This window comes from Chrysemys picta, unplaced genomic scaffold, assembly GCF_011386835.1.
Source record: "Chrysemys picta bellii isolate R12L10 unplaced genomic scaffold, ASM1138683v2 scaf410, whole genome shotgun sequence".
In the NCBI taxonomy this organism is placed as follows: Eukaryota; Metazoa; Chordata; order Testudines; family Emydidae; genus Chrysemys; species Chrysemys picta.
In genome coordinates this window covers 1-58,000 of record NW_027053117.1, presented here as the reverse complement: position 1 = coordinate 58,000, position 58,000 = coordinate 1, and the positions used below count along the sequence as shown (strand labels likewise).

General features: G+C 51.4%; 1 protein-coding gene across 5 annotated transcripts; it reads left to right on the top strand.

The window, feature by feature from the left end:
* The first annotated feature begins 1,522 nt into the window (after nucleotides 1–1,522).
* Nucleotides 1,523–37,310, top strand: LOC135978692 (class I histocompatibility antigen, F10 alpha chain-like). 5 transcript variants are annotated; one of them, XM_065579544.1, is made up of 8 exons: nucleotides 1,524–1,689; nucleotides 9,571–9,834; nucleotides 20,038–20,313; nucleotides 21,931–22,206; nucleotides 23,960–24,061; nucleotides 24,456–24,488; nucleotides 35,393–35,434; nucleotides 35,940–37,310. In XM_065579544.1, exons 1-8 carry the CDS (start codon nucleotides 1,629–1,631, stop codon nucleotides 35,942–35,944), a joined length of 1,059 nt encoding a protein of 352 aa, XP_065435616.1. In that variant the 5' UTR covers nucleotides 1,524–1,628; the 3' UTR covers nucleotides 35,945–37,310. The 5 variants fall into 5 exon arrangements, with proteins under 5 accessions (XP_065435617.1, XP_065435618.1, XP_065435616.1 ...); XM_065579548.1 differs by having other exon boundaries at nucleotides 1,536–1,689; nucleotides 9,683–9,834; XM_065579545.1 differs by lacking the exon at nucleotides 24,456–24,488 and having other exon boundaries at nucleotides 1,523–1,689.
* The last annotated feature ends 20,690 nt before the right edge of the window (nucleotides 37,311–58,000 follow it).

Below are 58,000 nucleotides of genomic sequence, written 5' to 3'. Positions count from 1 at the left end.
CCTATCTAAGCCTCCTTGCCTCTTGTCCCCTGACTGCCCCAACCCTTATCCACACCCCCACCCCCAGACAGACCCCTGGGACTCCCACGCCCCATCCAACCACTCCCCACCCCCTGACAGCCCCCCCCCAGAACTCCCAACCCATCTAAACCCCTCTGCTCCCTGTCCCCTGACTGCTCCGATCCCTCTCCACACTCCTGCCCCCTGACAGCCCCCCCAGAACTCCCAACCCATCTAAACCCCTCTGCTCCCTGTCCCCTGACTGCTCCGATCCCTCTCCCCACTCCTGCCCCCTGACAGCTCCCCCCCAGAACTCCCAACCCATCTAAACCCCTCTGCTCCCTGTCCCCTGACTGCTCCGATCCCTCTCCCCACTCCTGCCCCCTGACAGCTCCCCCCCAGAACTCCCAGCCCCCTACCCCCCGCTCCTTGTCCCCTGACTGCCCCCTCCTGGGACCCCTGTTCCTAACTGCCCTCCAGAACCCCACCCCCTACCTAAGACTCCCTGTTCCTTGTCCCCTAACTGCCCCCTCCTAAGACCCCCCCCCCCAACTGCCCCCCAGGACCCTACCCCCTACCTGTACCCTGACTGCCCAAAACTTTCTCCACTCCCCTCCAAAAGCCCCCCCCCCCCCGTTTCTTGACTTCCCCCTCCAGAACCTCCCTGTCCCTTCTCCTGCCCCCCCTTACCCTGCTGCTCAGAACAGGGTGTTGGGCTCTGTGCGAGCCGGACACGTGGCTGAGCTCCCCAGCACAACAAAACCCGGTCCCTGGCCCTGCACAGGGCTGCCGGAGCGGGCTGCAGGAGGAGGAGCTGCTGCCGGCTCAGAATGCAGGGGGGGCGGGTGGGAGGAGGAAGCTGCTCCGGAGTCCAGCCCGGGACTTTCCTGCAGCCCTCCCAGCCGCTCGCTCTGCCGGGGGAGGGGAAATCCCGGATATTGTGAGTGCTTTACAAATTCCCCCCCCGACGCTATTTTTAGCACACAAAAGGAGGACATGTCCGGGGAAATCCGGACGAATGGTAACCCTATTGTTGTGGGGTCACTCCCCGCAAAGGGAGAGGGGCGGGAAGGGGTTAATTCATGAAATCCAGAAAGTGATTAAAGTTCCCAGCCGGACAGACAAGTCCCTGAGCTCCAGGAAGGGGTCTCGGGCCTGGGGGCTGCAGGTCCGACTAGAGCTAAGGGCGCTGCTGGGACACTGTGTGTAGTGGGGGGCTGAGAGCCCCTGACCCGAACTGTGACCCCTTCCCCTAGTGCTACCCGCCCCCAGCCCGGGGGTGCGGCCCCCCGAGTTCCAGCCTCGGAACACACGGACCAGCTGACCCCAGAGAGGCGGGGCCAGAGACCGGCCGAGCTAATGGCGGCTCCGCCCATTACAGCCCCGGGGCCCAGGTCTCATCCCGCCCCCGCCCCCCCGGCTCAGACATTCGGTTCCCCTTCGCCAGCCGGCCCAGCGGGTTCTGCCCAGCGACCGGTGACGGAGCCGGGGCTGCGCGCCGCTATTGGCGGGATGGTCTCCTCTCAGCCAATCCCTGCAGACTGGAGGCTCACACGGCCAGTAGCTGGGAGCTGGAGTCCGGTCTCAGCGCCCCGCGGGGTTCTCGGGTTGTGGGGCCGAGACCGGGCATGGCCCTGGCGCTGCGCCTGCTGCTGCTGGGGGCTGTAGCCCTGCCGGGGGGCCACTGCCGTGAGTATCGGGGGGAGACCCCGGGGAGGGAGGAGCTGGGTGTGGGGGGGCAGTCGGGCTGGGGGGCGCAGGGAGGGGGGAGTTGGGTGTGGGGGGGCAGCCGGGCTGGGGGGTGCAGGGAGGGGGGAGTTGTTGGGTGTGGGGGGCAGCCGGGCTGGGGGGTGCAGGGAGGGGGGAGTTGTTGGGTGTGGGGGGCAGCCGGGCTGGGGGGTGCAGGGAGGGGGGAGTTGTTGGGTGTGGGGGGCAGCCGGGCTGGGGGGCGCAGGGAGGGGGGAGTTGTTGGGTGTGGGGGGCAGCCGGGCTGGGGGGCGCAGGGAGGGGGGAGTTGTTGGGTGTGGGGGGCAGCCGGGCTGGGGGGCGCAGGGAGCTGGGGAGTTGGGTGTGGGGGGGCAGTCGGGCTGGGGGGCGCAGGGAGGGGGGAGCTGGGTGTTGGGGGGCAGTCGGGCTGGGGGGCGCAGGGAGGGGGGAGCTGGGTGTTGGGGGGCGCAGGGAGGGGGGAGCTGGGTGTGGGGGGGGCAGTCGGGCTGGGGGGTGCAGGGAGGGGGGAGTTGGGTGTGGGGGGGCAGTCGGGCTGGGGGGTGCAGGGAGGGGAGAGCTGGGTGTGTGGGGGGCCAGTCGGGCTGGGGGGTGCAGGGAGGGGAGAGCTGGGTGTGTGGGGGGGCAGTCGGGCTGGGGGGTGCAGGGAGGGGGGAGCTGGGTGTTGGGGGGCGCAGGGAGGGGGGATCTGGGTGTGGGGGGGCAGTCGGGCTGCGGGGTGCAGGGAGGGGGAGTTGGGTGTGTGTGGGGGGGCAGTCGGGCTGGGGGGTGCAGGGAGGGGGGAGCTGGGTGTGTGGGGGGGGGCAGTCGGGCTGGGGGGTGCAGGGAGGGGGGAGTTGGGTGTGTGTGGGGGGGCAGTCGGGCTGGGGGGTGCAGGGAGGGGGGAGCTGGGTGTGTGTGGGGGGGCAGCCGGGCTGGGGGGCGCAGGGAGGGGGGAGTTGGGTGTGGGGGGCAGCCGGGCTGGGGGGCGCAGGGAGGGGGGAGTTGGGTGTGGGGGGGCAGTCGGGCTGGGGGGCGCAGGGAGGGGGGAGCTGGGTGTTGGGGGGCGCAGGGAGGGGGGAGCTGGGTGTGGGGGGGGCAGTCGGGCTGGGGGGTGCAGGGAGGGGGGAGTTGGGTGTGGGGGGGCAGTCGGGCTGGGGGTGCAGGGAGGGGGGAGTTGGGTGTGTGTGGGGGGGCAGTCGGGCTGGGGGGTGCAGGGAGGGGGGAGCTGGGTGTGTGTGGGGGGGCAGTCGGGCTGGGGGGTGCAGGGAGGGGGGAGTTGGGTGTGGGGGGGGCAGTCGGGCTGGGGGGTGCAGGGAGGGGGGAGTTGGGTGTGTGGGGGGGGCAGTCGGGCTGGGGGGTGCAGGGAGGTGGGAGCTGGGTGTGTGTGTGGGGGGCAGTCGGGCTGGGGGGTGCAGGGAGGGGAGAGCTGGGTGTGTGGGGGGCAGTCGGGCTGGGGAGTGCAGGGAGGGGAGAGCTGGGTGTGTGGGGGGGCAGTCGGGCTGGGGAGTGCAGGGAGGGGAGAGCTGGGTGTTGGGGGGTGCAGGGAGGGGGGAGCTGGGTGTGGGGGGCAGTCGGGCTGGGGGGGCGCAGGGAGGAGGGGGCTGGGTGTGGGGGGGCAGCCGGGCTGGGGGGCGCAGGGAGAGGGGAGCTGGGTGTGGGGGGGCAGTTCTGGGCTCTGCGTTCAGAGGTGTCAGGATAACCACACCGCTCCCCCCACCCCCCAGCACTGAGCGGTCACTGACATGGAACGGTGACGTTGCTATAGTGACTGGGGGGGTCCTGGCCCCCTTGTGCCAGGTGCTGCCAGGGTCGCTGCTGGGACACTGTGTGTAGTGGGGTGCTGAGAGCCACTGAACTGTAACCCCTTCATCTAATGCCAACCTCACCCAGCCAGGGGGTGAGGCTTCGTTGGGGCCAGAGCACCCATGGGTGCTGCACACGCTGACAAGCCCGTCGCAGCCCCGTGAGGTGCTCAGACTGGGAAATCCCCGAGTCCAGGCGCTGCCCAGGCTGTTTCATTCCCCGCGTCTCAGGGCAGGGCGGAGCTTTCAGACATGATTCTTCCTGTTTGCAGAGCTCAGGTTGAGGGAGAGGGAGTAAATTAGCTCCCCCCCCACACCCATAGACCAGGGTTAAATGAAGGGAAAAGGCTTCTTGGATCTCTGACCTTTCATGGCTCCCAGAAGATTCTTCACGCTGGGTTTCACCCCAGTGCCTGGAACTCCTGAGTGTGGTTTGTCCTTGGCTACGTACGGCTAAGTTGTGTCAGCACCAGTCCAGTTGTACTCCCAGTCAGCAATGGCAATGGGTCGTATCTGTAGTGGAAGCAGGTCGTTAGAGGTGTCATCCTAGAGAGGAGATGTTAACTCCCCTCTGTCTCTGGTGGTGTTTTAGCACCCCAGGGCGAGGGGAGAGTCTAGAACCCTGGATCTGTGATTAATCAGGTCTTAGTTTGGGTGCGAGCTCCCGTTGCAGAGCACAGAACAGCTGCTGCGTTTGTACTGTTAGGATCTCCCGTAGCTGCCGGATAAAGAGCTTCCGGATCCCAGTAGGATGGGGTGAGGAGATGGCCTGCTTTTCCTGGCATGGACTTGAATTTCCCTTGTTCTCCATGAGGCAGCAGCTCAGACGCTGGGCAGCTCAGCAGCCCGTATTGATCCGGGTGAGGCTGCGGGGTGGGTTTGGGGTTTGTTTAAAATGGCTTAAGGCACATTGGTGCCCTTGTGACACCTCAGTAACAGGTGTGGTTTGACCTAAACAGGGTTAGGCCCCAGTGCAGCCTGGCCCTACTGGGTCATAGAAGATAAGGGTTGGAAGAGGGGAAAAGGACACTGCCCAACTTACTTGGGGTTTGCAAGAAGGCTGGCTAACCTAGTGAGAAGGGCTTTAAACTAGGTTTGTTGGCGGGGGGGGGGGGGGGGGGGAGGGTAAGGAGACCAAAGCCCTGAGGGAAGTGGGATACCAGGAGGAAGCAGGAGAGCACAAGAGAGGAGGACTCCTGCCTCACACTGAGAAAGCAGGACGATCAGCGAGTTATCTTAAGTGCCTATACACAAATGCAAGAAGCCTGGGAGACAGGCAGGGAGAACTGGAAGTCCTGGCACAATCAAGGAATTATGATGTGATTGGAATAACAGAGACTTGGTGGGATAACTCACATGATTGGAGCACTGTCATGGATGGATATAAACTGTTCAGGAAGGACAGGCAGGGCAGAAAAGGTGGGGGAGTTGCATTGTATGTAAGAGAGGAGTATGACTGCTCAGAGCTCCAGTATGAAACTGCAGATAAACCTGAGAGTCTCTGGATTCAGTTTAGAAGTGTGAGCAACAAGGGTGATGTCATGGTGGGAGTCTGCTATAGACCACCAGACCAGGGGGATGAGGCGGATGAGGCTTTCTTCAGGCAACTACCAGAAGGTACTAGATCACAGGCCCTGGTTCTCATGTGGGACTTCAGTCACCCCGATATCTGCTGGGAGAGCAATACAGCAGTGCACAGACAATCCAGGAAGCTTTGGAAAGTGTAGGGGACAATTTCCTGGTGCAAGTGCTGGAGGAACCGATTAGGGGCAGAGCTCTTCTTGACCTGCTGCTCACAAACAGGGAAGAATGAGTAGGAGAAGCAAAAGTAGCTGGGAACCTGGGAGCAGTGACTATGAGATGGTCGAGTTCAGGATCCTGACACAAGGAAGAAAGGAGAGCAGGAGAATACAGACCCTGAACTTCAGAAAAGCAGACTTTGACTCCTTCAGGGAACTAATCGGCAAGGTACCCTGGGAGACTAACATGAAGGGGAAAGGAATCCAGGAGAGCTGGCTATATTTTAAAGAATCCTTATTGAGGTTGCAGGAGCAAACCATCCCGATGTGCAGAAAGAATAGCAAATATGGCAGGCGACCAACTTGGCTTAACAGTGAAATCCTTGCTGATCTTAAACACAAAAAAGAAGCTTACAAGAAGTGGAAGATTGGACAAATGACCAGGGAGGAGTATAAAAATATTGCTCAGGCATGCAGGAGTGAAATCAGGAAGGCCAAATAACACTTGGAGTTGCACATAGCGGAGATGTTAAGAGTAACAAGAAGGGTTTTTTACAGCTACGTTAGCAACAAGAAGAAGGTCAAGGTAAGTGTGGGCCCCTTACTGAATGGGGAGGCAACCTAGTGACAGAGGATGTGGAAAAAGCTAATGTACTCAATGCTTTTTTTGCCTCTGTTTTCACGAACAAGGTCAGCTCCCAGACTACTGCACCAGGCAGCACGGTATGGGGAGGAGGTGATCAGCCCTCTGTGGAGAAAGAAGTGGTTCAGGACTATTTATAAAAGCTGGACAAGCACAAGTCCATGGGGCCGGATGCACCGCATCCGAGGATGTTAAATGAGTTGGCTGATGTGATTGCAGAGCCATTGGCCATGATCTTTGAAAAATCATGGCAATCGGGGAGGTCCCGGATGATTGGAAAAAAGCTAATGTAGTGCCCATCTTTAAAAAAGGGAAGAAGGAAGATCCGGGGAACTACAGGCCAATCAGCCTCACCTCAGTCCCTGGAAAAATCATGGAGCAGGTCCCTCAAGGAGTCAATTCTGAAGCACTTGGAGGAGAGGAAAGTGATCAGGAACAGTAGCATGGATTCGCCAAGGGCAAGTCATGCCTAACTAACCTAATTGCCTTCTATGATGAGTTAACTGGCTCTGTGGATGAGGGGAAAGCAGTGGACATGTTATTCTTTGACTTTAGCAAAGCTTTTCATACAGTCTCCCACAGTATTCTTGCCAGCAAGTTAAAGAAGTATGGGCTGGATGAATGGACTGTAAGGTGAATAGAAAGCTGGCTAGATCATCGGGCTCAACAGTGATCAATGGCTCCATGTCTAGTTAGCGGCCAGTATCAAGCGGAGTGCCCCAAGGGTCGGTCCTGGGGCCGGTTTTGTTCGACATCTTCATTAATGATCTGGAGGATGGCATGGATTGCACCCTCAGCAAGTTTGCAGATGACACTAAACTGGGAGGAGTGGTAGATACGCTGGAGGTAGGAATAGGAAACAGAGGGACCTTGACAAATTAGAGGATTGGGCCAAAGGAAATCTGATGAGGTTCAGCAAAGACAAGTGCAGAGTCCTGCACTTAGGACGGAAGAATCCCATGCACTGCTACAGACTAGGGACCGATTTCCTACGCAGCAGTTCTGGGAAAAGGACCTAGGGGTTACAGCGGATGAGAAACTGGATATGAGTCAACAGTGTGCCCTTGTTAGCTTTTTTTGGCAACATCCTTTTGGGTTGTATAAGTAGGAGCATTGCCAGCAGATCGTGGGACATGATCATTCCCCTCTATTCGGCATTGGTGAGGCCTCATCTGGAGTAGTGTGTCCATTTTGGGGCCCCACATTACAAGAAGAATGTGGAAAAATTGGACAGAGTCCAACGGAGGCCAACAAAAATGATAAGGGGGCTGGAGTACATGACTTATGAGGAGAGGCAAAGGGAACTGGGCTTATTTAGTCTGCAGAAGAGAAGAATGGGGGGGATTTGATAGCTGCTTTCAACTACCTGAAAGGGGGTTCCAAAGAGGATGGATCTAGACTGTTCTCAGTGGTAGCAGATGACCAAACAAGGAGTAATGGTCCCAAGTTGCAGTGGGGGAGGTCTCGTTTGGATATTAGGAAAAACTTTTTCACTAGTAGGGTGGTAAAGCACTGGAATGGGTTACCTGGGGAGCTGGTGGAATCTCCATCATTAGAAGGTTTTTAAGGCCCTTCTTGACAAATCCCTGGCTGGGATGATTTAGTTGGTGTTGGTCCTTCTTTGAGCAGGGCATTGGACTAGATGACATCCCAGGTCTCCTCAAACCCTAATCTTCTATGATCTTACAAAACTGGGTGACTGGGCAATAAAATGGTAAGTGAAATTCCGTGTCGATAAATGCAAAGTAATGCACAGTTGAAAACATAATCACAGTTTATACATATAAAGTGGTGGGATCTAAATTAGCTGTTACCACTCGAGAGATCTTGGAGTCATTGTGGATAGTTCTCTGAAAACATGCATTCAATGTGGAGTTTCAGAGGGATAGCCATGTTAGTTTGTTTCTGCAAAAACAAAGGGGAGTCCCATGGCACCTTAAAGACTAACAAATTTATTTGGGCATAAGTTTTCGTGGGCTGGAACCCACTTTGTCAGATGCATACACGAAAGCTTAGTCTTTAAGGTACCACAGGACTCCTCGTTTTTTCAATGCGCAGTGGCAATCAAACAAGCTAACAGAATGTTGAGAATCATTAGGAAAGTGACTGATAGTAAGACAGAAAATATCATATTGCCTCTATATAAATCCATGGTATGCCCACATCTTGACTATTGCATGCAGATATAGTCATTCCATCAGAAAAAAGAAATATTGGAAAAAGTACAGAAAAGGGGAACAAAAATGATTAGGGGTATGGAATGGCTGCTACATGAGGAGAGATTAATAAGACTGGAACTTTTCAGCTTGGAAAAGAGATGACTGGGGGGATATAATGAAAGTCTATTTTTCCACAGAGGTTGCGGAAGTCATGGGATCTGAGACTTCCAGCAAACTCCATGACTTCAGAACACGGCGGCCGGAAGCTGTGCGGTCCCCCTGCCACCTGTAGCAGCCGGGAGCGGTGGGGCGGCCTCCGTGGGTTGTGGGGGAACCAACCGCTCCCAGTTGCTGTGGGTGGCAGGGGGACCCGGAGCTCTGAGTGGGCTGCAGTTGCCTAGCCCGTGGGTGGTGTGTGGGTCACGCAGCTGAGCTCCCCATTTTGCCATGAATATTTTTAGTAAAAGTCACGGATGGGTCACGGGCTTCCGTGAGCTTTTCTTCGTTGCCCAGGACCTGTCCAGGTCTTATACTGCAAATATCCATGACAAAATCATAGTCTTAATCAAGACTGGTATGGAGAAAGTGAATACCGAAGTGTTATTTACCCCTTCACATAACACAAGAACTAGGGGTCACCCAAATAAATTAATAGGCAGCAGGTCTAAAACAAACAAAAGGAAGTATTTCTTCACACAACACAGTCAACCAGTGGAACTCCTTTCCAGAGGACGTTGTGAAGGTCAAGACTATAACACGATTCAAAAAAGATCTAGCTAAGTTTATGGAGGATAGGTCCACCAATGGCTATTTGTCAGGATGGGCAGGGATGCTGTCCCTAGCCTCTGTTTGCCAGAATCTGGGAACGGGCGACAGGGGATGGATCACTTGATGATTCCCTGTTCTGTTCATTCCCTCTGGGGCACCAGGCATTGGCCACTGTCAGAAGACAGGAGACTGGGCTAGATGCGCCTTTGGTCTGACCCAGTCTGGCCGATCTTATGTTCTGAATAAATTACAGTAAATTCTGTGCACAGCCGGTGTCCTGGCTCCCACCTGTAGCTTGGACACATTCCCCTGCCCACCTTGCCTTCCCCAGCTTCAGCTCCTGCATCTCCCCTCCCCCAGTCCTCCTGCCCCACCCTCTCCCATAACACCCCCTTCCTTTTCCCCACACTGCACTCCAGCCCTGCCCCTCCTCCTGGGCCCCCTCTCCTGCCTCACACTCCCCTGTACCCCCAGTACACGGTCCCCATATGCTCCCGTACTCCTCACATGCTCCAGCCCCCCTGTACCTCCCTACCCCTTCCTCTCCTCACTCCCCCTCCAGCCCTGCCTCCCTTTCTCCTTCTACCCCACCGTCTCTTTCTCCCCGGTCAGGCCATTCTGTGAGCCCTTCCCCAGATCTCCCTCCCACAGGAGCCCTCCTGAGGGATGGCGCTGCCTCTCGCATATTGCCAGGGGCTCCTGGCAGGGTCTGGTTGGGTCTGACTCTCCCCTCCCCCAATCTCCCCCCTCAGGCCTGCACTCCAGGCGCATTTTGGACACTGTGGTGTCGGAGCCTGCCCCGGGGCTGCCCTGGTACAGCCGTGTTGTGTATGTGGACGATCAGCTCACCTATGTCTACACCAGTGGGACGAAGAGGGCGGAGCCCTACACACTGTGGATGGCGCAGAACGAGGGTTCGGAGTTCTGGGACGAGGTGACCTGGTGGGGACAGCGCTTCCAGAAATGGTACAATGCGAGTCTGAACACCCTGAGTCAGCTCTACAACCGGACCGAGGGTGAGTGAAGGACACAACACGACCTAGGGATGCAGGGAAATGGGGTGGGGGTTGGGAGTGTGGTTGTAAACAGGGTGAAGGGACACCGGGATGTGTGTTGGGGATGGGGGGAGGGGACAGAGTCCGAAGGCGCATTTTCTCGCTGGAGTCAGTGTGAATGTGGGGGACAAAGGGATATGGGATGGGGGGAGGGGCTGCAGGATGGAGGGTCCATGCGAAAGAGATTTTTTGACACCCTCCAAAGTGGGACTCTCAGATTGTCCCCTCCCCAAACAGCCCAGACTTCTGCTACCAGTCCCACTTGCAGCTGCCTCTGCTGCCCTTCGGGGGGGCCCCCTCCCACCCCCGCCATTTCCCAGACATATATTTCCCAGACAGAGTGGCAGAGGTGCAAAAGCCAGAAGTTCCCAGCAGACCCGGCTAGTCCGACCTCCTGGTGACGCAGGCCAGAGAATCGCACCCAGCGATTTCTGGACAGGGGGGTTTGTTCCTCCTGGCTACAACAGTGACTCTGTCAGACCCTAAAGCTAGAACAGGGTTCTGAGACGTCTTGTCTCAATTCCCAGATATCGAGTGATGGGGAGCCCCAATATCGACAGCCCCAAGTGTTCAGACATCACGAGTCAGACCCCCAAAATCCTGAGTTTGGCTTAAGCGTTGTAAGTATTTTGGGAATAATACTGGAGCTTATTTTTATTTGCCCTCTGGTTTGAGCCATTAGGGGACACATTTCTGGGGTTTTCCCTGCTGCTAGAAGGACTAGAAGTTACTGCTGTAAGAAAAGAGAGCTGAGACTTTCCCCTAATCCCATGAGTCCAGGAACTGGGGATTTATTAAAACCACCCACTATCATGAAACGCACAGTAAAGTCACAAGAGCAGGCAGTGGTGCATTCACCCCAGCCCTGGGGAGAAGCTGCTCACCAGTGAGCCTCCTTCATTGTTCACTTTGTCTTATTTCCAGAGTGAGTTTATCTCAGGTCAGACTCCGCAGAGTGTCATCAACTTGGGCTGGAGAGTTAGTGAGAGAATCAGCCCCTGCAACGTGCAGATTTCAGAGTAGCAGCCGTGTTAGTCTGTATCCGCAAAAAGAACAGGAGTACTTGTGGCACCTTAGAGACTAACAAATTTATTAGAGCATAAACTTTCGTGGACTACAGCTAAATATGTTAGTCTCTAAGGTGCCACAAGTACTCCTGTTCTTTTTGCAACGTGCAGAGACTCCCGGGCTGCCTTACTCCTGGCACCACAAACCCAGCACGGAGCCCCCGGGGTCAGGCAGGTTCCCCTGCGCACTATCAATAGACGTGTACAGAGCCGTTCTTCCTGCTCAGTCCCTGATGTGGGGGGCTGTAGTCACCTGGCCAGGCCCCCGATTGTGCTGTCTCACTTAGCACGGGAATGATCCATAAGCGTTCAGTGCCTGGCGCTGCTGAACTGTCCCTGGCAGGTGACGGTCTCTCTGACGTAATTGCTCCTCCCTTCCTGAGAGGGGACTCGCGAGTGACAATCCCTGTTTTCCCCGTGTCAGTGGTACTGGCCTGTCACATTGGTGCTCACCCAGGAGTGTCCCCAGCCCCTTGTAGCACCTCCAATCCCTCCTGGCTCCCAGCACTGACAGCAGCAATGAGAACTAATTCCTGTCCTGCCCTGGACACCTGGGTTTCTGGTGGCCCTGCCCCAGGACTAAGCGACAGCGTGGAGGGTTGCCAAGTGTCTGCCCCCCAGCCCGCCCCCTCTGTAGCTAGTTTAACCCTCTCCTGACTAATCTCACCCATTGGTCCCCTGCTGCTGAGCCTGTCCAGCCTGACCTGTTCACACGGACACCAGCCTCCCCAGTGCTGAGAGAGGGGCTCCGCTTGCCTGCGCTGGGGAGCTGCTGTTCTGTTCCCACTGCCCCCTCCCCAAACCACTGTCCCTCCTGCCCTCCTCCCCCCATTTACCCCTCTTCCTCCCCCCCATCCTGGGGCTGCCAGATCGCCAGAGACTGTCCTGAGTCCTGCATCTTGACCACCAAGTGTTCTCTCTAGCTGTGTCTGCCCCCAACACGCACATGGGGGAATTCGGGGTCTGGTCCCTCTGAGACCTCATCGGTGCCCTGTCACGGAGTGTGGGGGAACTCAGGGCCCTGCACCCCCGGCTTCCTGCGATTCATCATGACTCTTAGTCAGCCAGTAAAGCAGAAGGTTTATTTAGATGACAGGGACACAGTCCAAGACAGGTCTTGCAGGCACAGACCACAGGATACCCCTCAGTTAGGTCCATCTTGGGGTCCTCTGGCACCCCAGCCCCCTTGGGAGGTCAGAGCCCTCTCTGCTTCCCAGCCACCTCACCAGCCAGCTTCCAAGACTCTCCTTCAGCGACCCCTCCCACAGCCTTTGTTCAGTTTCCCAGGCAAAGGTCTCACCTGGCCTCTAACCCCTTCCTGGGTTCTCATGTTACATGCTCAGGTATTCTCCCTTGGTCAGTGTCCCATCCCCCCATTGCAGACTATCCTAGCCACACTCCCCTGTCAGCATTCACAGACCACATTAAGAACAGTCCCAGTTCGTCACATGCCCCACCCTGCTTATCCCTGTGGAGTGCAGCATGGAGGAGAAGAGGGGTGGGTGGGGAGGGCTGACCCACCCCACTCCTCTCGGGCACCTGGCTTGGGATCTCTGCGTGTCTGTGACCAGCCGCCCTGCATCTCTTCAGATTCTCAGTGGTTCTCTCGTTACTCCATCCCTTTTCACCTCAGTTGTTTTCTCACTTTTTGACTTTAGTTGATTGGTATAAATCAGCAGTGTCCAATAGAAATTCGATGCTAGCCACACTTGTGGTTTTGAATTTTTCTTATTAGCCACATTACAAAAAAGCCACATGCATTAGCCACAATTCAATAGCCTATTAGCCACCTGTGGCTAGTGGCGAACATATTGGACACCACTGATATAAATAGTTAGTTGGACTCTTCTAGCAGAGTTTCTTCTGCTCCTGAAACTGGGCATGTCTCGGTCTCCGGGCTTCAGACCCGGTGCCTCCTGTGGCAAGCCCATGCCTTTGAGCGACCTGCACTCCAGCTGTCTAAAGTGCTTGGATGAGACCTATTGCGGATCGCTGTCAGCTCTTCCACCAGTTCAGTCCACATCTGAAAAAGGACAGGGAGGCCAGGCTGAAGTTGTGACGGGTTTGGTCACAGAGACTCCCCTTGAGACTGTCACTCCATGTCCTGGGATACCACTGAGAACAACCCTCCTACCCGAACAGGTTTCCCTCCACTCCCGTCTTGCTGAGTTAGACACACCAGTCACCTCCAGCACAGACACAGAGGTTGGGCCACAGAAACAGATTCACTTAGCCCAGGGGCTTCTCAGTTAACAGGGACTTTCCCAGCACTCAGTATTCAACCTTTTTCGGAGCCCAAACCCCAAATAAATCCCTTTTACTCTGTATAAAGCTTATACAGGATAAATTCATAAATTGTCCACCCTCTATAACACTGATCGAGAGATATGCACAACTGTTTGCTCCCCCAGGTATTAATCAGTTACTCTGGGTTTATTAATAAACAAAAGTGATTTTATTAAGTATAGAAAATAGGATTTAAGTGATTTCAAGTAATAGACAGAACAAAGTAAGTAACAGAGCAAATTGAAACAAAACACTCAAGTCTAAGCCTAATACATTAAGAAACTGATTACAGGAAATATATCATCCTCAAAGATGTTCCAATAAGTTTACTTCACAGACTGGACTCTTTCCTAGTCTGGGCCCAATCCTTTCCCCGGTACAGTCTTTGTTAGATCCAGCAGACATCTCATTTGATAAGCAGGGGTTTTCTCATGACTGGCACCCCCTTTTATAACCTTGGCACAAGGTGGGAATCTTTTCTCTTTCTGGGTCCCTGCCTCTCTTGCTAAATGGAAAAGTACCAGATTTAAGATGGATTTCACTACCAGGTGACATGGTCAAGTCTCCATTCCTCCTTGGTTGGCCCCCATGTACACAGGAAGGCTTTCAGGTAAATAAATCATTCACCATCAATTGCCCTAATCAATGGGAGCCATCAAGTTCCCAATGCCCCATTGACGGCCCTCACCTGGTGTGACTACAACAGTGATACAAGTTTCATATTTCCCCAATTCCAGACATAGAAATAATACATGAAAACAAATAGGATGAACACACTCAGTAGATTACAAGCTTTCTAATGACATCATACAAGAGACGTTTTGCATAAAGCATATTCCAGTTACATCATATTCACATTCATAATCATATTTCCATAAAGTATGTGGAGTGCAACGTCACAATCCTTAATCCTGAGTGCCAAAGTGGGTCTCTGACCCATTCTAGACCTGCAACATCTCAAAGACTGAAGTTGTGCATTGTCTCCATCATTCCTTCCCTGGATGTAGGGGACTGGGACGCCACCCTCGATTTGAAAGATGCCTATTTCCACACCTCTACTTTCCGAGGCCACAGAAGGTTTCTCGGGATCGTTGTGAACCAGACTCATTGCCAGTTTACCATCCTCCCGTTCAGCCTGTCAGCAGCCTAATGGGTCTTTATGAAATGCTGGTAATAGTGGCAGCCTTCCTGAGAAGGTGAGGGGTGCATGTGTATCTGTACCTCAGTGACTGGCTGGTCAATGACCAGTCCAATCCCAGGTGAAAGCCAGCATCCACCTCGTCCAAACAACCTTTCGAGCACTGGGCCTGCTGATAAACGAGCAGAAGCCAACACTCCTCCCGGCTCAGAGGATAGTGTTTATCGGAGCGTTGCTCAATTCTACCCAGGCCAGGGCCTTCCTCCCAGGAGCCCACTTCCAGTTAGTGTTGTCACAGGTCAAGGCCCACTCAGGCTGTTGGGTCGCATGGTCGCGTGCCTATACGAGGTGTGGTATGCGAGGTTGCACCTCAGACCCCTACAGGCTTGGCTGGCCTCAGTGTACCGGCCAAACAGCCATCATTTGGACTCGGTGCTCACAGTGCCTGCCCATCTTTGGCACCTCACGACACAAGGTCAGTGGTCCCGGCAGCAACTCTTGCTATGGATAAACGTCAGAGAGCTCAGAGCGGTTGGCCTAGCATGTCAGATGTTGTTACCCACCATAGCAAGCAAGGTGGTGCAAGTTCTTACAGACAATATGGCAGCCATGTTTTACATCAACAGGCAGAGAGCGGCCCGCTCTTCTCCCCACTGTGTCAGGAGGCCATTTGCTTGTGGGAGTTCTTCATAAAGCACTCAATCCACCTCAAAGCTTCTCCCCTTTCGGGAGCCCAGAACAAGCTGGCAACTCAGATCTTCTCACCATGAATGGTCCCTATGCCCCAACATAGCAAGGACCATTTTCCAGTGGTGGGTACTCCCCTCGTAGACCTGTTCATGACCAGACAGAACAGGAAATTTCAGCCGTTCTGCTGTCTGCGTGACTGCAACCCGGGCTCACTCACAGATGTCGTCTTACTCCCTTGGAGAAATCACCTGTTCTGCGCCTTTCCCCTTCCCCCTCTCCCCCCAATTCCTTTTGTGCACAAGATCTTGCTGAAGATCAAGAGCGAAGGTTATTCTCATAGCCTCAACCTGGCCACATCAGCACTAGTTTGGCTTATTTCTAGACCTGTCAGTAGCAACTCCAAGGCCGCTCCCTCCCCTTCTGGACCTGGTCTCGCAAGATCGCGGCCAAATGCTCCATCTGCCTGACGGGTCCATGTTTAAACCTGCAGAACTGGCCTGTTCGGAGCAGGTCTGCTAGGTTTTGCTAGGCAGTAGGAATCCAATTACCAGAGCTACTTACCTTGCCAAGTGGAAGCGTTTCTCCATTTGGTCTACCCTGCAAGGCCTCTCACCGGGGTGCCAGAATCTCCCTATGAGTGTCGGGGGCTACCGGTGCTGAAACTGTGACTCCACCTCTTCCCCTCCCCCCCGCTTCACTTCTTCTCAGGCTCTGCCCACTCCTCCCCTTCCCCTCCCCCAGCTCTCACCTGCTGCTAAAGTGGCAGGGCCATGGCCCCTTGGTCCCCCTGTTCCGGCACCCCTGCCTCCTCACCCACTGAGTCATCTTTCAGATGAAGCAGATACTCCAGAACTGTCTGGGAACAGCCAGGTCTAGCGATTTCATCCGTTAAGGTACACCTAGGAGTGATCTCTGCATTCTACCCCTGCTGGGTGGTCAGTCAGGTTTTTCACATGAAATGTCCATTCCCTTCCTCGAGGGCTTTGAAAGGCTGTACCCACAAATCTGGGAACCCCTCTGTGATAAATGAGTGGGGTAGCACCCCAACCATTCAGTAGCTATGGAATCCTCCTTAGCAGCGGTACCCTAACTGCCTTCCCTGTAAAGAGTTAAGAAGTAAGCTTAAAATGAGTTGGCACCTGACCAGGGGAACCAGTAAGGAAGCTGTACCCTCTCAAAGTGGGGAAAAGTGCTGGGTGTGTGGGTCTTTTGTTCTCTTTGCTGCAGAGGGAGAGGGCAGTACTTATGCCATAAAAAGCTCTGGGCCAGGTATGAAAAATCATCAGGATCATACCTAGAAACTACTCATTTGGAACTACCGATATGGAAGTTGTCAGGGTTCCCTCCCCACTCTAAACTCTAGGGTAAAGACGTGGGGACCCGCATGAAGAGCTCCTAAGCTTTTTCTACCAGCTTAGGTTAAAACCCCCAAGGTACAAAATTCCCTGCACCCTGATAAATGCTTCTCTCACTGCCACCATCAAGTGTTTTAAACAGGAATCCTGGAAAGGAACCACTTGAAGTTCCCCTTCCCCCCAAAATACCCTCTCACGCCCGTACACCCCCTTTCCTGGGAAGCTTGAGAATAATCTCCTAACCAATTGGTTACACAGTGATCTAAAAACCCACTCCCGGGGTTTTAAAACCATAGAAAACAGTCAGGTTCTTAAAAGAAGGATTTTATTAAAACAAAGAAGGTAAAATCATCTCTGTAAAATCAGGATGGTAACTATTTTACAGGGTACTCAATTTCCAAACTCAGAGGGATTCCCCCTCTGGACAAAACCTTAAAGTTACAGAAAAAACAGGAATAACCCCCCCCCCCCCCCCCCCCCTCTAACACAGGGAAAGCTCACCAAGCAAAACAAACAGAAACCTACTCGCAATGCTGACTAAACTTACTTTAGAAAAGTGAGGTTTGGTGAGAAGATGACTGGTTGAGGAGATTGATTTTCTGCAGGTACTTCTTGTCTCCCAAGATCACTCTGACTCAGACAAAGAGCCACACACAAAGTCTTCCCCAATCCCAAGATTTGAAAGTATCTTGTCCCCTTATTGGTCAGATGCCAGCCAGGTCAGGTGTCAGTCTGGCTACCTGAATTTCTTAACCCTTTACTGGTAAGAGGATTTTATAGCACTGCATCAGACCCTCTCCCCCGTCCCTTTATATTTATGACAGAAGTAGAACAAGAAATATTCAGGTAGACACGATTAGGCTGATCTCTTTTTATGGCTTGTGGATTCCTGTGTGCTAACCCCACGTGCTTTTGTTTTGTTGTAACCTTTAAACTGGATCCCAAGAAAGCTACTCTTGGTGATTAATCCTTGCAGTTGCTCTTTTAAGATCTAGCAATAACCTAAGTTTTCCAAGGGTGTTTTTTCTTTTTTTTTTAAATAAAATTTCCTTTTTGTAAGAACATGACTGGATTTCTGTGTCTTATGAGGTAAAGAGGTTGTGCATATATTAATCAGCTAATACAACCGCTGGGTTCTCCTTTTCTTTTGTTTCCTTTCTTGGCTTTCCCGAAGAAGGGGTGGAAAAGCCGAGGAGCCCCAGAAAAACTTCCCAAGAGAGTTCTTCTGGATTGGCAAAAGGCAGATTTTCACTTGGGTGGTGGCAGCATTACCAGGCTGGAGTGGCCAGTATTAATTTTTCGAGTCCTTGCAGGCTCCCACCTTCTGCACTCGAAATGCCAGAGTGGGGAATCAGCCTTGACAACATCCCCCTGAGAGACTTAAACCTGGTCATGTCAGAGCTCACGGGGCCTCCCTTTGAGCCTCTAGCATTGTGCCCTCTGTTGGACCTTTCCTAGAAGGTCGCCTTTCTGGTAGCAATTACCTCAGTCAGGAGGGGCTCGGAGATTAGAGCTCTTATGTCAAAACCTCCATATACAGTGTTCTTTAACGACAAGGCAGTGGCGTAGCCAGGTTAAGAGCACGGGGAGCGGAGCTAAAAAAAGGCACCGGGAGCAAAAAGTGTCGGGAGAAAAAAAGGCGCTGGGAGCAAAAAAAAATGCTCCACTCCGGCAGCAGCGCAGGAGCAAAAGGCGTCGGAGCACAAAAAAGGCACAGCTTCTGCTCAGGGGGGGAGCGGCCGCTCCCCCTGCTCCCCCCCACGGCTACGCTACTGCGACAAGGTACAACGTTGCCCCCACCCCGTGTTCCTCCCAAAGGTAATCTTGGAGTTTCATAGTAATCAGGGTATTTTCCTGCCCATTCCCTTCCTCAACTCGCACAAGAATAGGGAGGAATGACATCTCCACCCTCTGGATGTTAGGCAGGTGTCCTAAGCTGATCCATAAATCCACACCGCTCTGATAGGATGAAAACCCTACCCCTTTTGGCTCAGAGAATTTCATTGTGGATTACATTGTGCATTTCACATGTGCTACGGGCAGGCAGGTGTCCCACCACCTGCCTTCCTTGCGGCCCATTCTGTGAGAGCACAAGCTTCCTCAGTGGCGTTCATGGCCCAGGCCTGATCCAGGACATTTGCAGAGCAGCGACCTGGGCGTCAGTACATACTTTTTCTTCCAATTACGCCATTACCCACTCAGTGAGAGATGCCACTGGTTTTGGTTGGGCAGTATTGTAATCCATGTGTCCATGAACTCCGAGCCCACCTCTTACGGTATTGTTTGGGAGTCCCCGAACGTGGAAGGGACTTGTGCAAACAGTTGAAGAAGAAAAAATGGTTACTAACCTTTCTGTAGCTGTTGTTACTTTTAATGTTTTCCACAAGTGATTAGTGATTTTTGGGTGTCTGATGTTCAGAGGCCGGGTGCTCCCACTTTCTGATCAGGCCCCTTTAAAGGGTCTCAGTTAGGCACCCAAAATCACTAGTCATTGCTGAAAATCTTGGCATTTACCTCGATGTATCTAATGCAGGGTGAGGGAGGGGTGAAAATATTTGGGACCCTGTGTGAGTTATTTTTGTGCCCCAACATTCTACCCAGTTTGCCAAGCTAGGGGTCTGATCCTTTCCCCACGTTTCAGTCTTCCTCGTGATCCCCACACTGTTCTCTGTTCACCACAGCCTCTCTCCCGCTCCCCTAAATTCTCCTTCCTGTCCCCATCCCCCTTCCCTCCCCCCCAGTCTCCCTCCCTGCCTCCTATCAGCCCAGGGGTGGCTCCATTAACTGAGTCTGCTCTTGGTTGTGTGCGAGATGGGGGCCGTTGTTGTGAAGATTAGCCTGGCTGTAGGAAAATGGTGGCTAGCTGAACTAAGGGCCGTCAGTGGCCTGATCTTCACAGGGAATCACCTTGAGACAGTGGCCATGTGAAAAAGAGGCCAAGCATATGAAGTTGGTTCTTTGCCATTCCTAGACTGAGTTGGGGGCACAGAGAAGATGGGGCAGGGAAACAGAGTGACTCTGGGCATTCTGTGAGGTCATTAAACCAGAGCAGAGGTTAGTGTGGGGGACAGACCTGTACCTCCTCCTCACAGGGGAATGGGGGTACTGTCAATGACGGAGGTGGGGGACCAAGTGATCCTGAGGACCCTGCAAAATTAACAACCAGAGCAGAAGAGAGTTGGGTACAGACACCCTGAACTCCCTCTCTTCTCCAGATTGACCCTGACTACGAGAACTGGGGGGATCCTCAGAGAGCAGAAGAGAGCTGGAGGGGATAGATCCCTGCAATATCCGGAGTACTCCCTTTGGGATTGTGCCACCCTGCTCCTCCTGCAGGGAACATACAAGAACAAGCAGCAGTGAGGTATTCCTTGAAGGTTGTGAGCTCTCTGCAGTGGGGGCTCTTTAGTGTACAAGACCCAACAGATGGAGAGGGTGCCCCCTGTGGGTTTGGGTTCCCCCCTGAAAGGAGCTGGGAGGGTGTAGGACCCAACAGCATAAGTGGGAACCCCATTTCTCAGGGGAGGGAGGGCCCAGTAGCAAGAAGAAGAACCACTGGGCTACCTGCAGTGGGCTCTTGGTGAGATTTTCAGAGAGAGACTGCTTCTGACCCTCAGCTGTGTTTCAGGGTTTCACATCATCCAGACGATATACGGCTGTGATCTCCGGGAAGACAACAGCATTCAGGGGTTTTACCAGGATTCATATGACAGACGAGACTTTCTTACCTTCGATAAGGAGACCATGACTTGGGTAGCAGCAGATATTGGGGCTCAGATCACCAAGAGGAGATGGGAGGCTGAAGTAAATGACAACCAGCAGTGGAAACGCTACGTGGAGGGGAATTGTATTTCCTGGCTAAGGAGTGCTCTAGAGTACGGGAAGGAGACTCTACAGAGGAAAGGTAAGGCGGGGGACAAGCCCCACCTAGGGGGACACTACTGGCTACATCTCCATTCCCCAGTTCCAAACTGGAGCAGGTGGGTAGGGGGATATTCAGCGAACCTTGCACCAGGGATAGGTGGGGAAACAACCCCTTCCCCATCAGTTCTGCTGGAAAAAAGGATAAGAAATTGAAAATGTTAAAAGCAGTTCACTGTAGAGAAGCTGCATCTCCAGAGCCACTTGACCAAATGAGCGCAACTTCACATCACAAATTCTACCTCTTCCTCTGATGTGACACAGCCGTTATCAAGGCAATCTGTACTTGTGCATGTTAGAGCACTCTGCTTAATTATGGAAGTGCCACTTCTATGGACACCAGCTTCATTCACCATGTAATTCTTCCCCATTCACTGTCTGTACCATCATATTTCTTGTGTTGCCCCCAGCCCGTGTTCCATCAATGATGGTAGCTTTGTCCTTGTTGCCAAACTTCTCCTACAGTCATTTATGTGCTTCCTTCCATGCCATTCCCTACATGTGGAATTGCCCTCCCCATACTAACCTGGAAGAAGGCTCCCCTTGTCCTTAAAGTTTTCCCCCTCAAGACCTACCTTTGCTGCAACACTTTCATACTTACTTTTCGATTCTTTTATCAATAAGACACCAGATAATCACACTCAAATTTATTACCAGCTTTTTAGTTAAAGATTAATCACAAACATAGAAGGGAAGAGGTTAAATGCTTTAACACTCCAACTCAGGAGGACAGTCTGCTTCAAAATGTTAACTCACTATTACCCGTTTATGTACCTTGTCTGTTACCATATACACACATTTCCCAGATTAGTTAGCATCATTACACACCCTGATCTCTCCCTTCCCAAACAGTTTGCACTTGCTGTTCAAGGTTACTTGAAATTTCTACCCAGTTTTTTGCAACAATTATACTAGTTGCTTATTTCCCTCACAAACCTCAGCAGAACATTATCTTGTCCTTTGCCATCTTTACAAATGCCAACAAGAAAAATCCATACACAGCATTGTAATGTGTATTTCAGTGCCAGGGGGCTGGGAAACTGATTTTTCAACATTAGCATAATTCCTTTTGAAATCCATAATACTGGGGTAAATAGATTTGGTAACAACCTACAAGAAATTAGCCAATTCATATTAGCTCGTTTGAGGGGCAATTTAGCACTGTGTGTCACTTTTTGTTTAATGGGCCCTTTCCATCTCTAATTGGTCAGTTTATTCAGTCCAGTTTTTGTTCCCTGGCCAGGGCAAGATTCTCCTCTCTTTCAAATCCAGGGACTGAGAGGAGATGGGTACAAACCTAGTGTGTGATTGACACCTGTATCTGGAGTTTAGTGAAGCCTGTCAAAGTATTTGTGTCTCTGTGGTTTGGAGCAGAGGCCAGGTCAGGGACCTGGATTCAGGATTCACCATTGCTGATACTGTGAATTCGGCACAGAAATCCTCTAACATGATGGTTCTCTCTCATCAGAGGGATTCTGTCTCATGGATTCTCATCCTCTCCCACTGCTCGGGTCTCAGAATTTCATGCTGCAAAGCTCTAGAAAATGCTGCCTGGATTAGAGCTTGAAAACACCTCACTTGAGTTTCTTCTTTTTCCCAGTGTGCCCAACAGCTAGAGTGAGCGACAGGTCATCTCGTGATGGCCTCACCACCCTCTCCTGTAAGGTCAGTGGATTCTACCCCCGGGACATCACCATGACCTGGCTGAAAAATGGGGAGAGCAGACAGCAGGAGACCTACTCTGAAGGCATCCTACCCAATGGGGATGGGACCTACCAGACCTGGGTGACAATGGAGATTGATCCCAAGATCAAAGCCCATTATTCATGTCAAGTGGAGCATGAAAGCCTGTTAGAGCCACTCTCTGTCTCCTGGGGTAAGGAGTTTGTGTGTTTGCCTGTTTTCCTAGTGGGAGAGGGGGAATCCATTAAACTCAACCCCTGAAAAATTCTCATTTGGATTTATAGGCTGAAGCTGGACTTTCTCAGGGTCTGTGAGGCCCTGTCCTCTTTGGCTCTGTCCCCCTGCAGTCAAGTTCTTGTGCTAGAGTTGGGACCCACAGTGCCTGGGGCTCATGTCTTGCTCTCCAGTTTGCTGCCTCTGGGGCTGTTGGATACATCTCAGCAATACAGTGTCTCTGAAGGGAGAAGATTAACAACGAGACATTAAGGCCTGAAGGGACCATTCTAATCATCTGATCTGAGCTCCTGCCTAGTCCAGGGCAGGGGGGAATCACAGTCTGGTCATCTGTGGGCAAACTAGCGCTGATCCTTCAGAAAGAGATTTCCATTCCAGATGTAGTCTCCAAGGGATGGAGAATTTATCACATCCCAGGAGAAGCTGAAATCTGCCCCTTATTTCCAGACAGAGTTGGTCTTGCTTCAGCTTCCAGCCCGTTCTCAACTTCATGCACTCGTGGTCCTGCCATGAGTGCAGGGGACGGGACTAGATAAGCTCTCGAGGTCCCTTCTAGTCCTAGGATTCAGCAGGTTCTCAGAAACACGACTCTATGGGCCCATGTGGCCAGAGGTAGAGATTTAATGTTGGGAGCAGCTTGTTTCTGTGCGCAGTGATGCTGGAAGAGAGGGTCTGGCCTTGGAATGGAGCGAGGAGGCAGATTAGAACCCTGCATCGGGGGAGAGTCTCCTATGCCCCTAGCACAAGGAAGTCGAGAGAGAATTTATTACCCATCTTTTTGCTTGGTTAATTGGGAAGTGGAAAAATGCAGCATTTGGAAGTGCAAACAATTTCTAAAAGGGCAGCCTGCACTGGAAATCTAGTCAACAGATGGTTTCACATCATAATCCTGCTACTACGTCCCCTGCCAATTTTTGTGTCATAAACCACATTTCCTTATTCTCTTAGAAATATTTTTCTTTTTGCTGTATTATTATGTGGATCTTTCAGACAACAGGAGAAGCTGATTAATGAAACTTAAAGTGTATACAGAACTTGGGGTTTAACAGGTTCATATAAACCAAGAACAGTATTAAAATATCTCTATCGTCCCCTCTTCACTTCCTGCCCCCTCAAAAAACACGCATTGTAACTAACTATATTCATGGCAGGGAAATCCAGAGCTTTGAGGTCAGTTTCCAGTTTGTCACCAGAATCACAGAATGGGACTGTGTTCCATTAGTCATGAAAGTCAGGGTGGTCAAGGGGGAGTTAGGGGCTGGGAGCCAGGACTCCTGGAAGGGGAGTGGGGGCAGGTGGGTTAGGGGAGGAGGGGCTGGAAGTCAGGATTCCTGGGGTCTATTCCTGGCTCTTTCACTGACTCTGTGTGATCTTCAGCAAGTCTCCCCCTTTCCTGTTTAGGGACGATACTGACATTCATTCTCTCCCATAATTAGGTTTATGAAGATTGATTAATGTTATAAAAGTCTTCTATTTTAAGTGCTAAATATTTATTATGAATTGAAGTGGTAGAGGCTGGGTCTAGTGTCCAGGACTTTCTGTGGTGGGGTATAATGCCTGGTAGGTACATGGTGGCTGCATTGGAAGGGGTGGATGGTTGCAGGATTCAGCCCTTATCTGGGGAGCTGACTGACTGATCCCTGCACTGGGATGAAAGGGGGGTTTTAGTGGGGGATTTTTCCCCATTGCTCATTCTCTCCATTCCATTTCAGAACCAAATAATAGTTTGATTCCCATTGTGGCTGGAGTTATCACTGCAGCTGTCCTGATTGGTGTTATAATCGGAGTATTCTTCTGGAAAAAGCAATGCCCAGGTAAAGTGGCTGGGTTGGGGGCATTTCCTGGACTTGCCGGGCCCTGCACACCTACCTAAGGCCAACAGCAATACAGGAGCCAGTGTCAGTACTGTGTGACTGTCCCACTGCGGGACTGAGCTAATGACCCCGATGGGAGCTGCTGGAGGGCCAGACCCAGAACCTTGGTGCGGGTTACAGTTTATATGAGGCTTGGTTTTCCAGCGAGCCCAGCAGCCAGTGGACTGAGATCTTTGGAAACTGTGTCGTGTCTTTCTCTCCTGCCGATCGTGAGCGCCTGGGACCTTGAGTCCATTACTGGCGCCAGGGGCCCTGTTTCTGAGCTGTGGGCACAGATCGGAGTCGGTTCCTATCTCGGGAGCTGCATTCACTGAAATTTGCCTTCTCTCTGCAGGGAGGACGGGAGACGGCTACGCTGTAGCTCAGGGTAAGTGACAAGAGACCCATCGCCTCTTTTCAAGTGACCATCTCTGAACAGCCATCAGTATTTGCTTGTGGATTTTAGCCTGGAGCCACTGACAGGAGATCCTCGCTCCCACTCATAGACCTTGTCTACAATGAGGCTTTTCGGGAAATCTCCAACTATTGCTCTAGTACCATAGAATCCTAGAACTGGAAGGGACCTCGAGAGGACATCTAGTCCAGTCCCCTGCACTCAAGGCAGGACTAGATATTATCTAGACCAGGGATCTCAAACTCAAATGGCCACGAGGGCCACATGAGGACTAATGCATTGGCTCGAGGGCCACATCACTGACACCCCTCCCCTGTTGCCCCCAGCCCTGCCCCAACTCTGCCCCTTCTATTAGGCCCCGCCCCTTCCCTGCCTTTCCCACCCCTTCCCTGCCCCCATTCCAACCCCTTTCCTTGAATTCCCCACCCTAACTCCACCCCCTCCCTGCTCCCAGGGGGTGCAGGAGGGGTGCGGGGTGTGGCCAGGGCTCAGGGCAGGGAGTTGGGGTGCAGGATGGGTGCAGGGTGCGGCAGGGGGCTCAGGGAAGGGAGTTGGGGTGCAGGAGGGTTGGGGTGTGGGCTCCGGCCCAGCGCCACTTACCTAGAGCAGCTCCGGGGCCAGGACAGGCTCCCTGCCTGCCTGCCCTGGCCCAGCGCCACTCCGGGAAGCAGCCGGAACCACATGCCTGCGGCCCCTGGGGAAGGGGCCACAGGGCTCCGTGCACTGGCCTTGCTGCTCCTCCAGATACCTGCCCCGAAGCTCCCATTGGCCACGGTTCCCCGTTCCCGGCCAATGGGCGCTGCGGAGGGGCGGTGCCTGGAAGGGAGGGCAACGCACAGAGCCCTCTGCCCCCACCCCCACTCCCCGCCGCCACAGGGACGTGGTGCCGGCCGCTTCAGGGAGCGGCGCAGGGCTTGCGGCGCCACGGGGGCTATAGTTTGCCCACCCCCAGCCTGGAGGGGGTGGGGAGTGGGCCACGGGGAGCTTTGCAGGCTGCAGGAACTAACCCCACAGGCCGCATGTTTTAAGACCTCTGATATAGACCATCCCTGACGAACCTGTTCTTAAAACCTCCAATGAGAGAGATTCCACAACCTCTCTAGGCAATTTATTCCAGTGCTTAACCATCCTGACAAGATTTTTTTCCCTAATGTCCAACCTAAACCTCCCTTGTTGCAATTTAAGCCCATTGCTTCTTGTCCTGTCCTCAGAAGTTGATGAATACAATTTTTCCCCTCCTCCTTGTAACAACCTTTTATGTACTTGCAAACTGTTATCATGTCCCCTCTCTGTCTTCTCTTCTGTGACTAAACAAACCCAATTCTTTCGATCTTTCCTCATAGGTCATGTTTTCTAGATCTTGAATCATTCGTATTGCTCTCCCGTGGATTTTCTCCAATGTGTCCACATCCTTCCTGGGCACAATGCTCCAGTTCAGGCCTAATCAGCACAGAGTAGAGAGGAAGAATTACTCCTTGTGTCTTGCTTACAACACTCGGGCTAATCATCCCAGAATGATGTTGCCTTTTTTTGCAACCGTGTTACACGGTTGACTCATATTTAGCTTGTGATCCACTATGACCCCAGATTCCTTTCTGTGGTACTTCTTCCTAGGCGTCATTTCCCAATTTTGATGTGTGCAATTGATGGTTTCTTCCTAAGTGGGGTAATTTACATTTGTCCATATTGAATTTCATCCTATTTACTTCAGACTGTTTATCCAGTTTGTTCAGATCATTTTGAATTTTAATCCTGTCCTCCAAAGCATTTGCAACCCCTTCCTGCTTAGTATCGCCACAATCTTAATAAGTGTACTCTCTATGCCATTATCTAAACCCTTGATGAAGCCATTGAACAGAACCAGACCCAGAACTGATCCCTGAGGGTATGTCTACACTACGAGAGTAGTTTGATTTTACTTAAAGCGAATTTGTGGAACCGATATTACAAAGTCAAAGCCACACTAAGGACAGTAATTCGACTTTGTGAGTCCACACTAACAGGGCAAGCGTCGACATTGGAAGCGGTGCACTGTGGGCAGCTATCCCACAGTTCCTGTAGTCCCCGCTGCCCATTGGAATTCTGGGTCGAGCCCCCAATGCCTGCTGGGGCAAAAAATGTGTCAAGGGTGGTTTTGAGTAACTGTCGTCATTCAACCCTCACTCCCGCCCTCCCTCCCTGAAAGCGCCGGCGGGCGATCAGTTCGCGCACTTTTCTGGTGATTGATAGCGCGGACGCCACAGTACTGCGAGCATGGAGCCCGCTGCGATCATCGCTACAGTTATGGCCGTTGTCAACACCTCGCATCTTATCATCCACCTTTTTCAAAGGCAGATGCTGAGAAATCGGGCGAGGAGGCTACGGCAGCGCAGTGAGGACATTAAGTCTGAGAGGGGCACAGACCTCTCGCAAAGCATGGGACCCCGCGCCGTGGACATCATGGTGGCAATGGGTCATGTTGATGGTGTGGAACGGCGATTCTGGGCCCGGGAAACAAGCACAGACTGGTGGGACCGCATAGTGCTGCAGGTCTGGGATGAATCACAGTGGCTGCGAAACTTTCGGATGCGTAAGGGAACTTTCCTGGAACTTTGTGAGTTGCTGTCCCCTGCCCTGAAGCGTAAGGACACACGGATGCGAGCAGCCCTGACTGTCCAGAAGTGAGTGGCCATAGCCCTCTGGAAGCTTGCAACGCCAGACAGCTACCGGTCAGTCGCGAATCAATTTGGAGTGGGTAAATCTACCGTGGGGGTTGCTGTGATGCAAGTAGCCAACGCAATCGTTGAGCTACTGCTTTCAAAGGTAGTGACCCTGGGAAACGTTCAGGTCATCATTGATGGCTTCGCTGCGATGGGATTCCCAAACTGCGGTGGGGCTATAGATGGAACTCACATCCCTATCCTGGGACCGGCCCACCAGGCCAGCCAGTACATTAACCGAAAGGGCTACTTTTCAATGGTGCTGCAAGCACTGGTGGACCATAGGGGACGTTTTACCAACATCAATGTCGGATGGCCGGGCAAGGTTCATGATGCTCGCGTTTTCAAGAACTCTGGTCTGTTTAGATGGCTGCAGGAAGGTATTTACTTCCCTGACCACAAAATAACTGTTGGGGATGTGGAGATGCCTATAGTGACCCTCGGGGACCCAGCCTACCCGCTAATGCCCTGGCTCATGAAGCCCTATACAGGTGCCCTGGACAGTGAAAGAGAACTCTTCAACTACCGGCTGAGCAAGTGCAGAATGGTGGTGGAGTGTGCTTTTGGACGTCTCAAGGGGAGATGGAGAAGCGTACTGACTCGCTCTGATCTCAGCGAAACCAGTATCTCCATTGTTATAGCAGCTTGCTGTGTGCTCCACAATCTCTGTGAGAGCAAGGGGGAGACGTTTATGGCGGGGTGGGAGGTTGAGGCAAATCGCCTGGCTGCTGATTATGCCCAGCCAGACAGCCGGGCGATTAGAAGAGCCCAGCGGGACGCGCTGTGCATCCGGGAAGCTTTGAAAGCTAGGTTCCAGAGTGAGCAGGGTAACCTGTGACTATTAAGTTTGTTTAAACAGAAGCTGCACCTGCCCCCGTTTCTTTACCCACTTAATGTTGACTATCCTCTCCAGTTACATACCTTGTTCACCCCGTCTCGCCCCTTCCAACACACCTTTAAAAATAAAATAAATTAAACTTTGTTCATTAACACTGTTTTCTTTATTAAGGATTTCGTGGTAAAGTGTTGAAACTGGGACGCAGACTGGTGGGGAGTGGGTGTAGTGATGGAAAGGACGCTTCTAAACTCGAGGAATGACAGGCTCCTGCTCCTAGAGCGGTCCGCAGTGGTGGACTGGTTGTTTCAACGGAGCCTGCCACCCCTCCTTTTCGGGACTCTGTGTGTGGGGGCTATCTGACTTTGTGGCGGGGGGGGGAGGGGGAGTTACAGATCCCCTGCTGCGTGGCTCTGTCATCCAGGCTAAGGACCGCTGCATAAGATCTGTAACCACCCTCCCCCGCCACACACTCACATAGCCCCCCCCCACACAGAACATGAAAACCACCTCCCAGCCTGACCAGGGTGCCTAGTGACTGCAATGTGTGTGTGACCTTCCGCTGAACCTGCCCCCGTGTCTGTACCCTGGTAAAGGTGACTGTCCTCTCCAATTACCAACTCCCTTCCCTCCCTTCAAACACACTCTCCTCTAAAAAGCAACAGAGGGTCCTGTGGCACCTTTAAGACTAACAGAAGTATTGGGAGCATAAGCTTTCGTGGGTAAGAACCTCACTTCTTCAGATGCAAGTAATGGAAATCTCCAGAGGCAGGTATAAATCAGTATGGAGATAACGAGGTTAGTTCCATCAGGGAGGGTGAGGTGCTCTGCTAGCAGTTGAGGTGTGAACACCAAGGGAGGAGAAACTGCTTTTGTAGTTGGATAGCCATTCACAGTCTTTGTTTCATCCTGATCTGATGGTGTCAAATTTGCAAATGAACTGGAGCTCAGCAGTTTCTCTTTGGAGTCTGGTCCTGAAGACTCCAAGTCTTATCTTGGAGTTATCTCCATACTGACTTAAAGGTGCCACAGGACCCTCTGTTGCTTTTTACAGATTCAGACTAACACGGCTACCCCTCTGATACTCTCCTCTAAAAGAACATGATGGAAACAGTAATTAACAGAAACGTATTTTTTATTAAGAACTACACAGTTAGGGGATGAAACTGGGACGGGGCTTGGGTGAGGTGCTTGGAGCGAAGGAAAGGACTTATAAAATCTTTGGGAATGAGAGCTTTCTGTTACTTGAGCAGTCTGCAGGGGTGGAGTGACTGTTTTCACGGCCCCTGCCGCCCCTCCTTCTTGGGACTTTGGGTGAGGGGGGGATGGGACTTTGTGGCGGGGGAGGGCGGTTAGAGAGAGAATGCAGCGGGGCTCTGTCCTCTTGTCCTGCAGAACATCTACAAGGTGCCGGAGCGTTTGCTCCCTCATTAGTCCAAGCAGCGTTTGAGTTGCCTGCTGGTCTTCCTGCCGCCACCTGTCCTCCCATTCGCTGTGTGATCGCTGGTATTGCAACATGTTCTCCCTCCATTGGGTCTGCTGTGCCGCCTCGGCTTGGGAGCAGCCCATAAGTTCTGAGAACATCTCGTCCCGTGTCCTTCTCTTTCGTCGCCTGATCTGCGCCAGCCTCTGGGAGGGGGATGCTGGGGTAGGTCGGGAGACACTCGCAGCTGTGGGATGGGAAAAAGGGAGTGAATTCATCAGAAAGATACAATTTTGCGAACAATGAATATAGTCTTTCTCTGTGAGCAAGACCATGCACAGCACCTATCACATGCGCACTCAGTACAAGGTCGAATTTTCGGCCTTCCCATTGAGTGCCTGTGGTCTTGCTGTACAGATCACACAAGCGGGGCCGGACAACGGAATTCGGCTAGCAGGTGGACATGGTAAGCCGTAGACTTTTGGCTGCTTAAAGCTTAATTTATAGCAGTGCCCTCCTTTCACGTTCCAAGCAATGCTCCTAGCATTGGCCAGTTCCTGCTGCCGGCAATCCGGCCAGCATGAACTCTGCCCCTGTCCCAACCCCCTCGCGGCTGTCCCTGGGAAAGATCCCTCCATGCTGCCCCTGTCACGCCTCCACCGCATGGCTGTAAACCGCCGGTTACAGTTATGTAAAGGAACAGACAATCAGTCCCAATACTAACATTCCCCTAATTCAAAGCAGGTCACCATGAGTGATATCACTCTGATGACGATTTCGGAGACAGAGAAAGACCGCATGCTGCGTGAATGCCAGCAAGCACCAGGGCCGTATGCCACCATGCTTTGCGAGGCAATGATCCCGGAGTACTTGCTGCTAGCCTGGCGCGGAAAAGTTTCCTACCATGGAGGACGCAATAAGGCCGCTCTCCCCAGGAACCTGATGCAAAGGCTTTCACAATACCTCCAGGAGACCTTCGTGAAGATGTCCCAGGAGGATTTCTGCTCTATCCCCGGACATATTGACAGAATTTTCCAGTAGCTGCACTGGCAAGGACTAGAAACTAAAGCGCCTAGGGCAAACTAATCATGAAAAACCCATTGTTAAGATACCATTCCTATTCTGTTCAAAATAAATGTTTAAAACACTTACCTACTGATGTTTCCCCTGATTCACGGTCTGGGTTACCACCTTGGGAGGGTTGGTAGGGGATCTCCGTGAGGGTGATTTCCCCTGGCTGTTGGGGAAATCAGCATTGAAAGCGCTGTCGACTGCCTCGTCCTCCACATCTCCTTCCTCATCTTCCCCGTCCGCGAACATCTCCGAGGAAGCGGCCGTCGACAATACCCCATCGTCAGAGTCCACGGACAGTGGTGTGGTAGTGGTGGCGGCCACACCTAGAATGGAATGCAGTGCCTCGTAGAAACGGCATGTGTGGGGCTGGGATCCAGAGTGTCCATTTGACTCTTTGGTCTTCTGGTACCCTTGTCTCAGCTCCTTAATTTTCACGCGGCACTGTGTTGCATCCCGGCTATATCCTCTCTCCGTCATGGCTTTGGAGATCTTCTCGTAGATCTTGGCATTCCGTTTTTTTTGATCGCAGCTCCGAAAGCATGGACTCATCGCCCCACACAGCGATCAGATCCAAGACTTCCCGATCAGTCCATGCTGGGGCCTTCTTTCTATTCTGCGATTGCATGGTCACCTCTGCTGGAGAGCTCTGCATCGTTGCCAGTGCTGCTGAGCTCGCCACGATGTCCAAACAGGAAATGAGATTCAAACTGGCCAGACAGGAAAAGGAATTCAGATTTTCCTGGGGCTTTTCCTGTGTGGCTGGTCAGAGCATCCGAGCTCGGACTGCTGTCCAGAGCGTCAACAGAGTGGTGCACTGTGGGATAGCTCCCAGAGCTATTAGCGTCGAATTACATACACACCTACCCTAATTGGACATGGCCATGTCGAATTTAGCGCTACTCCCCTCGTCGGAGAGGAGTACAGAAATCGATTTAAAGAGACCTCTATGTCGAAATAAATAGCTTTGTTGTGTGGACGGGTGCAGGGTTAATTCGAGTTAACGCTGCTAAATACAACATAACCTCCTAGTGTAGACCAGGCCTGAGGGACCCCACTTGTCATGCCCTTCCAACATGACTGTGAACTATTGATAACTATTCTCTGGGAACAGTTTTCCAACCAGTTCTGCACCCACTTTATAGTAGCACCATCTAGGCTATATTTCCCTAGTTTGTTAATGAGAAGGTCCTATGAGACATTATCAAAAGCCTTACTAAAATCAAGTTATACCACATCTACCATTTCCTCCCATACACAAGGCTTGTTACCCTATCAAAGAAAGCTATCAGGTTGGTTTTACACAATTTGTTCTTGACAAATCCAGGCTGACTGTTACTGTCACCTTATTATCTTCTAGGTGTTTGCAAATTGATTGCTTCATTATTTGCCCCATTATCTTTTTGGGTACTGAAGTTAAACTGACTGGTCTGTAATTCTTCAGGTTGTGCCTAATCCCCTTTTTATAGATTGGCACTATGTTTCCCCTCTTCCAGTCCTCTCTGCCATCTTCCATGACTTTTCAAAGATATTGGTTCAGATATCTGCTCTGTCAGTTCCTTGAGTATTCTAGGATGCCTTTCATCAGGCCTTGGTGACTTGAAGATATCTAACTTGTCTAAATCATTTTAAACTTGTTCTTTCCCTACATTAGCCTCAGATTCTACCTCAATTTCACTGGTGTTCACTATGCTCGACGTCCAATCGCTATAAAACCTTATGGTGAAAATTGAAACAAAAAAGTCATTTAGCTCTTTCCCCATTTTCACATAGAGTCATAGAATCTCAGGGTTGGAAGGGACCTCAGGAGGTCATCTAGTCCAACCCCCTGCTCAAAGCAGGACCAACCCCAACTAAATCATCCCAGCCAGGGCTTTGTGAAGCCTGACCTTAAAAACCTCTAAGGAAGGAGATTCCACCACCTCCCTAGGTAACCCATTCCAGTTCTTCACCACCCTCCTAGTGAAAAAGTTGTTCCTAATATCCAACCTAAACCTCCCCCTCTGCAACTTGAGACCATTACTCCTTGTTCTGTCATCTTCTACCACTGAGAACCGTGTAGATCCATCCTCTTTGGAACCCCCTTTCAGGTAGTTGAAAGCAGCTATCAAATCCCCCCTCATTCTTCTCTTCTGCAGGCTAAACAATCCCAGTTCCCTCAGCCTCTCCTCATAAGTCATGTGCTCCAGCCCCCTAATCATTTTTGTTGCCCTCCGCTGGACTCTTTCCAATTTATCTACATCCTTCTTGTAGTGTGGGGCCCAAAACTGGACACAGTACTCTAAATGTGGCCTCACCAGTGCCGAATAGAAGGGAATGATCACGTCCCTCGGTCTGCGGGAAATGCCCCTACTGATACAACCCAAGATGCCATTAGCCTTCTTGGAAACAAGGGCACACTGTTGACTCATATTGCACACTGTTGACTCATATTCGGCTTTTCGTCCACTGTAACCCCTAGGTCCTTTTCTGCAGAACTGCTGCCCAGCCATTCGGTCCCTAGTCTGTAGCAGTGCATGGGATTCTTCCTTCCTAAGTGCAGGACTCTGCACTTGTCCTTGTTGAACCTCATCATATTTCTTTTGGCCCAATCCTCTAATTTGTCTAGGTCCCTCTGTATCCTATCCCTACCCTCCAGCGTATCAACCTCTCCTCCCATGTTCTGTTATTGTCTTTCTTTCCTCATTGACTAATGGGCCTACCCTATCCTTGGTCTTCCTCTTGCTGCTAATGTATTTGTAGAATGTTTTGTTGTTACCCTTTATGTCTCTAGCTAGTTTGATCTCGTTTTGTACCTTGACCTTTCTGATTTTGCCCCTACATACTTGCATTATTTGTTTACAGTTATCCTTTGTAATTTGACCTAGTTTCCACTTTGTGTAGGACTCTCTTTTGATTTTTAGATCATTGAAGATCTCCTGGTTTAAGCCAGTGTGGTCTCTTGCCATCCTTCATTGCTTTCCTGTGCAGTGGGATAGTTTGCATCTGTGTGCTTGATAATGTCTCTTTGAGAACTTTCCAACTCTTCTGAACTGTTTTTCCCCTTAGACTTGCTTCCCATGGGATCTTACCTAGCAACTCCCTGAGTTTGCTAAAGTCTGTCTTCTTGAAATCCATTATTTTATTGTGTTGTTTTCCCTCCTACCATTCTTTAGAATCATGAATTCTGTCATTTCATGATCACTTTCACCCAAGCTGCCTTCCACTTTCAAATTCTCAACCAGTTCCTCCCTATTTGTCAAAGTTAAATCTAGAACAGCCTCTCCCCTAGTAGCTTTCTCCACCTTCTGAAAGAAAAAATGTCTCCAATACATTCCAAGAACTTGTTGGATAATCTGCCCTGCTTTGTTATTTTCCCAGCAGAGGTCGTCTTCAGTAGTGTAGAGTGGCTGTAGACACATGTTCTGTAACCTTGCTCAGAGGAAGTCTAGATGATGCAGTGGTTAAAAACACCTGAACCCCATCTCCTCAATTGCTCCACCTTTGCTATCACTGGTGGAATTGCATTGCTTGCGGGGATGGGTCCCAATTTTTCTAGTGCAGAGAAGGCGATGGTCAGGAATGTATACGGTGGTGTTGGGCAGAATTATTATCCCCCTAGAGCTGTGCTGTGTGTGGCTGAGTGTGACCCTGAAGGTGTCTGACCTGCTTTTAATGTTACACTTCTTTTGACTTACCTGAAAGTTGGTTTGGTGCTTGTGAAGTCTGGGCCTGATCCAAAGCCTGTTGAAGCCAATGGGCGTCTTTCCATTGACGTCAGGTCAGCACCAAGCTGTCACCTCGAGGACCACGAGTTCAAATCCCCTCCTCAGTTGTCTCCTGCAATTAGCTTTAGGAACTAAAACTATGGGAAATATTTACATAAATGATGGACTGTCTCAGAGGCCATCTAATGCCTGGCACCAAGAGTCAGTATAAAATGCGTAGATCTGCCGGGCCCTGCTAGGGTGTAGCCGTCCAGCTCTCTCTTTACCCTCTCAGGGGTGTCTCCAGCGGGTACCTGAGGGGGGTTGAGAAGTGCCAACACAACCTCCTCTGAGCATCCCCCTTCCTCCTACAGTTGGCCCTGAGTCGTGCCTCCTTCGCTCCTCCTCGTTACTCCAGAACAACGGAAATTCACATGCAAGAACTTTGCTAACGTGGAGTTAAGGTTGCAGGTGCTCAACCCTGCCCTGGGCTCCCTGTGTCCTTTCAGAATGAGAGTGTTGAATTCCCAGAAGTCAAAGGTTGGCAAACCAGGATATGCCGAGGTAGAATGATGCTTCCCACGCAACTCGAACTCTGCCCCAGTGGGTCTGGGAATAGGAACAGGAAGTAGAACAGCACCAGGCCAAACCAAACTCACCCTTGTCTGTGTGCCCAGCACCAACCCAAATCAGCGTTCCTCTTCATACCATCCACACTGTTCTGTGCAGCGCCATTGATTAAGGCGGGAATTGCTGTCGATTGGCAGGGTGTGAGGGTGAAGTCTGTGGTCTGCTTGAGGGACCCATTTGGGCACAGACCGAAGGGGGCAGAGTTGAGGTTGTTTGGCCTGAGTATCCATAGCCCAGCATTTCTTAGTTTGCTAGCCTTTGACTGTTGAGTGTTCAGTGCTTCCATTCTGAAGAGACAGGAAAAGCACAAGTCAGTGCTGACCTCGTACAATGGTAACGTTTTTTGCATGTGAATAGTGGAAATCCAGGGCAGCTGCATTGTAGACTGATCTGTGCACCAACCACCTCACTGCTAGGGAAGAGTAAGGTGATGACTGTTCCCTTTGGATAAGAGTCCCCCGTATCTACTAACTACGCTGAAGCCCTGCCTTGTGAGAGATGCTAATATACTCTCTCTCTTCTCCTCTGCACAGCAAGTGACCAAGGATCTAGTGGCTCTGACAGATCTGCCAAGGGTAAGTGAGGGGGGCTCTAGCCTGGGGGTTCACTGTTCTCACTGAGGCCTCTGGAGAGAGACACCTAGTCCAAGTCATTGGACCCTGAGTCTCACTGGCCCGTCCCCTCTAGCAAACCAGCCCCACGGAGCAGAACAGGGGAGTTCTGGATCTCTTATTTCCCTTTTATTCACACAGGTTTGCAGCCAAATCCCCCTTGTTTTCTCTGCGATGAATTTAGGTGTGAAAGACTCTAGTGAGAGGGGTTTCTTTGTGGTTGCTGATAGAGCATTGGGTGAGATTTGTAATGATAAATCCAGCTGCTTCAGAGAACAGTCTCCAGTGAACCTGCAGGAGGGACAGAGCCCAGCACCTGAGGCTCCAGGAACACAGATCTCTGACACTGGAGCTAAAAGCTTTGTCGGCGGGGTTAGAGATTTTGTCCACTAAACATGGAGCCACTAGGGTGACCGTCCATTATGGCAGGTTCCCTTTAATAGACGTTGCCTGTGTTTAACTTCTGCAGCTTAACAGAGCCTGTTGGAGTCTGTGCCACAACCTGAGGGGACCCCAGAGAGGAAGATGGATGAGCTCTGCTCTGTCTCCCTACAAGAACCAATCAACCTCTCCCAGCTTTTCTCTGGCACTTGGAGTGTCCCAAGTGGGATTTCTGGCCTCATTTATCTGCTCACTGAACCACGTTTTACCTTTTAGATGTAATAGTTTTCTGTAATAATGTTTTATTTGCACAAAATAATTTCCAAAATGTGAATGGATAAAAACTCTTTTAGTAAGAGTTTAGTATTTGCTAGCATTTAGTGTGTGCACTCAATGCTCTACGCTGCGCAGTGCTGTTTGCACACTCTGTACGGTATGCTAGATATGTGAGCAGTAACTGCTTGTGTGTATATGGTGGGGGACCTATTTTTTTTCTGTAGAATTTCATGATTGTAACATGGTAAATGGCCTGGTCTACTCACAGCTGGTAGCACGGTTGCTATCATCAGCGGAGGAAGTCTGCTGGACAGGAATAAGTGTCTGCATTTAGTTTATAAGTGCCTCTAATGGCCTGTTCACCATTTGTAGAGCCATAGAAATGCTGGGCTAGAAGGGACCTCAAGAGGTCACTGGCAAGACCAAGTAAACCAAGACCATCCCTTGTCACACCCCAATGGCCCTCTCCCTCAAGTCCCCTGGGAAGGCAGATCAGTATTGTATGTTGCTAACGCTGGTGCAGTATTCTGGGAAGGGTTAAAGGTGTGAGTGAGTGGGGAATGGAAGGTTCCTTTGCAGGTTTCAGGAGGCCAAAGGAGGGAGAGAGAGACAAGGGAACGGGTTAACTTGACACTCCAGCTAGGCCTGGATAAGAGGTTGACTCCAGCCCAAGGTCACTGCACACAACAGATTCTCTGCTACCTGCCAAGAAAGAGGGGGGCCGAGCTTCCAACCCTGCCCTGCCATAAGAAAGGAGACTCACAGAACAGAAACTGCAGGGGCTGCGAAAACGAGGGAGACTGTGAAGGTCAGCAAATGGGAGAACAGCCGTCTCCCATCCCCTGAAGCCGGAGTGTTTTGGGGAAGCTGAGGAAGCCACAGAAAACCGGTTCAGACTGGGGCAGAGAGCAAAAGCCCTCAGGAACACCTAGGGTAAAAACCCTCCCGAGAGCGGAAGCAAGTTGGAGATTTACAGCGGACCCCGGACAACCTGTGCCCAGGGAAGAACTCCCGTCCCCCCTTCCCCCCGCCTTCTTCTTACATTACACCCAGACTTGGGTTGTGCGTGTGAGAGTATGGGTTAGGGCTCAGGCACTAACGTTTCCTTCCTTCCTTCCTCAGAGTGACGTGGGAAACACGCAGCACTCTCCGCTGTTATTTTCTTAATAAAACTTTAAACTTAGTTACTTGGTGTGCTCTCTTCATCTCCACCCCTAAAAATCCTGCTGCCTTAGACTGATCACCTAAGGTCTCTGGCAGCTTGGTAACATAAATCTGTCACACCCTGACAGATGTTTGTCCAGCCTGTTCTTAAAAACCTCCAATGATGGGGATTCCACATCCTCTCTACGTAACCTATGTGACTAAGTGGGATATTTTCCTAATGTTGCGTATGTATACTGTGTGTGCCTCAGTTTCCCCCATGTGCTACATGTCTAACCAAGGTGGGAGGAGGGGTGTCTATTGTTGCAGAGGACCAGGTGTGACCCAGTCTAGCAGCCTGGACCCCAGACCATAGCCTAGACACTTTGTAACTTAGCAACTGATGACCTGAAGGCCCATCCCAACTTGGAGCCAGCCAGTTATGGGCAGCAGAGAGAACAGAGAGCTGAAGAGAGAGAGTCACCTGGAGATCTGTTTGCCTGGGAAAGAAGACAGGATGGCGGCGGGGCCTTGGAGGGGATATAGGAGGGACCACAGGAAGGAGGAGTCACTTCTGGGCTGGGAACAAGGAGCCGCCTGAGCCCACCTGGGTGGGGACAAGCCCAGCAGGACGGTGCTGAGAATTTCTTGCTCAAGGCCCCTGAGAACTTCCTGTGTTAGGTTCAGACGTAGAAGAAGCCCTTCTGTTTTGCACCAGCTGGGAGTCGATGCAGTCCAGAGACGCGGGGAGGGGGGGGGGGGGGGGGGGGGGGGCTGCATTGCTTCTTTTGGGTGTGAAGCCTTCTCCAGGGGTCCAGTCCAAGTAGACTCACTGCGGCGCGGTCACAGCGAGGAAGGCAATGTGAGAAGGCTCAGGAGGTGTGGTACTGGGAGGTGGAGGAGCCTACGGCTTAAACCCCAAGCAGCAAGTATGGTCAATACATTAAAGAGCGGTTCCTCCCATGGGTTGTGGAAGCTGAGAGCGCATTTGCCTGTGGGTCTGCGGCAACCTGTCCACAGATTAGCTATCCTCATAGAAAGTTTTTCTTAATGTCTAACCCAGGGGTGGGGCAACCTTTTTGTCCCGAGGGCCACATCGAGGTTGCAAAATTGTATGGAGGGCCGGGTAGGGAGGGCTGTGCCCTCCCCCAATCAGCCTGGCTGCCCCCCTCCCACTTCCCACCCCCTGACTGCCCACCTCAGAATCCCTAACCCATCCAACCCCCCCCCCCCCGCTCCTTGTCCCCTGACCTCCAGAGACCCTCCCTGCCCCTAACCACCCCCCCGGAACCCCACCCCCTACCCAACCCTCACTGGCCGCCCCGCGCCCCTTATCCACACCCCTGCCCCCGGACAGACCCCCCGAGACTCCACGCTTATCCAACCCCCCCGTCCCCTGACCGCCCCCCCCCAGAACCTCCACCCCATCCAACCGCCCCCTGCTCTCTGTCCCGTGACTGCCCCCCGGGACCTCCTGCCCCTTATCCAACGCCCTGGGCCCCCTTACCATGCCGCTCAGAGCAGCAGGAGCTTGCAGCCCCGCTGGAGCTAGACACACTGCCCCGCAGAAGCTCACAGCCCTGCACCCTTTACCATGCCGCTCAGGGCAGCAGCCCGGATGGAGCTAGGCGCGCTGCCCTGCTGGACTGTGCAGCCCCGCCCCCCCCCCCCCCCCCGAGCACTGCCTGGGCGGTGGCATGGCTGTGGGGAAGAGCAGGGGAGGGGCCAGGGCAGCCTCCCTGGCTGGGAGCTCAGAGGCCAGGCAGGACGGTCCCGCAGGCCGTAGTTTTCCCACCCCTGGTCTCACCTAAATCTCCATCACTGCAAAGCATGCTGATTTCCCCCTTCTTCTATTTTCAGTGCAGCTGGAGAAGAGTTGATCTCAGTCCTCTCCCTAACCGCCCTTAACTTATAGGAAAACTTATCAGGTCCCCTCACAGTCTTCCTTTCTCAAGAATAAAGATGTCCACTTTTTTAACCTCCTGTCTTGCATACGACACCTTTGTTAATACACTGCAGAATGATATTTGCCTTTTTCACAATAGCCTCACATTGTTTACACATATTCAGTTTGTGGTCCACTGGAACCCCAGCTCCTGTTCTGTAATATTGGTACGTAGGCTGTTTAATGCATTTCATTTTGTCCTCCTGGCTGAAATATTTGCACTAATCAAGATAAATTCAACAAAGATGGTTTCAGACCAATTCTCCAATTTGTCAAGATTGTTTTGAATTCTAATCCTGTCCTCACAACTGCTAGCCCCCCTTCCCAGCTTGTTCGGGCCTGCAGCATTTCTAAGTACACTCTCCACTAGAGCATCTAAATCATGAATGAAACGGTGAAAACTGTCAGAGCCAGGACCGACTCTTGTAGGACCCCACTAGCAATGTTATCCCAGCGTGAGAGTGAATCATTGATAACTACTGAGAGTCTTTACAGTCATTTCATCTAGACCTGAGCCATAAACAACGTAGACCAACATATGGGAGATATAGATGCAGCTGTGGGTTCCCATTCCTTCTGCTGCTGTCTCTGACCCGGGTATCCAGTACAGGAGGGGAGTTTGTACCTTTACTCTGGCTAAGCAGAATAACCCCCTTCCCTCCTGTAGCATCCCCTGGGTGTGTGTGTGGTCCCTGTGGGGCTGCCCCAATTCCCCTTCCTCACCCCGCTCAGTGGAACAGATTCGGTTCCACTTGCCCCAACTGAAAAGGAGAGTGGGAGTCGGTGCTTTGGAGGTGCAAGATGAGCCAATGTTTGTGTAGGATCTGCACAAAAACAATGCTAGGCACTCCCCCTGCTGGCTATAGCTGCAGAGAAACAAGCCTGTCCTCCCAGAGCCAGGTTGGGACTAGAGGCTGTTCTACAAACACGGCACCCCTCACCCCAACTTTACCCCACCTGTTCCCCACTCCTTCAGTGACTTTACCCAGTGCAGGGGGATCATTTGCTGGGTTTTGCCAGCGTAACCCACAAAGTTTTAGGAAAGAATTGTTATTGATTAGAACAGGGGGCCGGGAGCCAGGATTCCTGGATTCTGTTCCCATTTCTGCTGCTTCCACAGAAAATCAGTCATTTTCCTCTCTTTGTGCCTTTATCCCCATCAATAAAATGGAGCCAACAATGCTCTAGAAGTGCTAGGGATTATTGTATTGCAGTTGCCAAGGTTAGGGCAGGCTGCAAAAGGGAGAGCAAAACTGGTGGTTAACACTGAGGTTAAACTCACCAACCCGTCATAAACTCTGCTTCTCATCCCCCATACTGGTTATCGAGAAGCTGAAAAAAGAAATCACATTGTGTTTCAGTTTTCTGGCTCCCAATCAGCACCTAGGTCCAGTACAGTGAAAGTTATTTAAAAACTCTGCTCGTTATACAAAATATTCTGGTAACCCCAAAGGGTTATCCACAGTGCCAGGTCAATATTAAGTTGGATCTTACCCAAAATACCACGCTGCCAGGCAATTCTTTAGTGTGTAAAATGATAGGTTTATTGTAAGGAAAAAAGAAAGACAAGAGTGTTAAATGATAAAGCACTCAGATACATACAGCGACTTCAAGGTCCATATATCAAGTTCTTAACAGTACTGGGGAATTCACTGGCTTGAAAGTCCCTCTGGATCACATCCACAGCTTGGATGGGTCATTCAATCCTTTGTTCAGAGCTTCGGCTTGTAGAAAAGTCACTCCAGAGATAAGGAGCAGGAATGACAAAATGGAGATGATGCAGCTGCCCTTTATATTCCTTTTCCAGGTGGCTTGTACTTCCTGTGTCCCAACTACAAACTAACAACACATGGGCCTGGAAAAGCCTTAGGGCTTGTCTACACTGCCAAGTGAGCGACAAAAGTTTTGGTGTTCACCGGTGCTTAAAAAAAAACCTTTATAAAAGACGAACATTTTGCCAGTCAGCAGTATGAATGCCACGTTGTCAGCAGGAGCCCGGTCCTGTCAACAACAATAACCCCACTCGTAGGGGGTGGAAATTTTTTGTCGACAAAAGTGCCAACAAAAAAAGTTCACACTGCCAAAGTTTTAGCGGCGGGGTTGTGTTGCTAAAAGCTGGGGAGTGTAGACAAAGCCTTAGAGTCCCCTGTCTATAGACATGGCCCTACAAGTCCTGCTGAGTCATAAGGCGTAGTCCCTGGCCTTTCAATGGGTTCATTGTACAGCTGATGACCCTTGATGGGCCATTGAACAGGCCAGGCAGTGCTGATGCCAGTCTGTGTGTCAGTGTCACTCAGAAACACAGCACAAGTCTGGAAACACAGATATACCCTACGTATCTATAACTCGCACTACAAAGGTGATACAAACATATAAATAAGATTATCATACTTGGCAAATCATAACATTTTCACAAATACCTCACATGGCATATCTAGCACAATTCATCGCAATTGTAGAATACTGGTATCAACAATATGATAAAGTGCCTCCCACATTCCACAGCATCACAGTGCCCCCCATCCACCTGGTTAGCTCTAAAGGAGGTGATCTCCTTATAGGTTTTGATGGACAGGCCTGGGTTCTTCTGGATCCTGCCCTCAGCTCAGTGGGGTTTAACTTCCTTATTTTCTTCCCGTATGAGTTTATTTGGCGGTTGCCCTCCATCCCCTGTGCCCCCTTCTGGCAGGATCATCAGGGCAGCTTAGGAGGGAAATTCTAATCACCAGTGTAACCCCCACTTACCTGCCAGATATTTGGAGGCTCCCAAGAAATAACACACACAATTCAACACAGTAATTATATTAACCAAGAGGTAAATATAATGTAACTGGTTAAAACACTATTCTCAGGGTCATTGGTGCCCATGCTGATAATACACCTGAATTTCCCCAGGCACGTGACCTGATATAGCAAATGTAAAATTAGTGTCTTGTTGGTACATGTACTTTGTAGGGGCCCTTCCGTGACCTGTGACCACGAGATCTTCTGTTCAGCTGTTAGGAATGTGGCTGACTGGCTCAGGTGCTGCCCCGAGTGACTCACACGGGGATAGGGTGATAAATCCAACTGCAGATTTATAGGCAGCAGCAACAGTCTCTGCTCGGACCCCAGGGAAGCACCAACAGCCTCTAAGGCTCCCAGCAGCTTCCCAGCAGCAGCTGGCGACCAGCCGGGAAGTGTGAAAAATCGGATCGGATCAGGGCGGGGGGGAGGTAACAGGTGCCGATATTAGACAAAGCCCCAACTATCAGGATTGTCCCTATAACATCAGTCCAGAATATTCCCACCAATACGTAACATTCCCCAGGAGCAATTCCTAATAAAATCAAAACTGCAACATAGTTCAGTCATTTCTTTGCTTAAAGCACCTTCATTTCCCGCTCTTTCCACCTTGCTAGGATCACCGCACCCTTCATGCCCCTATTTCCTTTACTGTGGCATCTTCTCTGTCAGTTTCACACATTCCAGAAAATCTCTCCCCGTCCGCCACTCACGCATCAGCGCGGATCTTGTCAATCTGCAGCTACTCAGCGTATAGTCCAATGGCTGCTCTCTCCTCAACGCTGACAAGAAACCTGACCAAGTGCCTTTGCTACAAACCAAGTCTGGGATTTATTGGTTTGATTGGAGCCTGCTGGGGTGTCCGGCCACAGTCAATACAGCCTGCAGAAAGAACACAGACATGCAGCCAAACATTTGACCACACCTCCCACTGCATCACGGACAAGCTACCCTGATTTGAACTCTGGGCGAGGGAGAGTCCGATTACCAATGGAGTTGCACGGGATGAGCAGTACCCAGGGCATTCTACTCTGTGCCCTTGTGCCTGGGGGCTAGGGAGGGGGAAAGAAAACAAACAGGTGCTCTGACGACACTCAGTTCAGCGCACTTATGACACGTCTGTTTTCCACTTGTTTTACATAATCCCATAGCAGATATTCCATCATCTTGCCTGGGATGGATGTCAGGCTGACAGCGTATAATTACCCACATCACTCCCCTTCCTCCCCATGGTCCCTCCTGCCCCTTGCCCAGCATGGGGCAGGAGCGGTGACTGCGGGCGGGGGGGGGGGGGGGGGGGCTGTGCTGGTGGAGGGTCCCGCCGGAAAAGGGAAGGGTCGGAGGGTGGAAGGGAAGGCTCAGTCAGTCTGCCCTGGCAGTCGAGATGGGGGCGCACTAGGACCCCACGGGAGCAGTTGCTGCAGGGAGGCAGCATGGAGCTGGCGGAAGAGGAGCCAGGGATGCTCTGCTCCAGGGAGGCAGCTAGAGAGGCCGGCGTGAGGGGGCGGCAGGTGGGGCCGGGGTGGGGGGGAGGGGGAGAACACCCGGCCCCAAATATTGGTGGAGCTGGGCCCCTGGGCTCTGAATATTGCTGGTGCCTGGGCACCACATGGAGATATAACTCACCGCCTATGCCTAGAAGTCTATTTCCCTCCCTGCTCAGGTGAAGTCCATCCCGAGAGAACAGTCCTCTGTCCATGAATGCCTCCCAGTGGCCATACATCCCAAAGCCCTCCTCATAGCACCACTGCCTGAGTCATCTGTTGAGCATCATAATCCTGTCACACCTTTGCTGCCCTTCTCTAGGCACAGGCAAAATCCCACTGAAGATCACCTGAGCCTCCATTTCCTTAAGCGTCTTCCCCAACCTGGCATAGTCGCCCTATGGAAACCACTTCAAGCCAGGGGGTGCGGCGGGCCTAGCACCCCTCGTTCTGGCACCCCTAGCACCCCTATTGAACCCGGCACACCACCAAACACCTGCAAACCCAGACAGCAGCCAGGGTTGTGACCTTTTCCTCAGCTCAATTCATAAAAAAAGAAAATGAGCTATTTAAAAAAAATGAAGATGAGCGATGTCAAGGCTGAATCCCCACTCTGTCACTCCCAGTGCAGTTTTATTATTTATTAAAAACAAAAAGGAAGAAAATACATCAGGAACTTAGGCTTTTGCTAGATTTTAAAAGAGCAATTCCAAAAATTAAGCACCCAAACTAGCTTCCTCGTGGGTTCAGCTTAAGGGTTACAAGTGTAACCCTTCTGCCCATCTAAGTTGGCAGCAACAAGGGCCGGGTTCTGTATCTAGGGGTTCCGTTTCAATAACGCAATGCAAAACCGGCTCGAGCCCCCACCCAGTGACCTGGGACAATTACATACCACCCCCTGGGCACCTCTAAGAGGCAATACTTCCCCTCTCGCAAGCACGGAGTCTGAGTGTAACAGAAAATGTTTAATAACATGAGGTAAACAACATCAGCATTAAATGGAAAAAACACCACAACTAGAGTTTTTAGACCAAACCATGAGCGAAGACCCACCCCAGCAAATTGGGCCGTGTCCTCTCCTGTTGGTTCTTGAAACCAGCGACCCAAGAATCACCAAAGTCCCAAAAGTCCACCAATCCCAAAGTCTCTTGGGTCCAGCAACCCAAGAATCACAAAAGTCCCAAAAGTCCGACCACCCCCCAAAGTCTCTGTCCATGATCAGTGCAGCCCCAGAGTTCAAGGGGGGGGGTGAGCAGGGTGTTAAGGGGCACCTTACGTGATCCGAGGTCAACCGGCTGCTTCTCCGTGGGGTTCCACTGCAGCCTTCACCACGAACTGCTCCACTCCACCCGCAGTCCCACGAACTGCTCTGGCAGCTGCTCCGCTCCGCTCCGCTCACCGACCTGTGAGCCGCGCTGCTCCGCTCCGCTCCGCTCCACTCCGCTCCGGCCATCCCTTGGGCCGCTCCCACAAGGCTCTGCTCTGCTCTGCTAGCTGCTCCTCCAGCCGCTCCGCTCACCGACCTGTGAGCCGCTCCGCTCCGCTCACTCCCCGCTAAGCTAAGTTAGCTTAGCTATAGCTTCAGGCTCCCCCACTAGTTAACACAGCCTCAGTGATCTCAGCTCTTAAATAGCTTTAGCTCTTTTGTGATTTCAGCTCTTAGTGATTTCAGCTAGTAGTAGGGGAGCCCCAGTGCTGGTGCACTATTGGCCCAAAGCGAACTCAGCTCAGCAGTCTGTAACTAGACTCCTAAGGGAATCAAAGTTAGCTCTGACATTCAACAATGGAGAGAGGAGGTAGTGCAATTGGTGTTTCAACCCCCTTGGGGAGGGGGCCACACCATCAGGTACAAATACCTGTCCCCATCCTCTCTCAATTCACTGGGTTTTGTAACCCATGCCCCTTGACAAGCAAATGCTACTTAGGTAATGGTGAATGACTCACTCAGTCCTTCTGTCATACAACAGTTCCACTGGCCTTGATTCACAGAATCAGGGTAACAAAACTTTATTCTTCCTGCCCCAATAACAGAGAAACTGGGGATCCCACACCAGCCAAAGTAACCACTTTGAGTTGCTGTGGTTTCATGCCAGGCGAGTGGGTGTGCCTATGCAAACAAGATCAGCCCCTGGAGTTCTTTTCCACCCTCGCCATAATTCACCACCAGATGTCAGGGTAGAGCTCATCCTGACTCTGCTTACATCCTCCCCCCAGCCGAAAATTTGTCGTCCCGACAAATCACACTCCCTATTATAACAACTCACTGGTTCCCTCCAAAGGGCCTCAGATAGCCCACTCTAGCTTCCACAAGCCTGTGTGCTAAACATATTGGTTCCTCACTAGTTACCCCAGGTGCATCATAAGTCAACCGTTTTACTGGTCTTATTACCCTGTCTCGTCTATTGAGAATCTCTGTTGCCGTGGTGGGCGGGACAGCCTCTTGACCGATGGATGGAGAGGTTTCCTTTGAGGGTCCCTCGGCTACTGGCATAGGCCCCTGCATTTCTAGTTCTAACAGTGGAGGGTCCAAGGTGCCCAGGACATCCTCCACCTGTATGTCTCCACTGTCCAATAACCTGGGTGTGTCATCACATGGGGGTCCCACCAGTGGCTCGGGGGTGTCAGGAATGGGCCTAAATACTTCTGCCATGGGGTTTAGGGTGGAAGAAGAGGAGCTCTCTGTTGATTCAGCCGATCGAGACTGAAATCTTGTCTCCATCCCAGGGTACACCATGGTTGTGTCTTCCTCCTCAGACTCACTCTCAGATGTGCTGCATGGGGGTAGGTTAGCTGCAGGGGGCTGGCTGTCCACGTTGGAGGGCGGCTTTGGTCCAGCACCTTCGTTCTGCCCAGTTGCCCTGTTGTGGCCCATCTCATACGGGGTGCCTACCAATTCCCCCACTGGGAGCAAAAGGTTTCTATGCACTGTCTTTGTCTGCCCTGGACCCTCTTCAGGTTTGATCTTGTAGACCGGCAGGTCTCCTAGCTTTTCCATCACCAAGTAAGGTATTGCCTTCCATCTGTCGGCTATCTTGTGTTTGCCAGCAATACCCAAATTTCGCAGCAGAACTCTGTCCCCCGGCTGGAGTTCTTGCAGACGTACCCTAGCATCATATCGATGTTTGTTGCGGTCGGCGTTCTTCCGAGCCGCAGATGTAGCTAAGTGATAAGCATCCCGCAGCTTTTCTCTCAGTCGGGATACATATTGCTGATGAGTTTCATAGCTATCTCCATCCTCTGATACACCAAAGCACAGGTCTATGGGTAATCTTGGTTCTCGTCCAAACATTAAGAGATATGGGGTGACTCCTGTAGCATCATTCTTTGTGGCATTGTAGGCGTGTACCAGATATGCAACATGTTGGCTCCAGGTTGCTTTCTGCTCTGGTCGCAAAGTCCCCAACATATCTAATAGGGTTCGGTTGAACCTCTCTGGCTGAGGATCACCTTGCGGGTGATAAGGCGTTGTTCTAGACTTCTTAATTCCCGCTATCCTCAGCACCTCCTTCAGAAGATGACTCTCAAAGTCCCGCCCCTGATCCGAGTGTATCCGGGCTGGAAATCCATAAACTGAGAAATATTTCTCCCACAGTACTCGAGCAACCGTGGTGGCCCTCTGATCACGCGTGGGATATGCCTGCGCATATCGTGTATAATGGTCAGTCACTACTAGAATGTTCCCAATATTCCTCTTGTCTACTTCTAAAGACAAGAAATCGATGCATACCAGTTCCAAAGGTTTGGTGCTGGTGATGTTCTTGAGATATGCAGCCCTCGTGGGCAGAGTTTTCCTTTGAACACATCGAGCGCAGGTCTCACATTTCCTGCGAACATCTTCAGCCATCCGAGGCCAATAGAATCTACTACGAAGAAGTTCCAGGGTCCTCTCCATCCCTAAATGTCCAAAGTCATCATGCAGGGCCCTCATGGCCAGGGCTCTGTACTCTTTTGGCAGCACTAGCTGTGCTCGTTGCTTCTGTAAAGGGTCTGTGGTCACTCGATGTAGCACTCCCTGAATCAGTTTTAGTTTGGTCCATTCTCTCAATAGTAGTTTACCCTCCGGGTTAGGTGGGACAACCACAGCTGGGCTTCGCCCCTCCCTTTTGGCAAGTAGTGTATCACGAATGCCAATATCTTGCAGCTGGGCTTCCTGCCAGTCAGCCGCATTGAGCATGGGCAAAGGAGATTGGTCCAACGCAATATAGTTCACTGAAGCAGAAGGCACGCATTCAGGGGGCAGGCCCAAAGCTTCTCCAGAGAACAACAGACAAAAGGGAAAGTTTCTTTCCCATTTTAAAAAGTTCTGCCTTCCCATTGGCTCTTTTGGTCATGAGCCCACTTCCTTTTCTTTTACCTGTGGGCTTGTTAACCCTTTACAGGCAAAGCAAGCAGAGAACAGACCAAGAGGGATTTTACAGCTAGCTGGCTGGCTGTCTATCAAAGGGAGCTACACCCCCCTTCATTTATCACAAGAGTCTAGCTGCTTTTTTCCTCCATGTCATTTCTGAGATCTGACCGTCTCTTTCTACCACGTCACTAACACCATCATCCAGGCCCATCATTATCTTCTGCCTTGACTCCTGCAACTTCCGCCTTTCTGGCTTTCCAGCCTGACAGCCCTTCACCCAGTCTGTAGGGCCGTACTACGTGAAGGCTCCGGCTGTGGGTGCGGGTTCCTGGGTGGGGCCGTGGGTGAAGAGTTTGAGGTGCAGGAGGGGGTTCAGGGCTGGGGCAGGGGTTTGGGGCGGGGATGAGGGCTCCGGCTGGGGATGCAGGCTCTGGGGTGGGGCTGAGGAGTTCGGAGTGCGGGAGGGGTGCAGGCTCTGGGAGCGAGTTTGCATGCAGGAGGGGGCTCAGGGCTGGGGCAGATGGTTGACGTGCAGGCTCTGGGGTGGGGCCGGGGATGAGGAGTTTGGGGTGCAGGAGGCTCTGGTTTGGGCTGGGGCCGAGGGGTTTGGGGTGCGGGAAGGGGCTCAGGGTGGGACGGGGTTGGGGCATGGGAGGGGGTGCAGGGTCCAGGCAGTGCTTACTTAAGGTGGCTCCCGGGAAGCGGCTGGCAGGTCCCTGTGGCTCCTAGGTGAGGGGCCAGGGAGACTCTGCTACAGTAATTGTCTGTGATTCACTGAAAAGACAAATACCTGCTTTGGGGGAACTTACAAGGATGCCACATTCTTCTTCTGCTTAGCATTAAGGCACTGACAACTGTGCGCTCTAACAATGGGGACTTTATGATTAAAAAGATGTTAGAAGCAATGTAATCAGTTAAGGCAAAATTCTACCTTATTGGAATTGCTCATGTGTCTCCCTCTTGCAGATAATAGGAGCCACATGCAAGCATCCGATTTCAGAATTTGGCCCTTAGGCATGAGGTACGTACTCGGATACTGCAAGATAAGACGGCACTGGTGCTACAAGGAGTTATGGAGTACCCACCATTGCTTCCAGCAGGTCTGGAAGAACCAAAATGTAGCAGCCTGCCAAATTAAATAAGCAATTGAAAATAACTCCAGCCATGCTTTGGCTGGCCCACGGTCCGAGGGCCAGACCAGCCTCCTGGCACTCACCTCACCCCATGCGGAAGGTCAGCTACAAGAAGTCACTCGGTTCTCTGACTCAGTCTCCTGCTTTAATGAGCCCATATTCCTCTGGGAAATCATCCTAGGGTTTAAAGGTTAGATTGTGAGCTCCTTGGAGCAGAGAATGTTTGGAAAGTGCCTGGCCCTCAATAAATAAGGAGAGGTTTGACCTCAGAGCAAACGGAGGTCTTGCTGGGAAATGTTGAATTCATGAACGAGTAAGAGGGTGTAAACTGAAATCATCTCACGTCGCGTGTGAGCACCAAGTTTCCGGCCAGAGATATAACCACTGCTGACTGCATCCTTGAGAGAGAGGGTTAAAATAGATCAAATAAGTTATTCCATGTCTTGTTCCATTATCCATCAAACAGACTTTGATCAGCTCGGAAGCAGGTTCTCTGAGAAGTGGTATTGAGAGGGGAGCTCTCTTGCAGTCCCACTTGGCTGACTAAGGTCTCTTTTCTAACGATGAGTCAGGCTGCTAATCAGCCATGCCATGGCAGCAGCAGCAGAGTTAGGTCTCCTCTAGAAAGGCAGCCAAAAGGGGAGGAAGGCCTGGGTCCCTGCCCACAGAATGGGACTGACCTGCAATGGGGAAGCAGGCTGCATCTCATAAAGAGGGTTGGTGCACTCACTGCGTGGAAGAATCCTAAGGACACATGGTCTGGGTTTTAACCAGGCCACAACTTTATTAGTCAAATTACATCCAAAGTCCCTGTTGGGATAGCCCAGCACAGTCACCTGCGCCCCACTGATCCGTTGCCAGTTCTGGAGGTGCTCCCACCACAGGGGGAGCCAATCATCACACTCGGAGGTTCTCTGGGCACCACCCATCTGTTAACATCCCTCCCCCTTTCAGGGGCTGAGGCAAGAGTGATAAACAATTAAATCCACTGCTTGCATACAATACTACGGTCTAAGAGTGCGCCGAGTGAGGCCTTTTCTGAAAGCTAACGACACTCTGGCGATGAATATCCTTGTGAAATGTCTGTATTAACACCATGTAAGGAATTATGGAGACTCGTTAATATTAGGCTGTCCGGTCTGCATGGACTGTAGGGACTGTCACAGCTCTCTACCTGTCTGCTATGTAAATTAATGCATGGTGGAATCAGAAACAACAGAAGCCCCAGAATGATAGCGTGGCATAGGCTTCATGCTGCTTGTTAGCCAAGGGCGAATTTCCTTTAGGCCATCTGGTGGGAGTTTTTGGAGCAGGGGTATCTAAGCTCTATCTCTGCTCTCTCCATGGTGTGTTAAGAAGCCATGCAGTGCAGCCAAATGATAATTGTGATGTATTTAGAGGTCAAATTATTTTACAGTGTATGCAGAGATCCCCTTACCAACCACTAACATGCAGCCACCTTGGGAGATAATATAACAGCTGTTTAATTACTCAAAAAGTAAAACATGACACCGCATCCAAGAGAAACTGGGAAGATTTTAGCAAGAGAATGCAGAAGAGAGTCTTCAGTTCTTTCTTTCTAGCTCTTCACTGTGCTATCCTTGGGTGAGTTATTGAAACTCTTTTTGCTTGGCTTTATTCTCAGAGTCTGGGTGGCTTCTTGCTTCTGGTGGGGCTGGAAATGCTGGCAGGACATCCTGTCCTAAGGTATTGGGGCCCATTTGCGGGCTCGAAGCCGGAGGTGCAGCAGGGCCTGACAAATATTGGGGAAAAGAAAGATTCCCAAGCATTTTAGACACTTTGAAAAGGTTTCCATATGGAGAAGGCCAATAGCACTGACTAGAAACTGAGACTAAAAGCTATAGACTAGGGCTGTTGATTAATCGCAGGTAACTCACGTGATTAACTTAAAAATATTAATCACAATGAATCGCATTTTTAATTGCACTGTTAAACAATAGAAGCGACAAAGGGTCCTGTGGCACCTTATAGACTAACAGAGGTATTGGAGCATAAGCTTTTGTGGGTGAATACCCACTTCTTCGGATGCAAGCAGTGGGGAAAAAAAACAAAAAACAAAAAAACCCAATACCTCTGTTAGTCTATAAGGTGCCACAGGACCCTTTGTTGCTTCTACAGATCCAGACTAACATGGCTACCCCTCTGATACTGTTAAACAATAGAATACCAATTGAAATGTATTAAATATTTTGGATGTTTTTCTACATTTTCATATATATTGTATTCTGTGTTGTAAGTGAAATCAGAAAGTATGTTATTTTTGATTATAAATATTTGCACCGTAAAAATGATAAACAAAAAAAATAGTATTTTTCAGTTCACATCATACAAGTACTGTAGAGCAATCATAGAAGATTAGGGTTGGAAGAGGCCTCAGGAGTCATCTAGTTCAACGCCCTGCTCAAAGCAAGACCAACACCAACTAAATCATTCCAGCCAGGGCTTTGTCAAGCTGGGCCTTAAAAACCTCTAAGGATGGAGATTCCACCACCTCCCTAGGGAACCCATTCCAGTGCTTCACCACCCTCCTAGTGAAATAGTGTTTCCTAATATCCAACCTAGACCTCCCCCACTGCAACTTGAGACCATTGCTCCTTGTTCTATCATCTACCACCACTGAGAACAGCTGAGCTCCATCCTCTTTGGAACCCCCCTTCAGGCAGTTGAAGGCTGCTATCAAATCCCCCCTCACTCTTCTCTTCTGCAGACTAAATAACCCCAGTTCCCTCAGCCTCTCCTCATAAGTCATGTCCAGATTTATACCCCTGGGGTAAATGTGTCCAGGAATATTGGACTCCCTGGAAACTAAATGCAAAATGGTACTGTACAATGTGGGCCAATGATAATGTCCAAAAGCGGTTACTGATGTCAAGGACAGTAAACTACTTAGCCTCTGGATCAAAGGACTTGATTAAATTTTGCATCTTGGCCACTGTAGGGGAACAAGTGGTCGTGGCCTGATTCAGGCATCTGTAATCAATTGTGAGATGCCAAGAACCATTTGGTTTCTTTACAGGCCAGATAGGGGAATTGGCAGTGGAAGTACATCTACGTAGTACTCCCTGTGTCAGTAAAGACTTGATAGTCTTTTCCATATATGGGTTTGCCAGTTCTGGGTAAAGATATTGTCTTTGGGTTGATATATCTCCTCCTTTTACAACAATAGTGACTGCCATACATCCACAATCATGCTTGTATTTCACAAAATCATCTGCACGTTTGCGAAGTAACACCTGTAACTCAGGTTGGTCTGCATGATTAGCCACTATTTTGGTTAAATCATACCCCTCAGGTTCAGTCTCCTCCACTGGAGATACCATGCCACACTCAGGTATGAGCACTGTTGAGTCATCCTTTGCCTGTTCTACAGTAAGACACAACAATTGGTTAACCAAATCAAGAACACATCCTTATTTGTATAGGAAATCAGTTCCCAATAGGCAATTCCCTGGGTCTGCTAATTTCATCAGTACAAAGGTCTGAACCTTTCTTAGGTGACCTATCTGAACTTCAATGAGTATAGGAAGTGTGGTAACAACCTGATTCTTGCAAAAGTTGCAAGTGTTTTTGTACACCCCGATGACAGAGAAGAGGATCTAAAATCCTTAACATGGATAATGCTAATTGCTGTCCCAGTATCTATAATAAAATTTCTGTGGCAGCCCCCTACCGCTGCAGACACTGAATCTCCCTCTTGCCTTCCTGCCTAAAGGGGCGATAACTACACTCGGGGCCGATTGGCGTTATGCTGAGTAATTTGTAGAATATGCAGACAAATAATCTACAGATTTTCCTTCTCTCTCTCTCTCTCTCGCCTTCCATCATCAACTCATTCCCGTGGGCTTGGAGTTTCCAGATATCCCATCGTTGAGCCTTAAGCCTCTGGTTAAACTTCATTACAACTGAGTCCTCATTTTTTACTTGGGTCTCTGCAGGCGTGAATTGTTCTGTGCGGCATCTGAAAAGAAAGGAACACGGTCACGGGCCCCTAAATGGAATCTAAACACATAACCCTGTGGAGGGGCATGTCCACTCGAAGGTTCAGGGTTACTATGTGGGTTAGGGTTATTTTGCCGATGCTGGTACCTATGGAATTTAGGAACAGCTTGGCCTAACCCTGGGAGTCGCTCAATCCTTACAGTGGGATTAGCTTGCGTAAGTGAGGGAGGCCCTGGATCTACTATCCAGGCTGTGAGGTGCTGGGGACCAGGAGCTGTGGGAAAAGTGATGATTTTGGTTTTCAGTTTTGCTAAAAAGCAGCAAAAATGATTTTTTGACCTCTGGCAAACCCCCTTGTTCTGCTTTACTCTTTCACTTTCTTCTTCAGCCTTGCTACGTGCAGGAGAAAAGAACAAATTCTGCTGTCATTGAACAAGCATTCACAGAAAATTACACTAGGCCAGACTGATACCCAACTGATTCTCTTTTCCTAAATGATTTTGCTTCATACCATAACCATAATTCATTAATTGTAAGGCACCTCCTGGACTAGGGCTCCATTTAACTGACTGTGAAGAAGCTGGATGACGACACTTCTGTTACAGCTGAGAAGTTTCTCCTGGGTTCATCAGATAGTGGCAGGAAGTTTTCATCCTTTACTTTGCTTTTAAATTTGTTGTCCTGTGCCAGCAGGACTAGGGCAGGGCCGCCCTACGAAGGGGTGCAGCAGCTGGCATGCTCCCACTGCATGTGCTATAGCCCAACCAATATCCTCGTAATTCCAGAGTTCCCTGCCCTGGCTTCTAATCAGAAAGGTCCTGCTGGTCTCCAGGGTATGTGAGAAGGGACCAGCCCCTTCACCAGAGCCTAGCGGGCCCTTCTTTATTTGATGGAGTTACAGGGGAAGATTGAGGGTTGTTTCTGGGTGGCTAACAGGGCTGTTTTGCAGCTTTGATTTATTGATTTTTTGTTCAGGCACCCGGAGCATTTTACAGGGGTATTTGATTGGTATTTCACTCTAAGAAAGGCTAGTAGTAAATAACAGCACAGGGCTTGCATGTTTTCCTCTAGGGGAGATGTCAGAGTTGCCTGGGGACACCAGTTATTTTAACTCCTGTCTCATCCCCCTGTCTCTCCCCAGCAGTGTCCCATGACTCAGCCAGCCTGCCCAAGAGATGGGGCTCCTCTACGGAGGGTCCCTGCTCATGCTCACCTGGCACTGTCTGACTCTGAACTGCAAACATTCCGTGCAAACTGCTGATGGAGCTGAAATTGGCAGGAGAATTGCCAGCTGTGGGCCATTAAAGATCCATTTCAACACTGAGCCCTGACATTACCTGCCTGAGAGCTGATCTTTAATGGCCCACAGCTGGGCGGACTGGTACCAGTACCAGTGAGAATTTGGAAACCAATATGCTTAATGCACAGTCATTTATTTGAGGAAGAATCACACAAGTAGTTAAGGTTACACAGTACACATCTTTCCCAATAAGCTTCTGCTCCTCAAGCATAAACCCTCAGTAACTATGTTAGCTTTACACAGTATCCTGATTAGCAAACAAAGCAGGTATGCCCAGGGTTGGGGCTGCCCAGTGTTTGGGCATAGGGCTGGTGTAGCCAACTCTGCATCACCACCCATAGCAGTGCAGGGTGCATGGGGCATGCCGGGGGCAGACTGGGGTGTGATGGGGACAATCCTGCACCAGAACAGACTATAGGCTGCTCCAAACCAGCCCCTGGCAGCCCTGGGGTCAGGAAGGTGCCTTGCTTTCTTTCCTTTGGGCCTCTGCCCTGGGCTCAGCACCAGCACAGGGTGAATCGCCCTCTTGTTGCTCAGAGTAGGGGGTGAGTCAAGGGGGGCTCGCCTCTGAACTGTGGGACTGAGATCTCTAAAGGAGCCTGATGGCGTTAGTGCCCAATGCTCATTGCAGTGGACCTGAGCCCCAGCCCCCAAAGCTCCCAGCCAGGAGTACTAGCCATGCAGAAATGCCCCTTTCTGTGTGCACTCTGCCCTTGTCACTGCCTCTCAAAGGCACTCCTTCAACATGAAAGCTACTTGACTGGGGAACAGATCCAGTGGTTCCTGCTCGCCTGCCTGGAGCTAGAGCCCTGCGTGGGACTATCTTTAAAATCCCGCTCCCATCCTGTCCCACAATACCCACTTCCACCCGCTCCTACGTTGTTTCTTGCATTTTTATCCTGATTCCACTTGCAAAAACCTCAGATCCTGCAAGAGAGACTGACACAGTTTGGACTCACCACTGTGGCACCTCCTGCTGGCTGTCTTGGGAATTAGCTTTGTTAGCCAGTGCGCCTTTATCTGGTGATGGCTCGCCACCATCACTTCTGCTCCAGGACCCATGTCACCCCCAGGACTGCGGCATCCTCTTCTGGACACAGACCTCTGGCTGTGCCCCACTCGGTTCTCCCCATTCCAGGGACTGACAATCCACTGTCCGGCCACTTCCTCCTCAGCAGCAAGTGGTGGCAAATGGGGGAGACCCGGGGACTCCCCTTTTGGCAGTCTGGAGTCCCCTTCCCAGATGGGCAGGGATGGAGGCTGGGAGAACAACTCCTCCCCCATGAGCTGCAGCTGGGTGGCAGCAGGGCCCCCTGCCATAAGGAGTGGCAGAGGGGGCTGCCCTGTGTGTGGTTTAAGAAAGACCCCCCCCACCCCCAGCCCTCTTTGTAGCTCAGGGCTGCAGTTCCGAACCAGCACGGAGTTCCCTGGGCTGAGGGCACCTGCAGGCCGGGGGTCAGGAGCTTTCAGCCAGTAGTTCTGGGACCTATCTAGAAATCGTTCCTTTAAGAGCGAGTTTATTCCTGTGCCAGTGCTGGAGCTGGCCTGGGTTTGGGCCAGACTGTCAGCAGAACTCAGCACTTTCTGTGCGCCCGGCGCACTGAGCCCGTTGGAAAATTTGGCTTCAGCGGCAGGTGCTGGGCCCCTCTGAAAGGTCTGGCCTGAATGTGGGCTTGTCGCACTCCAGCGCCCAGTGGAGTCAGCATGGTTGCACCAGCTCTGCCCATTTACCACTCTCATGTCCTGGATCGCAGGGTCTCGCTCACCGACTCGCTCGCCCAGGGCTTGTGTGGTCGTCTGGACATCAGGGAGATGGAGGATTCCCCGATGTCCCCTGGCTCCGTGAGGTCACTGCCGCTGCTTGCCTTCACCATTTCCCTCCTTTCTCTCCACGTTCAGCGGCTGGACTCAGGTAGGATTCCTGGGGCTTTAGGGCCTAGTCTCTCTCCCACAGGAGCCAGCGGCTGTGCTGGGGAAGGCTAGGCCCCCAGCCTGAGCTCTGTCTGAGGGAACTCGGGGATTATGAGCAGAGCAGCAAAGGTGGCAGCTGGTGGGCAGAGAAGCCAGGGAGCGTTGGGCAATAAATGTGTCTTGTGGCCTACAAGAGGCCCCCACAGCAAGTCCCCATTGGGTAGCATGTGGTGGCTGTGCCCAGAAATGTCCCCCTGAGGCTGATTGATTCCTGGTTCAGTGGGACGTGTCCTGCTCCTAGGGGCAGTGGGGATGTATAGCTGGGTCCTGCTTGCTGGGACAGTCAGTTCCGTAGAATGGCCCCCAACAACTAGAAACTGTGCCCATATCCTGGCCCTGCCCTTAGCAACTAGAAACCTCTGTCCAGAAACACAGTGGAGAGTTACGGGGGCCAGGGATGAGTCTGAGTGTTCACCATGTGGGGGAGAGCTGGGTAGTGGAGATACGGGGTAACACGTGGTAATAATCCTCCCACCGGCGCCAGTGGGGCCAGGATTTCAGCTCTGGTGCCGAGAAGAAAAGGGCAGACTAGCTTGGGGGGAGCATGGGGGCTAGGTGGGGAGGGTGGGAAAACAAGGAGTAGCTCCAAGGCACAGCAGGGCTTTGGTCACACTCTTCCAAACTCTGGGAGAATTTACAAAGATGATTTTCAAATGGCAAAAATTTAAAAAGAGGAAACCTGGCGGAATCAGGTTTGATTAGAAGTGGTTTGAAAAGGCCAATTATTGGTGATGGGGAAAAATTTTAAACTATTCTTCAAAATTTCCTACCAATTCTTTTTCATTTTGTTGAAAAAACCACATTTGGTCAAAAATGTTTTGATGAAAAAATTTCAACCAGCAGTGATTCTGATAAGATGATCAGTTACAGTCCCTCTGAGTGCTTCGCCTAACTCTGAGACCTGGCTGAAAGCAGGGGGAATGTAGAGCACAATAATGACAAACACTTTATATGATATAGGAAGCCAGAAAAAAATGACGAGAAAAAAGGAGTTGATTTCTAGGAGAAGGAGCATTTTAAAATGTTTCCCTATGAGTGTAGTAATGGTCTCAGTAAGAAGATCACCTATGAGATGTAATTAGCCCTTAAGGCGATATTGTGCCAAATCTAAAAATGAAATTCTGCCTCTCGGGAGGTGCAGCCCAGGAGAGAGCCTGGCTTTTAGCCACCTTTGCATCTCCTGGATCCTGGGCTGTTCCAGGGATTGCAACAGCCCCCAGTGTCCATTAGAGCACCCCTAGGGTTGCTCTAGCTTGCAGCAGCCTCAGCGGCTCTGCAGCCCTGCTATTGGCAGAACGCCAAGTGCTCCAGCCACACCATGTGACACACTTTGGTGCTCTGAGGATACGGTCAAGTATGCCAGCCCTGAGCCACTCCTGCAGAGCGGGAATTGCCCAACCCCCTTTACTCTGCCAGAGGAATGTGAAAAGGCCAGAATCCATCTGTCTATGATGGGCCAAGGCCACTCTGAGTCAGTGGCAGAGCTGGGAACAGGATGCAGGTGTTCGTGGCTTCTAGTCCCACGCTCAGTCCCCAGCCTCTCAGGGCTCACAGCATCGCATTGCTTCCATTGATATGACTGTCACTATGTCTGTGCTCTGCCCTGCCTTTGAAAAGTCTCTTGGGAGTGACCCCTTCAGCATGCCAGGCCCTCAAGGGGTCACATTTTCCAAGAGGATAGGCCACCTGGCCTCAGTGCCTCTGAGACCGGCCTCTGGGCTCTAGCTCTCCTGTTTCTCATGGTGAGCTCTGCCCAGTGACTACAGAACAGGGTTTATTACTCAACTGGGAGACAGTGTTGGGAA

Coding starts and splice junctions, on each gene's coding strand:
- LOC135978692 (XM_065579544.1), top strand. CDS start 1,629: ATGGCCCTGGCGCTGCGCCTGCTGCTGCTGGGGGCTGTAGCCCTGCCG. Junction 9,835..20,037: donor GCTCTACAACCGGACCGAGG/GTGAGTGAAGGA, acceptor GCTGTGTTTCAG/GGTTTCACATCATCCAGACG. Junction 20,314..21,930: donor GGAGACTCTACAGAGGAAAG/GTAAGGCGGGGG, acceptor TCTTTTTCCCAG/TGTGCCCAACAGCTAGAGTG.